The 72,089-nt window shown below is 37.7% G+C and overlaps 1 protein-coding gene, 1 long non-coding RNA gene and 1 pseudogene across 2 annotated transcripts; all 3 read left to right on the plus strand.

Annotated features, from left to right (window-relative positions):
* Positions 1-4,012: 4,012 nt before the first annotated feature.
* Positions 4,013-7,877, plus strand: LOC107787297 (uncharacterized). Its single transcript, XR_012698236.1, has 4 exons — positions 4,013-4,152; positions 4,257-5,312; positions 6,291-6,494; positions 7,703-7,877. It is a non-coding gene; the product is annotated as an uncharacterized LOC107787297 (long non-coding RNA).
* Positions 7,878-16,535: 8,658 nt separating this feature from the next.
* LOC142166805 (uncharacterized) lies at positions 16,536-20,530 on the plus strand. The gene is made up of 9 exons (XM_075226196.1): positions 16,536-17,420; positions 17,526-17,721; positions 18,125-18,188; positions 18,350-18,875; positions 18,948-19,096; positions 19,340-19,460; positions 19,552-19,778; positions 20,077-20,254; positions 20,348-20,530. Exons 1-9 carry the CDS (start codon positions 16,536-16,538, stop codon positions 20,528-20,530), a joined length of 2,529 nt encoding a protein of 842 aa, XP_075082297.1.
* A 5,619-nt stretch (positions 20,531-26,149) lies between these two features.
* Positions 26,150-28,404, plus strand: LOC107787277 (uncharacterized; annotated as a pseudogene).
* Positions 28,405-72,089: the final 43,685 nt, after the last annotated feature.

A 72,089-nucleotide genomic window follows, 5' to 3' on the forward strand; every position in this document is an offset into this window, starting at 1 on the left:
GGACGGCTTTTTGAAGACAAAACGAATGAGAAGGATTAGGGTAAATAAGGATAGATACAAGGAGACACTTGGCAGCAGGAGATGGTAGCTTAATAAGAGATCGACGGACTAGATGTATTAGATCCAATGGTGCAGATAATTAGAGTTAGTTAGGACATTGGGTTGCTTATAACAAAATTGGATTGGGCCCAACATAATGAGTTTTGGACTGATAATTCTTTCCTCTCTTCTCAACACTCTCTCTCACTTTCATCTCTCTTCTCTCTTCTCTCTTCTCTATTTCTTCTTCTCTTACCCATCTTAATTCTTCTTTCAGGTTGTGAATCCATCAATGGAGTTGCAGATTAGTTTCAACTCAATTTATAATTCTCATTGTAACTGAGTTGACGAGATAAATAAAATCCTTTGTTCGTTCATTTCTAAAATAATTCCTTAGTTTACATTTTAATTTTGCAAGTTCATTACAACTCTTATCTAATTCATTACTCAAAACAGGGTAGAGAAGAACTTAACAGGGTGCAGCATAGTGAATATACCAGATGGCTTGGAATCTAGGAGAATCAGTTCAAGCAAAAATCTTAGGTTAAGTTGTTTGAGGAAGGAAATAGCAAACAAAAATATTTTCATGTAACGGTCAAAGACATAAAGATAAAGCTAAACAATTTACAAAGTCAAAAACAATAGTGATAGAAGGTTCATGGCAATGAGAAAGTATCAGAGGATGCTGCAAGACATTTAAAAAGCTATTTAATCTTCAAAAAATGAGAATATCCTGGATTATATTTCCCATTGCATCACTGATGAAGATAATTACAATCCTTGAAAAAAATGAAATCAAGATAGCACATTCTCCACTGCATCACTGATAAAGACAATAACAACCTAACTTTTATCCTTGAAGAAAATAAAATTAAGATAGTCGTTTTTAGTATGTCCCCATACAATTCTACTGGACCTTATGGATACAGTGGTATTCTATCAATCTTGTTGGGAGATAACATTGTTGTTGTTCAATTATTTTTCAATGGAGGAAATTTACTAAGTTCTTTTCTTTGAAATGTTTAGTCCTAATCCCAAAAGTTGAGTCACCAAACACTTTCTCATAGAAGAGGCCTATTAGTTTAACCAATTTGTCAAGCAAAGATCATCTCTAAGTAGATCCTCTCTTGTACAAACTGGTCTCTGATAGTCAAAATAGATTCATCAAAGATGGATTTATCACTGAGAATATCCTTTTGGCCCAGGAGATTACGTAGGATACTACTAAGTATAATAGGGGGCAACATAATTATCAAGCTAGACATGGCTAAGACATATGACAGGATCTCAAGAGTCTTTCTTGTCTCGGTTTTTGACAAATATGGATTAATTAGATTTGGAGACTTGTCCCAGGGATGTGGTACTTTATTGTCAAAAATGAATTCTTCTCTTCATCCCAAGGTTTAAAGCCAGGTAACCCTCTCTCTCCATCCTTATTTATCCATTGGGTTGTAGTACTCTCTAGTATGCTTAATAATTTATGTCACAATTCTAATTTTTCTCTTTTCACTCTGAACCCTAGATGATCTCAAATTAATCGTCTTGCTTATACAAATGATATCACTATTTTCATAGGAAAAAACATCAAATCCATTAGAATAGTTATGAAGCAAATCAAAGAGTATGAATCAGCCTCTGGTCAACTGGTTAATTGTGCAAGAGCTTCTTTATTACAATCTCCAAGACCAGTGCTAACAGAACAATAGGATAAGGAAAGTAACAGACTTCATGGATAAAGAACTTTCCTTCACCTACTTAGGTTGTCTTTTTCTCCTATCCTTACCTATTTACACCTTGTCTTCTATGATCACCCCTAAGGGAACTCTCTATCACGTTGAAAAACACTGCAATATCTTCTTATGGGATTCCTCTAGGAACAATGCTAATTATCATAGGGGTTCCTAGAATAAATTACTAAAGGAGGAGGGTGGTATTGACATGAGAAATAGAGAGAAGATCAGGAGAGGTTTAGGACTATTCCTTCTCACTATAAGAAATTGAGGATACGCGACATTTATTTAGTGACTATTGAAATAAATATCGGAAAATTTCCTTTTTTTGACATTTATTACAAAATATCGTAAAAACTACGACATTTAATATTAATTGTCGTAGAAACAATGACATTTGATACTAAATGTCGTAAAAAAATGACATTTGATAGGAAATATCATTAAAACAACGACATTTGATACAAAATATCGTCAACATAATGACATTTTTTAAGAAATGTCGTAAAAAGTACGACATTTGCTACAAAATAGCGTAAAAATTATACATTTGATACAAAATGTCGTAAAAAGGACGATATTTGGTATAAAATATCATAAAAACAATGACATTTGGGCCAAACTGCAGTAAAAATACGACACATACTTTAAATGTCATTTGGTGTAGTTTGATACAAATGACATTTGGTGTAGTTTGATACAAATGACAAAAAAATATGACCTTACTTTAAATGTCATATTATTTGTCGGTAATTACGAATATTTACATCTATAATTGGAAATTTCTCTATATTTTCTAAATTTTAAATCATTCTTTGTCTTAAAAAAAATTATCACGCCCTTTATATTTAATATTTAATTTGTTAAAATATTATGATAATTACCTACAATATAGACGATTTCTCTTCTTGTTGCTTAATATTTTAAAAGGCTCGTCCAGGACTAGCTCTTGGGCGAGGCATTTGCACAATGCCTTGAGGCGGCTCAAGTGTAGGGCTTAATTTGTGAGGCTTACATGCATCCCAAGCGTAAGATTATGCGCCCTACACGCCTATCGCTCAGCGTTCGGGCTCGCTCAATAAGTACTAGGTAAATCATCTGTTAAATTTTCTAATTAATAGTGTTGACCCTCAAACTACATTAACAAATGAATGATCTTAACTCAAATAACGAGTCATAGTATTGTATATTTACTAAGTGAGAATATCGTGAGGGTTAATATTATTTGAACATTTTCTCTGAATATATAGATAGCCGAACTGTATATCTTCACTCGCTATTGATTTTTATTTCTTAGTTTTTTGTCTACCAAAAGAGACTTTAATACTTTGTATTTATTTCTGAAGGAGTAATATTTTGAATTATAATATTGATAAAGTTTATTGATTATTACTTTTAGGAAGGTAATTAAATGTGTAGTTTGATAATAATTTATAACTTCTAGCCTTTTAGGAAAGTAATCAAATATGTAGTTTGATAACAATTTTAACACTATTGCATTGTTTATACTTGTAAAACATGTTAGATATTTTGATTTTTTATGAGTTTCTGTAATCCTTTGATTTTCTTAAACTTTTAATGTACTTTCTATATTTTTATGATATATATATATATATATATATATATATATATATATATATATATATATATTTTTATTTTTTTTTTGATTTCTTGAACTAAAAAATTTAAAGATTCATGAGGCTTACGCCTCGCCCGATATTAAGTGAAATGTACACGTCATATGCCCCGTCTTTTAAAATATTTTGCCGATTTAAAACTAAAATATAAAAAAACTAAAATTTTACTTTCATCTATTCTCTAAGTCCATCAATTAACTCTAAGCAAATAAGAAGACATTTCTAATGATTAAATTTATTCTTTTATGTGCAGTTTTCTCTCTCTAAGTTAATATTTGCTGGTTTTGGACAAAAACTTTTGTCAATAAACGTTTTTAGTTTTGTATTTTTGAGTACTTCAATTAAGAATATTATAGTCTATGACTCTATGGACTTGTTAGTATTCAAATCGAATAAACCGAAGTTACCGAACCGAATAAACCGAAACCGAAAGGAGAAAAATCGAACCATACCGAATTTAATTAGGTATGGTATTGGTATAGCATTTTAAGAAACTGAATACCGAAAATACCAAACCGAAATATCTAAATACCGTACCGTACCGACCGACGAACCCCCTACTTAGTCGTAGCCTTAGAAGCACCTCAGGACCCATCCCCTCTCTTCTCTCAATCTAAAATCAATTTTGGCTAAAAATCTCAAATTGGATTTCGCCAAAATTTCTCAAGTCCGCTCCCTCCACCCCAAGACTCAAAAGGAGCTATGTATGGAGAGTATTGGAGATTTAGAAGTAAAAGATTTTGGCGGTAAGAATTTTGTTTCCCTCCTAATTCTAAAAAATATAGTTTTCCTTCCTTAGTTTGAATTCTACAAAAAACCTAATTTTTTGCATTCCACTGTGCTATAATAGATACTTGGAGACGAAAATCGCTGAGGCTTTTGCTGCTGCTGAGGCTTTTGCTGCTGCTGAGATTCACAAAGCTTGTTTTCTACAAATTCAAGGTACCCAATTTAGTTAACAGATATCTTTCTTTTTCTTAGTTGTTCGGATTTGGGTTAACAGATTTCTTTCTTTTTCTTAATTGTTCGGATTTGGGTTAACAATTTTCTCTTTTAGGTATTGATTGGTAGATTGATTTTGATTTTTTTGGTGTATTTCTGGGTGTTCGTTGTTTAGTACATTTATAAAGTTGGATATAAGATTTTTATTATTTAGTGGTAGATAATGCTTAGAGTTCAATTAGATTATTGGTTTCTTGGTGATTAAAGGATTAATTATTGTATAGTAACTAATTGGTTATTCTTTTTGTTGTCTGCTTTGGTTGAAAAAATTGGATCTTGCATTTTTTTTTTTGTGTGTGAGAGAGAAAGTTTGGTGTTAATCTTTGTGAGGAGTACCTCATTTTGCTACTTTTAATAAATATATTAATATTAATTTTTATCAAGTAAAAGTTTCTGCTGTCTACACAGTTGTGTTAGTTTATACAAAATATCTTTTAGATATTGATTATTAGATTGGTTTTGATTTGGTTTTGATTTTTTGGGGTAATTATAGTTTAATCCATTTCTAAAGATTTCATTATTTAGTGATAGATTGTGCTTAGAGTTTAATTAGATTCTGGTATCTTGATTATCGGATACTTTGTTCATTTTATTGAGTTTGCGGGTTGATTCCCTATTCGATAATAGTACTAGTTTGATATTATTTTATACGTCTGGATAGTAGAAAATATTTTTTAATTTTGCATGAACTATAGTTTTTGAACAACTTTGTTGTGATGGCAAGAAAAAGACAGAGAAATTCCAGTCAAGAAATGCTTCTGCCTGATTTTTTCGGAGCAACAAGAAGAACAAATGGGAGGTGCGGCGATGCCTCAACCACCTCAAAACTGGCCACAAAATGAAGGACAAGCTATCCAATCTGGTAAATCAAGAAATGATTCACATGAAACAGAAAATACCCTAGGTACTTATTGAATAGTTACACTTTGTGTATTTGTACACTTTTTTCCAAGCAACTAAGTAGACCTAAATATAAAATATCAACTCAAGCAAATCCACCAAGAGTACTTGTACCTTGACCGCTCATTTCTATCATTGTTCCTAAAACAATATACTTATAAGTCCTCCACAGAAGCATAGACACCACTTAAACATACAAATAGTATCATGAATGTGGAGACACCTATATTCTGTTCTTATGAAGGTAGCACCTGCTTTGCTATTAGAAGCTATCTTCTGCAGTACATTGGCCAATTACACTTAGCTCTTCATATACAAATTGAAAACATGAGACAGATTGTGAGCACAACAACATTATCGCTAAGATATGTTTAATGGATGTAGCTGAGGCATCTAATAGTCTAGCAGATACGTTCTCCAAGAAAGAATTCATATCACTATACCTACCTGTATTGATGTAGTTTCTTTTCCCAAAAATATATATATGCTTCATTTCTGGCAGTTTTTCCTCTATCACTCTATTATTCTAATCCCTTGGTATTAATGGAGTGTTTATATGTGAATTTTTAAAAAAGGAAAATAAGAATTAATTGAGTTTTACTAGTTATGGATGACTCTCTTTTTTATATTTGGTTATTGTGGACTCTAGTGCTAATGAAGAGCAATCTAAGCGACCTAGGGGTCCTACTATGATGCACTCAGGATGGGGAAAAGATGGTGGCATTTTACATGTTGAGTTGAATAATCTTAGTCAAACTATTGGACCTGATGCAGCTAGATTGAGTTAAAAACTTGGAGTCATAGCACGAAATGGAATTTTAGCTCCTTTAAATCATAAAGATTGGAGGCTTGTGCCTAAACTGTACAAGAATAGGATATGGGCTCATATTAAGGTGCTTAGAAAATTAAAGAAAAAGGTTATATATTAAGATGTTTATTGATTTTATGCTTTTATACATGTGTTATATGTTGATGTTTGCAGGAAAATACTGATACAGCTGAGGATATGAGACGTATGTTGATGATATCGGTTGGATCTAAATGGAAAGAATGGAAGCATGAAGCAAAAATAATTGGTTATGAGCCATACAACAACGATATCGAGCGCTTAGCTAAACGTCCAGACAGGGTAGAAGAAGACCAGTGGCGTGCATTAGTTCATTATTGGAGCTCTAATGAAGCAAAGGTATTCTCCGAGCATCAAGCATCTTCTTCTCTTGCCCTTAGCACATGCTATTAGCGCATTCCGTATGCGGATCATACTTTTTCCTTTAAATATTTTTATGTTTTTCCTCTGTAATTCTTCTTACCTTTTCTCTTTTTTCTTTTAAAAGTTTTATTCTTTGATATGATGTTTGGCCATGAATTATCTCTAATATATAAAATTATATGTAACTTTGCAAAACTTATATAACATTCATTAGTTTTCATCTCAGTATACCATTTACGGAAACTAATATTTCAGAATTCAACCCTCCCCTCTCCCACCATGTTTCTGCCTCAGTCTCAACGAAAAATAAAAACTAAAAGAGTAGGGAATAGTTTTCTTAAGTGCAAGATGAATTGAGAATAGCTGAACATTTTCTTTTCCTTGGTAAAGGGTGAAATTGTTGTTTGTATTCAGAGGCGGATGCAGTGTACTGCCTACGGGTTCAGCTGAACCCATAACTTTCGATGCGGAGTAAGAATTTGTATTTAAAAATTCATTAAAATTGTAAAAATAGTAGATATGAACCCATAACTTTAAAAATATAATGGGTTCAATGTTAAAAACCTTAAATTTGAACCCATAAGATTTAAATCCTGGATCCGCCTCTGTTTGTATTGAACACCATTTTTGTAGTACAGAATCAATGCTGAACTCTGATATGAAAGTGCATTATTGATTATTGATATAACATTTGTTGCAAAAAAATTCATTATTATCGTAGAGGTAAATAGATTCTCCTACGTGAGCTATCTCATTTAGATTTTGTTTCAACCTTTCTTGGGCAGGTAGCTTTATGTGTGCTTACTTGTATTTAGCTTTTTAGGCCTGATCGTGTTTATATTTATTTAAATCTTGCAGAACCTCCATCGGGTGGAGTTATATTTTCTCCCTTCCTCTCACATCCCCCCACAACTAAAAAAATATCATCAATTGCATTATGATATTACAATATTTCAGTTATTGTTCGGTTTGGGCGGTTGCTTTCACTTTCTTGGATTTTTTGCTTTATGTTGTCCGTTTCTTTCTCTCTTCAGTTGCTAGTATTACATTCATTATCAATTTGTTTCTCTTTTAGAACATGAATCTGTTATTATTTTTGGTATTCTAATTGTTTTAGAGGAGGAAAGAATTCACTTTATTATAAAGGTATAATTCTTTTTTTTTTCTTGTGACTTCTTGTGCAGCATTCTTGAAGGAAGTGATGTCAATTACTGGCAGTGAAAAGCTTGACTTGTGGAGAGTTGGTTTTATAAGATTTAGTCTAGAAGTTGAGGAAAATTAATTCGAATTAGGAGTGATCTTAAAGTACTTACACATTGAAATTACTATCTTTTATGATTTAGTTAGATTTGAATTTTACGTGAGAATAAATCATTTGATTTGACATTATCTATCTTGTACTAAGTACGTTTTATATTGCTACTTTGTTCTTTGGTTACTGTGCTAAAAGATATTTGCTTTACATTTATTTTATGTTTGTTATAAAAGTTGACATTTGAGAATGTAAATGTGTTCATGATGAAACTAAACAGAGCATTATTATTTACATTTTAAAAAATATGATACCGACATTAATTTAAATGTCAAACATTTAATGCGATATTTTGCTATGTTGTAAAAGATATGTCACTATTTTTTTTAATGACATTCACATAAAGTGGAAACGACATTTTATATATGTTGTGAATTTTCTTAGCAACATTTACCAAAATGTCGGAAATTTCAATACGACATTTTGTGAAGATCATACGTAAATGTCGTATTTCTTTAGTAACATTAATCTAATTGTCGAAAATTTTAAGTGACATTTCCTATATGTTGTAAACTAAATGTCGTAATATTCTTACCGATATTTACCTAAATATCGTAAATTAAATGTCATAAATTTCTTATTGACATTTACCTAAATGTTGCAAAGTAAGTATCGTAAATTTCTTATCGACATTTACCTAAATGTTGTAAAATAAGTATCATAATTTCTTATTGACATTTACCTAAATGTCGTAAAGTAAGTGTCATAATTTCTTACCGACATTTACCTAAATGTCGGAAAATTACCGATATTGAAATTAACGACATTTGATGCAAATATAAATTAAATGTCGGTAAATAAATTTGTGACATTTAAACAGCTTAATACGACATTTATTAAATGTCGTCATATCTCCTGAAAGATAAATATTGCTAGATATTATATGTTGTGGCTAGGATTGAAGCTTCTCCTAACTCACAAATGATGAACATTAAGGTTAAATTAGAACATAAGATCAATTGGCGTATTTAAGCTGGAAATAGTAACTTTTGGTGGGATAATTGGACTAGCAAGGGTGCACTTGCTAGACTATTTCCAAACAATTGTATCTTCTCTAGAACTTCTGTTAGTGATTTCATTAATAATAGAGAATGCGATACTGCCAAGTTGACTAAAATATTAACTCCTCAAATGGTCCAACACGTTAGAAAATATTTCTATTGGAGACAATAGAAAAAAGACTATGCAATTTGAAACCTCAATGTAGATGGTCACTACTTCAATAAAACAGCATAATATCTTATCAGAGTTCATAGACAGAAGACCAACAACACTAGCAAGGTATGGCATTCTTCCCTTCCATTTAAATTTTCCTTTTTTTTCATGAAAATTTGTGCAAGGCAAAGTTCTTTTTATGAGATCATTACTCGATTTGAAAATCAATTACCCTCAAGATGTAAATACTGCTCCATACCTCATTGTGAGAGTATTCAAGGGAGAGCTTCTAATATTATCTGGAAACTCTTTCGGAGTCCATTGGTTGGCATACACCTACAAGGGTCTGTAAGGTAGGTTTTACAAAACTGGTGGACTGTAAAGCAAAAAAATATGATACACAAACTCCTTCTACATATTGTTCCCATTGTTATTAATTAGGAGATTTGGAAGAGCAGCTCTGCCTGCAAATATGATGATCAAAAAATATTTTATCCATTCCCAAGGTGCAACTCGAACATACCTTGGAGCAGAGCATGTGACACAATTGAGAGAATGAGACCAATATCAAACTGGAAGCTGGTTTTATGAAAAAGACCTACTGCTGGGAGAGTGAAGTTTAATACAGATGGGAGTTTTAAAATTGAAGGGCAGGCATAGATGGTATTATAAGAGATGATAATGGGAACATTATAATCGTGCATTCGTTGTTACAGTTAAATGCGACAGTAACAATATGGCTGAAGCTCTAGCAATACGCTTGGTTTTACAAATCTGGACTTGAAACTAGACTCACAATGCTTCAAGACAAATCTACCAACTAGTGGGGTGAGTCAGGCCTAGCCCCCCTCTGTAATCTTGTGCAAAGATTTATAAGGGCTACGACGACATTTAATAATTTACGACATTTATTTCACGACACTTTTTGAAACGTCACGTTAAATTTTTTTACATTTAATATACTGTCGGTAAATAAATAGTTTATAGCTTATTCTGTTTACGACATTTAGAAGTGTCGGGAAATTTGAGTGGCTGGTGACACTTATGCAACACATCCATTAATGTCAAAATTAAAATACTCATTGATGTTTTTGCAAAATATCCTGTAATGTAGAAACTAAAATTTTGTTTCGTTCACAGGAAAGCATAACCACCAAAGTTCAAATTATAGAAAACAAAAGATCTCTATAATTCATTCCAAGAATAAAATTGTGAAGCTATTCATCTTTACAATTAAACAATGCTGGATTCAAACTAATATTGGGACAAGAGATCTCTTCACTTCTTCTACTCTTTTTTCCATTCCTTATGCTATTTTTTTTAAGGAGCTTCCTCTCCAAGTCGCTTGTGTACCTGCCTATTTGATAATCTCCTGAATTGAGAGAACAAGATTGTCTGACATAATAATCAAATGATAGCTAATACCACTAACTATTGCAGAATTCTAACTTTAAGTAATAAATTCCTTGGAAGAACATAAAGGAAATTGGAAACTCTATAAACTAGCAGTAGGATTTAATTGAAGATAACAACTATTCGCTTAAGTTGTTGCATGTTATCATAGCCCAATACTTATCTTTCTAAGTGAATTATCTCCTATTCAAGATAATATAACAAATGAAACTAACTCATAAAATCCACATAAAAACTGCAAAAATCAATTACATACTATTTTGTCTAAAAGAAATCAAGGAGAATACCAATATTATCATTGATTTGACAGAGATACACAATAGTTCAAATGTTAAACAAGTTGGTAAAAGTTGGTGGAGTATTGAATTTGGTGATATTGGAATCAACAATCCTAACCTTAGCAACCACTGTTAAGGAGCACACTATAATCACTCAGCAGAAGTTAATAATACAAGAAATAAACATGGAGCCCCAAGATCAGCATGCATCTAAATTGAGCTCTATGTAGTGCAAACCCTGCGAGAAACAAAACACGTTTGAATGAGACATACTTGATATACCATATATCAGTATACAAAAAATACAAAATATAACTTAAAAATATATATATTTTTAGAACAAGACCAAATAGAGGTAAAACTAAAAATACATGCATAGCCAATTTCATCTAAACTCCATTATCAAGCAAAACTGTTTGTTCATCAGCTTGCCAAATGCCAAGTATGATCACAGAATATTTGTATCCTACTTGAAACCAGTGTCAGAATTGAAATAAGCGTTACCTCATATCCACATTCCCCCTTCCAAGAAATTGACACCAATGATAAATCTTTGCACTGGACTAGACCTATTAGCCAACAATCAACCATTTGAATATCTTTCAATGAAAAACCTGACAATATTCATTACTCTCCATTATAGTTAGACAATAAATTCCTTACTCAAGCAAGATGGAAAATCAAACAAAATTTAACTTAATGCTTTATCAAAAATAAAATGAAATTTACTTAGAAAACCAAGAAAAAAATCGTTACCTTCCACCAAGCACTCCAAACTAGTATATCGTATGACGATATGAAAGCGCTGCATAAAAGTAGCAAATATTTCAATAAAACACCAATTTTTGGTAGAAAAAGAAAATCATCAAAGCTACACACTATAAAAACTTAAAATTACTAAACTTAATTGTATAATTATCAATAAACGAAGATGTGTGAATAATAATCACGATGATACCCGATTGTAGCAGAGAAAGAGAGATCGAAAGACTTCATATTCGAATCAGTGAAAATAGACAGAATTCTTCTCTTAACATTACTAGAATTCGGTAAAAACCGACCAACGTTGGTCGGTAATGGCCAAAAACCGACAAAAACGCGACCATTTACGTATGGACGGTATTTTTGTGGTCGGAAAGGCATACCGACCAAAGTTGGTCGGAAATTACCGACCAACTTTGGTCGGTCAATTAAATTAAAAAAAAAATATTGCAAAAAAAACCGACCAAAGTTGGTCGGTATTTTAATTGTGTAATAAAAAGATTCACCATCTGGGAATCGAACCGGGGTTTGTACTATGGCAGGATATTATTCTACCACTAGATCATTGGTACATTTTGTTTTAAGACTATCTTTTATTTGATTTATACTCTTTAATTGTATTTTCGCACGAAAATAACCGACCAAAGTTGGTCGGTTTTATTAAAAAGTAAAATTACCGACCAAAGTTGGTCGGTTTTTTAAATGACCGGTCGAATTAACCGACCAATTTTGGTCGGTTTTTTTAATATTAATTTTTATTTATTTTAATTAAAAAACCGACCAAAGTTGGTCGGTTTCTTGAAACATAAATTTCGCGGGACTCAAAAATAGTTTCCCGCATTTTTGCGCCAAAGAAAACCGACCAAAGTTGGTCGGTTTCGTAAAAAAAAAAAAAAAATTTTTTTTTTTGAAAAACCGACCAACTTTGGTCGGTTTTTTGGTCGGTTTTTTGACCGACCAAAGTTGGTCGATCAAAGTTGGTCGGTCGACCTTAGTCGGTTTTTGCCGAATTTCTAGTAGTGTAATTTTAAATAATATATCGTCTGTAGGAATTTGAACTCTACTGATCTCGTCCCAAGTCGCTACTTTGCTTTCTCAATCATTTTCGTCTACCACGGTATCAAAGGCAGAGAAGAAGCAACCGACGGAAAACATTCGAGCCGCTGTAGTAGAGTCAACCTGCAGTGGAGTAAAGTAGACCTAGAAAAATTACATCATTGGAGCAGCCGCTCTGGTTTAATTTATTTGTTTCACATATTAAAAGTTACACATTAGGTAAAAGTTCCCTTCTTTAATTTTAATTGTTCGTAACTGCTTATTAATATTGCGTCATTTAAATCAAAATGTCATAAAATCCTCACGTGTTTTATCAAATGTCATTATATTAGCAATATTTTTTAATAAATGTCACAAAAATAATCAATTTCTGACATTTATTATAAATGTCACTAAATAAATGTGGCTGTAGCCCACTGGGTAATTTAACCAAAAAAACAAAAAGGTGATAGTGTGATATACTCCAGCATGTCACAAGATGATAATATGAATTATGCACTCTACTACCGAATAACACGACTGACTTAGTCTCCTCAAACTTCACCCAAATTATCCCCAGATTACTTTCTTGACAAGTGAAAGAGATAAATCGATCTCTCTCCAATTTCCAACTTTTCCTAGCTTTTCACTAGTATCACATTTGATGTTCTCTATCTCACTTTATGGAACAACTATCACTAATTAAGAAAAATTAAAGAATGCTTGTTTAACCTCTAACCAACTAACTTCTTATTTTAGGTAATGTTTATATCAAGGGGAAAAATTAGTTGGATGAACTTGTACAGACCTTTATGTTTGATCCATATTTTGACCGGATCGATGAAAAGAGGTGATGTAACCAAAACTAAAGTATTCCAAGGACAAAATATTGTGTGTTGGCGTGACTAATTTAACAGTGCTTTATTATATTTTAATGCCGGTTTTATTGCATTTAGCTTCGGTTTGATAAATAAAAATTTTAAGACAGTTTTGTTGCATTTAGCGGGCTTTTAATTTTATTGTATTTAGCGGTATTTTTTATTGCATTTATTGGTGTATGGTAAATAATATTTTAAAAACTAAAATATTTAAAATTTAAGAAATAGAGAAATAGCGACAGTTTAGCGACGCTTTGATAAATAAAATTCAAGAAAATAAAAACGTTAGACAAAATATAAAACTAGCGGCGCTTTTGTTTTATTAAGTGGCGATTTTTTAGGCATTTAGCGGAGGTCTCATAAATTACATTTTCAGAATAAAAAATTTAGAAATAGCGGTGCTTTTGTTGTATTAAGCGGCACTATGCTAAATAAAATCTTAAAAAATGAAAAAAAGTAAGAAAACAATTGATAAAATGGCACTTTTGATGCATTTAGCAGTGCTTTCGTGAATAAATTAACGATGATTTTGTTAGTATTTAGCGGCACTTAGGTAAGATAAAACTTAAATAACAAAAAAGTTAGAAAATTTTAGATTTAGCGACACTTTTGTTACATTCAGCGAGGCTTCAACAAATAAATTTAAACCAATAAAAGTTTGAGCATTTTAGAAATAGCGGCGATTCTATTGCATTTAGCGATGCTTTTATTACATTTGACAGCACTTTAGTAAATTAAATTTAAAAATATAAAAAGACGTTTGAAAAAATTAGAAATAGCTACGCTTTTATTGAAAAATATGTTCACACCAATATACAAAAAGGTCGAAAACTCTGTTCACATCAATATACGAAAAACACTAAAAATATATTAAAGGAAAAAAATGCTAGTCCTCAGAAGGTTTCCACAGTATGGTAAGTTTATTTTGGAGTAACGGATGCCCAACTTTCTTGCCGAAAACCTTGACTATAATAGAGAACGTCCAAGGGGAGTAAAGGCGGGATTTATCTGATGTTGATAGAGGAATGAACGTATCAGAATGCGCATTATTATCACTTTCATCTGCTAGGTCGAGGTCGTTGTGTATGGACTGATAAGCAGTAGGGCAGGGGGAGAGTTGGGTATTGGAGACTAGTGTATGTAGGAAGGTTGGGGTGGTAGAAGTGGGTGGTGGCAGGTCGATGTGCATAGTATGGAGGTCAGGAGGGTCTGTATTATATCATTTATTAAAATTTGTTTAATTATTTGACACTATATAAGAGTTTTATATATTTTTAATTTAACCTCCTATCCTCTTGTTTAAAAAGATGCAATTTATTTTCAGTTCTAAATTTAAAAAGGAGAAGCCAATTAACTACCATTTTGATTAATTTGTTCGTTAAAATTAATACTTTTAATGTGTCTGTCTGTTTTCTATTTTTTCTCTTTGCAAAAAAAAAAAAAAAAAAAAAAAACCAAAACAATGACGAAAATATAAAGCTATCATATGTAATGTACTTTGCTCTTAGGGAATTGAATTTAATCAGGACGTCGATATCTCGGGTCCTTGGATCACTTTTAAAAAAGAATCCCATGGTTTCGTTTCGAGGCCTGACTAATACGAATTCGCTCATGAAAATTTAACTTTAGGGATAAATCGCTCCTTACGTAAAGCGACTTTATTTTCAGAGGTCGAACCCGAAATATCTAGTTACGCCTTAGTCTACACATTTGCAGCCACTATTAGACTGCCCTCAGTTTTGGATTTGATTTAAATGTTTAATTTATAAATTTTAAATCTCAACTTTTTTTTCTACTTTTTTATTTGAGAAATCAACTCGTGTTTATTGATGTTTCAGAAAATGAAGAACATAAGAACAAACTTGATTATATTGATCTCGTACTAACCTTGCTTTTTAAGGTGAGAATTGGTATATATCAGCAGCATCAAAGACAAGAACCTAGCTAGAAAAGAACCCAAGAAGATTTTCAATAGTGAAGACGAGATTTCGATAAGCATCTTTAACTTCATATCCATGGCCAGCACTGTTAGCCCAACTACATCTCAGGCCCAATTGACACAACCCCAATCGGATAAAGGGAAACAGAAGGCCATTTTATAACATCTGTTGTAGTGTAGTAATGGATGTATTTTTACAATTATTTTTCTCCTTTACACTTGTAAATATAAATAGTCTTTACACAATAATAAAATTAGTTTTGGTCAATTACATTTGACCGACTCACTCGTCTCTCTCTTCTTCTCTCTTCTTCTCTCAACCCTTTCAGGGTTTTCTTCTTTCAATTCCGCCATAGCCAACAAACTTCTAATCTAACATGGTATCAGAGCAAGAATATAGATTCCTCTCGTCGCAAGCTTTCTTCCGAGGGTAATCTTGTTTGAAATTGTCAGAGTTTGATTATGATAATCGACGTTCAGAGTACGTTCGTAAAATTTGGAGATTTTTTCAATCTTCACGTTTAATCAATTTTTCGTGCTTGGATCATCACTAATCTTCAAGTTTCTCGAGAGTTTTTGCTGTATTTCTCTACCTAGGGTTCATGGTTGAACAAGACCTTACTTCTTCGGGTGTTCAAAAAAGGGACGGTATCGTTGTTACTCCTAATCACAAGCCTTGATATTTTTCATTGTTGATGTTCATTGCATGTACTTGATTTAGATCCATCTTTGATTACTCAACATACTGCTGTAATTTCTTAGTGTTAGCTTTAGTTACTGCTGAAAATGGGTAGTGACTCTACTTCACCTTCCAACGGATTTGCTTCGTTTTCCTTAGATTCCTCACATCTCTTTTATATTCATCCCTCGGATAATCCCGGGAGTCAACTAGTATATGTACTATTCAGTGGTTGTGGGTTTGTGTTATGGCGTAATAATATGCTTACTTCCCTCTCTGCAAAGACCAAGCTCAGTTTATTAGATGGCAGAGTCAACCAACCCACTCCTCATTCCCCTTATTATTCATATTAGGAAGGGTGCAATGATATGGTTAAAGCCCGAATAACTAATTCGGTATCTAGAGAAATAGCTATTAGTGTGATGTGTTTTAAAACTTCTAAGGAAGTCTGGAAAGATATAAATGAAAGGTTTGGTTAGTCAAATTAGTCTAAATATATCCAAATACAAAGGGAGATCAACTCTACTACTCAAGGCTCCTCTGATATAGCTTCTTACTTCACCAAAATGAGGAGTTTGTGGGATGAGCTGAATTCATCATATGCAGGTCATGTTTGTTCATGTGGTGCACTGCCTAAGTTCATAGAGGATCAACAGTTATTCCAATTTCTTAATGGTATTAATGAGTCCTACACAACTGTTAAGAGTGTCATTATGTTGATGAATCCCCTTCCACCAATCAGCAAAGCTTATAGCCCCCTGCAACAAGATGAGAGTCAAAGAGAAGCTTATTCTGCTGCTCCAAACTTCTCTGGTGATGCCACCTCTTTATGGGTGTTTCCCGATACCTCTACCACAAATAGGAATTTCAGTCAAAAGGTGAATTTTGAGACCAGAAAAACTACTCCAAATGTCTCCTGCAAGTACTGCAAGAAGCCTGGCCACAGTGTAGACAAATGCTACATACTTCATGGGTTCCCTGCTGATTTTAAATTCACCAGGATTAAGAAGTATGCTTCTTGTGTCCAGACTGAAAGTCCACCCTCATTTGCTGTCACTTCCACATCTCAGCATACTAATACCTCAACCCCTGGATTCACCAAGGAGCAGTATCAACACCTGATGACCTTATTCCAGCAAACTCAGATGCCTAATACTTCCACACCTGATACCTCCAATGTGGACCATTCTGCTTTTGCACACTTTGCAGGTTTGTTCAGTAAGTATGCTGTAGATTCTGAGGGTTCTCATGTGTGTTCATCCTCTCAATTAGGTGTCAATCCTTTTATCTTAGATACATGTGCTACTAATCACATAACTCCACACAAACATCTTCTTTGTAATGTTCAACCATTAATCAAGCCTTTTTATGTCACTTTACCTAATGGATATAAAGTTAAAGTTATATCAATTGGATATTTGTATCTTAGACATGATATAATTTTACTTCATGTTCTTTTTGTGCCATCCTTTCACTTCAATTTAATATCAGTTCATCAGCTTATCTGTCAGCTAGATTGTTAAGCACATTTTACAAAAATAATTTGTTCTTTACAGGGCCCTTCTCTGAAGAGGCCACTGGAAATTGGTAAAGCTTCAGGCAGGCTGTACGATCTCCATCCAGATACTGACCTCTTCCCTGTTCCATCTAGTTCTATGAATGTTTCTTCTTCTAGTACTTTACCAAATTCTGTTTCAATTGTATCTGATAAGTCCAACCATGTTGTTACACATGCTAATGGTACTCATGCTTGTAATCAGTCACATTGCCTTAATAAATTGGACTTGTTTTGGCATCAAAGATTAGAACACATGCCTTATCATAGAATGAAAACTATTCCTTTCTTGTTTGATAAAATATCTTCCAAGCAAAATTTTATGTGACACGTTTGTCCACTAGCAAGACAACAGAGAATTCCTTTTCTTGAAAGTGTTATACACTCTTCTGCTCCTTTTCAATTAGTACTTATTGACATTTGGGGTCCTTATTACACTAGAACTTACAGTGGCTTCAGATATTTTCTAACTTTGGTTGATGATTATACTAGAGTCACATAGACTCACCTTCTTTCTTGCAAGAGCAATGCTCTTTCTATCCTTAAAGCTTTTACTATCATGGTCAAAGTTCACTTTCAATCATCTGTTAAAACTTTTAGGTCAGACAATGCCTTTGTTGGTGGCAGTTCTGAAGCCACCAAGTTATTCTCAAGCCAAGGCATTGTACATCGGACCACTATCCCACACACTCCTCAACAAAATGGGGTGGTTGAAAGGAAACAAAAACACTTATTGGAAGTATCTAGGGCTCTTCTTTTTCAATCTAACATTCCCCTTAAATATTAGGGTGACTGTGTTCTAACTGTCACTTATCTTATAAATAGACTTCCTTCTGTTGTTTTGAAGAATCTTTCCCCTTATAAGAAATTGCATGGCCTCCCTCCACTTTATAATCACCTGAAATCTTTTGGATGTTTATGCTTTGCTACTTCACCTAAGTTTGACAGAGACAAATTCCAGGCAAGAGCAATTCCTTCTATTTTCTTGGGGTGCCTCTTTGGCAAAAAAGGCTACAAACTTCTTAATCTCACTACTCATTCCATTTTTTTTTCTAGGGATGTGGTTTTTTATGAACATATCTTTCCCTATAAATCTGATCATCCTTTTGTCTTTCCCTCTTATTCCACATCAGATTTTGTAGATTCTGCAACCTCATTTTCTTTACCTTCTCCTACTCCTGCTATTTATGCACCCCAAGACTCTCTTGTTCCCTCATTTCCTTCTCCTACCCCTCTCTCTTTTCCTCCACCTTTGAGTAAATCCACCAGAACAGTCCAACAACCTTCCTATCTCAAAGACTATGTATGTTCTTCTGTCCTTTCCTCTAATTCTCTTCCTAACTTTTCCAAGGTATGTTCTGTTGAGATACATATGCATGAGCCCTAGTTCTACCAGTAGGTTGCCTCATATTCTACTTGGCAGGAGGCCATGCTAAAGGAATTCCAAGCCCTTGAGGCAAACCAGACTTGGGATATTGTCCCTCTACCTCCTCAAAAGAAAGTTATTCCTTGTAAATGGGTTTACAAAATCAAACAAAGAGTTGATGGTTCTATTGAAAGGTATAAGGCCAGGTTAGTCATTAGGGGTGACACTTAAAAGGAGGGTATTTATTTCACTGAAACTGTTTTCCTTGTTGTCAAGTTAACCACCATCAAGTGCTTACTCACTTTAGCCACTAAGTGAGGCTGGACTATTTTTCAACTTGATGTGAACAATGCCTTCCTCCATGGGGATCTCTATGAAGAGGTTTATATGAAGGTTCCACCTGGTCTTGATGTGTTTGCCCTCTCTTCTTCTTCTCCCCTGGTTTGCAGACTAAAGAAGTCACTCTATGGCATTAGGCAAGCTTCTAGACAGTGGTTTTCAAAACTGTCTGAAGCTTTACAACCGAGAGGCTACATTTCCAGCATTAATGATTATTCTTTATTCACCAAGGTCTCCTCTACTTCTCTCATTGTATTGGTTGTGTATGTTGATGACATACTGCTTGCTGGCTAATGATGTTCTTGAGATGAACTCTTTGAAGTCCTTCTTGGATGCTCAATTCAAAATCAAGGACCTGGGATCAGTTCACTACTTTTTGGGTTTAGAGATATCTCTTCTTTCTCAAGGTTATGTGATGAGACAATACAAGTATACTTCTCACCTCTTATCTGAATTTAACTGTCAATATTTCTCTCCTGTCATGACCCCTTTGGACCCTTCTGTGAAACTGGTTTTAGACATGGGGGAGCCTGTTTCAGATTCTAGCTTGTATATGAGATTGATTGGGAGGCTCAATTTTTCGTAACACATTAGGCCCGATATCTCCTTCTCAGTTCAACACTTAAAGTCAATTTCTTCAAAAACCTCAAGTGCCCCATATGTTGGCAGCCTTACATGTCCTCGGGTATTTGCTTAAAGATCCAGCTCAAGGGGTGCTCCTCTCCAACTCATCTGATTTATCCCTCACAGATTACTCTAACTTTGATTGGGCTGCATGTGCCATTTCTCGCAAATCTGTCACTAGCTATTATATTACACTTGATGGTAGCCCCATTTCTTGAAAAAGCAAAAAACAGCCCACTATCTCCTTGTCTTCAGCTGAAGCTGAATACAGAGCACTTCGCAAAGTTTCAGTTGAGGTTTCTTGGCTACTCAGGCTGCTGCATGACCTTGGTTTGTCTATCTCCAATCCAGTTTCAATCTATTGTGACAATCAGGCAGCTCTTCATATTGCCAAGAGCCCAGTTTTTCACGAGCGCACCAAACATATTGAGATTGACTACCATTATGTGCGCACTTGCTTGTAGACTGGTATGATTTCTTTGCATTTTCTCCAGTACCAACCAGTTGGCCGACATCATGACCAAGGCTCTTCCTGGTCAGGTTCATCATGGATTACTTTGCAAGCTAGATGTATTCTCACCCTCAAGCTTGGGGGGGAGGGTGTTAGCCCAGCTACATCTCAGGCCCAATTGACACAGGCCCAACCGGATAAAGGGAAACAGAAGGCCCTTTTATAACATCTGTTGTAGTGTAGTAATGGATGTATTTTTATAATTGTTTTTCTCCTTTACACTTGTAAATATAAATAGTCTTTACAAAATAATAAAATTAGTTTTGGTCAATTACATTTGACTGACTCACCCGTCTCTCTCTTCTTTTCTCAACCCTTCTTCTAGGGTTTTCTTCTTTCAATTCCGCCACAGCCAACAAGCTTCTAATCTAACAAGCACAGAAGTAAACCTTCTTCTTAATGGATAGTTGAAGGGGTTGAGGAGAACAGAATTGTGGACCAATCACAACTGTTTGATTAGCTCCTTCCATGTAGAATTTGTTGCCGTTATTTAAATAGTTTTACCTATAGATAGGATCGATTATAAAAAATGGTATTCGAATTCTTTGCAATTATAGTCTAATTTATACTGAACACTAGAACCGTGTATGCTATGGTTATACACAAAAGCGGTGAAAGAATAATAAAAAAAAAAATTTATTTACATGAATTATTTGACAAGTCGTTCATGCTACAGTACTTGTGAAAGAATAATCAAGGATAACATAAACAACATAGGAAGTTGCATTAATTAACCAATTGAAAATCTACGAACCAAACAAAAACAAATACTAGTCTATAAGATTCAAAGGTTGAAACGTAATCTAGGGATAAGGTACCTTGGATAGATTAATGAAGTATGATAATTCGGGACCTTTTTTTTTTTCTTTTGACTTTGATTTTTGTTAACCACATGTTTTTTTCCTTCTAAGATCAGAATTTGAAAAGTCCACGGTGTCTTCGTGGCTCAAAGTGAGATATTTTGAAGCAAAAAAACAAAAACAAATTAAACTGGAATATAGACAAATTAGTCAATTGGTTTTGTGGCTCTTTACTGTCTGTGACTATCCGATAAGTCGTTTTGAGTTCTAGCCCTTATTTTCGTGTTCCGAGATCAGTATTAGCTCCATTTAGTATTTTTCGATTTGCGTGCGCAATTCGTGTCTTTTTCCGAAAAGATTTTATGTGAAAATTTGAAGAAAACATGATTTTTAGCTTTAAAAATAACTTGAGTTGACTACGGTCAATATTTTGTGTAAATGACCATGGATCAGTATTTTGACGATCCCGGAGGGTCCATATCATGATTTTGGACTGGGGCGTATGTCCGGAATTGAATTCAAAAGTCCCTAACTTGATTTGTCGAAAACTAGTAACTTGAAGGTTTAAAGATTTTCTAGGTTTGACCGTAGGTTGACTATATGGCTACCGGGTTCGGATTTCGGTTCCGAAACTGGTATAGGTTCATTTTGCTATTTGAAACTTGTCTGCAAAATTTGGTACAAAACGGAGTTGATTTGATAGGATTCAGACGCTCGGTTGTGAATTTGGAAGTTCTTGAGTTTGTTTGAAAATTTCATGCATTTTGATGTTCGATTCTTAGTTCTAGGTGTTATTTTGGTATTTTAATCGCGCGAGCAAATTCGTATGATGTTATTACACTTGTGTGCATGTTTGATTTGGAGCCCGAGGGGCTCGGGTGAGTTTTGGATAGGCTACGGGTCATTTTTGGACTCAGAGTTACAGGTTTCAGCTATTTGCTGGTGTCTGATGCTATGTACTTCGCGATCGCGAAGGGGAAATCGGGACAGGGGTGGAGTTCGTCTTCGCGAACGTGGAGAACAGGTCGCGAACGCGAAGCGGTGGAGGGCTTACCCTTCGCGAACGCGACCATTCACTCGCGCGCGAAGCTTTAAGGGGATTCTAGGGAAGGCAGGTAATTACCCTACGTGAATGCAGGTGTTGGCACACGAATACGAATGCATGGGGAGCAAGCCTTCGCGAACGCGAAGGGTTTCTCGCGAACGCGAATGCCTTCTGGCCGCTAATGCTTTGCGACCGCATCAGGTGTTTCGCGAACGTGAAGAAAACCTGGCGCCCAGTGATTTAAACTTCTAAAAATCGGGATTCTTCTCATTTTTCATCATTTTCAAGTTTGAGCTCGGCCTAGAGGCGATTTTGAAGAGATTTTTCATCTCAGCTTCATAGGTTAGTAGACTTTTAACTCGTTTCCTTACATTTTCATAAACACCCATTGATTTTTAACCTTTAATCTATGCTTTTTTATTGTAGAAATTAGGGATTTAGGTAGAAGTTAGAGAATTTGAAAATTTGAGATTTAGTCCTCAAATTGAGGGCGGAATTCGACACTAATCACATAACCGGGCTCGGGATGAATGGGTAATTGGGTTTTGGTTCGAATCTTAGATTTTGACCAAGCGGGCCTGGGGTTGGCTTTTTCCAAAATCATTACATATGCTATCTTTTTCACTCGTGGGTAGTGTAGAAAATTAGTAACTTGAAGGTTTAAAGATTTTTGAGGTTTGACCGTAGGTTGACTTTATGGATATCAGGTTCAAATTTCGGTTCCGGAACCTAATATATGTTCATTTTGCTATTTGAAACTTGTCTACAAAATTTGGTGTAAAATAGAGTTGATTTGATAGGGTTCGGACACTCGATTGTGAATTTGAAAGTTCTTGAGTTTCTTTGAAAATTTCATATATTTTGATATCCGATTCGTAGTTCTAGGTGTTATTTTGGTATTTTGATCGCTCGAGCGATTTCATATGATGTTATTACTTGTGTGCATGTTTAGTTTGGAGCCCGAGGGGCTCCGGTGAGCTTCGGATAGGCTACGGGGTCATTTTTGGACTTTGAGTTGCATGTTTCAGCTATTTACTGGTTTCTCATGCTATGTGCTTCGCGATAGCGAAGCCACTCTTGCGCTCGCGAAGGGTTTTCTGTACAGGTTTTTATGTAGATGTCTTGTCATAGCCTCATCACTACGTCGTCGAGGTTAGGCTCGACACTTACGAAGTACATTTGGTCGGTTGTACTCACACTACACTTCTGCACTTCTTGTGCAGATGCCGATGCTGATCCTAGCAGCGTTTAGTGATTTTTCTGCTCTGATTCAGCCACAACTGGAGACTTGAGGTATAGCTGTACGACGTCCTCAACCCTAAAGTCCCCTTCTTTATCTATCATACTGTTTATCTAGCTTCAGACAATTGTATTTATTTTAGACCATGTATGCAGTATTCTAGTAGCTCTGTACTTGTGACTCCGAATTTTTGGGAGTAATTAGCATCACGTTACTTTTATTCACTGTGTTAAATTTGGAGTTTATTTCTCGTTTAATGTCATCACTTTGAATTAATTATTAAAAATTAATTAATTACTTTATTAACGTCGAATTGCCTTGCAAGTGGATGTTATACGCCATCACGATTCCGAGGTTGGGAATTTCGGGTCATGACATTTACAAACTTATTTTTAGTTTTACGATCCTACCTCTTTTTTTTTTATACATGAGAGATTTATTTTTACACATAAAAGATCTAAAAAGGTCATTTTTTAATTTTAAAATTGTAAAAAGGTATGATGTTTGAATAACACCAAAATTGAGCACCTGAAAACATATACATTTCTTGACGATTTCCAATGTCATATTGTGTTTATAATTCAAAAGTATAACGTCAAGGAATATATGTCAGGGGCTCATGGCTCGTTTTCTTGCTGTATGTTTGGAGTTCGGACCAAAAAAAGGAAAAAAAGAATAACTTTGTATGTAAAATTCAATAATCAAAGCAAGTAGCCAAGACCCAAGTACACCAAAAATAAAAATGGAACTATCTTAAGGGAACAACTAGACAATAGACTATATCTTTCATACTTTCTGTTAACTAGTTCCACCATTTCAGTTTACGTGAATGCATTATCTTTTTAGTTGATTTTAAAAAGAATTATGGTTTTCTAAATTTAAAATATACATGTTAATTGGGTCGGGCTGACCCGTTTACAGTCCGGTTCAGTCCGGTACTATAGCGTGGGGGCGGGTTGGGACGGGTTGGGCAGGGAGCGGGTTTCAAACGAACAATTTTTTAATATCGGTGCACCGAAACCCGCTAAGCCCGTTAACCCATTAATGGGTTGTTAACGGGCTACAACCCGGTTCAGTCCGTTAACCCGTTAACGGGTTGTTAACGGGCTACAGTCCGGTTCAGCCCGTTTATTAACATTTTTATTTTTATTTTTTATGGACCAACTTAAACTCCTGATATTGACACTTGTATTTCTTATCTACACAAACATTTAGAAACATTATATAATTATTATGCCAACATTGTTGATGCTTCTTCTGCTGTAGATGCAAATATTCCTTCAAGTCCAGTTTCAACAACTGGGACCAATGCTTTGGATGATAATGATGGTGTTGAAGATTATTTGATTTGGTCTACAATAGGGGAGCATCAAGCCTTCAACAAACCAGTAGCAGGAATAACAATGAACTTCAATTCTACTTGCAAAAGTCAGCAGAGCCCCGCACAAAGGAATTTCTACCATTGGGTTGGTGGAGGAGCAACTCAAATCAATTTCCTGTTCTTTCGGCCATGGCTCGAGACGTGCTAAATGTGCCGATTTCAACATTCACATCAGAGAGCGCATTTAGCCAAGCAAGGCAGCAACTAGGAGATACCCGTCATTCATTGGGTAGCAACGCTTTGAAAATTTTAGTGTGCTTCAGAGATTGGATAAGATCAGAACGACGAAATCAAGGGCGTGACGAGGTAGATGAAGCGGAGGACCAAGAAACTGGAGATATAATGGTTTATGGTTCTGATTCAACCAATGCCGGAAACCAAAAACCTCATGTTGACATGGATGAACTTATAAAAATGATGCAAAGCATGTGATGTACTATTTGTTTTTTTATAATTGTTGTAAAATTTTAATTTGCAAGTTCAAAAATAACAAAATAAAAAAAAAACTTGCAACTTAATTTGAAGTATTATATATTATTCAATAAAAATATCAAATGAAAGTCTTCGGAGCTTGATCCTTACATATAGTTCTTATTAAATAATTTTTTGTAGCCACTTACTTTCAAATTTTAATTTTAACATTATAAAATTTAAATTTCAAATTTAAAATTTTAAACTTCAAAGTTTAATTCTAAGCATTAAAAGTTTACAAACACTTAAGTAGTTAAGTATCAATAACATTGAATAAGAAAAATAAAATTTACTTAAAAAAATAAATAAAAATTCACGGCCCGCTAACAACCCGCTAACAGCCCGGGAACAACCCTCTAAGCCCGAACCCGGACGGACAAAAAAAAACTCGAAAAATTACAGCCCGCTAACGCAGCCCGCTAACAGCCCGCAACGTTAAATGGACGGGCTGATTGTTTTTTGTCCAGCCCGTCCCAACCCGCCCGTTAAACACCCCTAATTTAAAAATAAATATTATATAAATTTCTGTTTTATCCTTACTGAATTTGTTTTTATGACCATACCAATGTAATAAAATGTCTAAGACCACAAAATTTTAAAGTTTTAAAATTACATAATTATTATGACATATTTACTATTACAAGTTCGAAAAATTTCTTTTTTTCTTTAAACTTCGTGCATATTAAAACTTTGCCACATAAATTCGAACAAAAGGAGTACTATAGGTAAAGAAATAAAAATAAAAACTCTTCCAAAGAAAGTTGGGCCTAAAGAGAAAATAGTCCTAGACCCAGCGAATGTATAGAAAGCTCTATTCTCCCCCATTGGACCTAGTCTATGGGCTTCCTTCATCGTCCCAACTCCCATAAAAGTCCACAGCAGTGTTTGATCTCTGCAATCACACACTTGTTCTGAAATGTCTATGTTCAGACAATCCATACGAGGAATACAAATTACCTCACTTCACAGAATCATACACTCTTCTTCACATTCATTTTCAGCTAGAACAAAAACCTCTGCTGACAATTACTACCTTCGTAAAAAAAGAAAATGTCCATTTTCACCTTACAAAACTAAGTGGCAAGAAACACTCTTTACTCATCAATTAGCCGTGCAAAAATTAGTAGAATCAACTCATAAATCCCCTAAAAAAACCAATTTTTTATCTGTTCTTATCGATTCGTTTGCTGCTTACAAATGTGAACCAACTCCAAATGCTTACTTTTTCATCCTCAAAACACTTACCAAGAACCCTTCCACATGGGATCAAATCCCTCAAGTTCTTGATCACATTCATAAAGTTGAAAACTTTGAGACACTAATACATATTCACTTATTTGATTAAGTTTTATGGGTATTCTAACATGGTCCCTTTGGCAGTTGAGGTATTTTTTACTATGCCAGCTTTTAGATGCAACCCAAGTGTGAAATCTTTGAATACTTTGATTTGGGTTCTTTGTAAGAACAAATATGATTTCAAGATTGTGCTTTTAGTTTTGGTTAAGAGTCAGTTTATGAATATTTGGGTTGAAGAATCAACATTCAAGATTTTGATTAGGGCACTCTATAGAATTGGAAAGGAAAATAATGCTGTTGATTTGTTGAATTTAATGGTGGATAGTGGGTTTGATCTTGATGGAAAGATTTGTTCTTTGATATTATATACTATGTGTGCGCAAAAGGCATGTGAGGGGGTTGAGATTTTGGATGTTTTGGATAAAAAGAGGGAACTAGGATACAGTCCAAAAAGGGTGGATTTATGCAATGTGATTAGGTTTTATGTGAAAAATCGAAAAGGAGTTGATGCTTTGGAGGTGTTGAGTAAGTTGAAGATGAGTGGAATGGTACCTGATATTGTATGTCACAATTTGGTTTTGAATGGATTGATTTTGGAAGGAGAGTATGAAAGTGCAGATGAAGTGTTTGATGAAATAGTTGTACTAGGTTTAGTTCCTGATATTGTAACTTATAATGTGTATATTAATGGTTTGTGTAAGCAGAATAAAGTGGATGAGGTAGTAAGAATGCTTAGTTATATGGAGGAACTGGGGTGTAAACCTGAAATGAACACTTATTATACTATATTGGAGGCTTTGTGTAGGAGAGGGATGTTGTCCTATGCAAAAGAAGTTTTTTGGAAAATGAAACTAAAGGGTTTGCAACTGAATTCACTGATATATGACATTTTAGTTAACTGCATGATTAGAGAGGGTGAAGTTGAGGAAGCCTGTAATGTGCTAGGTGAAATGGTAGGCAGGGGCTTCGTTCCTCAGTCAATTACATTTGATGGATTAGTGCATCTTCTGTGCCAGAGGGGTTTGTTTTCTGAGGCGATGGAATTGCTTCCGGAAATGGTCGTCAAAAACATCGTTCCTGGAATTAGATCATGGGAAGCATTAGTTGTTCACTGTCTTTCACAAACACAAAATTTTGATGGGTTTATTCAAGTTTCTCAATCGGCCTTTTTTGGTGGGAGGAATAGTGCATGAAGGCAGCGAGAACAAGTCACGCAATTAGAGGAGTAAGCCCTTCCGACATGTCAAGTTTTATATGAACAAGGTTGAAGATGAAGAAGCTACTTTCGAAGTAACTGAAAGGAAAGAAATGACTGAAGTGGGAGAGTCAAGAGTCTAAAAGAGAATTCCACTAAGTGAGGAACAAAAAAATGTAGAAATAGAAGTTGCTTCCGAGACAAAGGGGACTAAATAAAAACAAAAGGTGTCCATTGAACAAAGAAAATATATGGTGATTGCCTAATTGAATTGATTAGATCATGTAGGTAACGAATGCATACAGGGTAGTTGCGTAACAATCACCTTTGTCTGGGAAAAACAGTTGCAATTGAAACAGTTGAAAGTTCTGTGAGACTATTATATTGCTTTCACTTGGAAAATGGATTTATGTGCATTGCTGCACTGCACCATGCAATGGCATGGAAGTATGAATGATGCAAGAGAAGCCATGCTTTGATTAAAATGATGGGCAACATATGCACTGTACTACAGGATGAAGTTGCTCATGGTTTAGCAACCTTGTCCTACTTCAATCCCCAAAAATATTCAATGCATTTCTTTGTATATATTTTACAATTTTTTTTTCCACATGTTACTATCCTAGTTTCTTTTTGTGCTTTGCAATACTTATGTTGCTCTCTTCTATCATTAACCGTTGATCGTGCTCCTTCATTATTTGCACGCTTAGGTAGGAGTATTTGTATAGGGTAAAATTGATTCATAATAAATGATCGAATGATAGCGCGACATGTGGAGCCGATGACAGGTAGAAAAAAAATCAAGTAACAACCAGTGTTGGGGAGCAACAGTTGCAGATGGTATCGGATAAACCCCGAGAGGGGCTTGGTCAACGGGAGTAGTTCGAATGCTTGCCATTGGATAATATTCAGTGAAGAATATTCTCCAATATTAAATGGGCAGCCGTTGCAGAGAATATTTGCATTAATGGCCTGCCGTTACATATTCATCAATGGCCCCTTTATTGTTATTTAAGAAGGGCTTGATCCTAGGATTTTGTTTCCTTAGGTATAACTATAAATAGTAGGCTCAACAGCCATTGTAACACACGAAATTCTTGGCGAAAAACTTATGCTATATTCCATTTTCAAGCTTAATCAAATAACTTTATTCCCTCTTCTACATTGTTCTCATTTCTGTCCTCAGAGACATTGCTCTCGGAGCCAAACTTGTCATTTCCTTCGATTTTAACCGCTAAGTCTTATTTTTATTCTTGTTTATTTATCATTTTTGGATCAAATCAGTTCGCTTGTCTATAAACCACGTAACAAATACAACTGTATCGTTTTACGGGTAAACAGTTTGGCGCCCACTGTATGGCTTAGACAATTGCGTAATTAAGTTAATCCTTGCGTTTATTACTAACTTGTTTGATTCTTTGTTCCTTAGCAAGAAATCGAAAATGGCAGCTAACGATGTCAACATCGCACACAACGTTGAGGGACATGAAAATCTGCATCAACATGTGGATTCGATCACGACACCTATAACTAGGGGGATGAGGCAACCCCGGTTCGTGGAGGACAGTACCCCAACATGTACGGGAGCCAACTCCCGATGACGCGAAAGAGGAACACGTTGCAAAAACAGTAAGAATCCTATAAGAGTAACAGAAAGCCATCATGGGCCACTTCTTAAGGCAGGATCAGGTAATGACGGAATTGAAGCAAGGGTTGTCAGGGCGCTCCAACAACGCAAATGGAAGGGGTCCGGTTCTTCCTGGCGCTCCTGCAAATCAAATGGCCCAAAGAGTTGATAACAATACCTTGAAGGGTGAGGTTAGTTTCGACTGTGCCGAGGGGACCGATAGCGGATCTGACAACGATAACAGTAATGATCCATTCAAAAACGAACTCACGAGATTTATGTGGGAAATGAGCGAACGGATGGATCAAAATACGAAGGAGTTTCATGCCCGAATGGATCAGTTTCACGCCCGAATGCCATTTAAGCCGAGCGTAACATCAGAGTTAATTCCGAAGAGGTTCAAGATGCCGGACATACCAAAGTACGATGGGACTTTGGACCCTTAGGAGCACATCACAACCTATACAACAGCTGTGAAAGAGAATGATTTGGCTCAATATGAGATCGAATCGATTATGCAGAAAAGGTTTGGAGAAACCCTCATGAAGGGGGCCTTGACATGGTATTCACGAACCCGAGCATTCAATTGACTATTTTGAAATGCTTATATATTCATTCATTAAGGCCCATGTTGGGGCCAGAAAGGTCCAACCCAGGAAGGCAGACATATTCAGGATTGCACAAGGCGAGTCTGAATTGTTACGGGAATTGGTGATCAAATTCCAGAAAGAAAGGATGCTGCTATCGTCCATACCAGACGAATGGGCGGCAGAGGCGTTCACAAAGGGTTTGAATCCGAAGAGCTCCGACGCCTCCCAAAAACTGAAGGAAAGTTTGCTTTAATTCCAAGCGACTACATGGGAGATGTTCATAACCGCTATGAGTCAAAAATAAGGATAGAAGACGATCAGCTCGGGTTCCCAACATCAACTAAGGGACGGGACCGAGACAAGAACTAGGATAAGTTCAAAGGTGATTTCAATGCGGACCGACGGTCTTCTAAATGTCATTTCTTTCCATACGAGAGAACCGAAGGACGCGGCGACAAAGGCTTTCGGTCCTTGGATAGGTTCGCTCCCGACAGAAGAACTGACTGTGGTCGGAGAAACAGATCATTGCAAGAAAAAGAAGTACAGGGGGCTCGGGATCCCACATGTCCCACGTTGTCAGATTATAATTTCAACATCAACGTAGTGGAGTTGGTATGAGCAATAAGGTATATAAAAAAAACACGATTCCCAAAGCCAATCAGGTCTGATACCAGCCAGAGGGATCCTAACTTATGGTGCTAATATCATGGGACTCACGACCACAAAATTGGGGAGTGTCGGTATCTGCGCGAAAAGGTGGGACGTTGTTGAAGAACGAATATCTCAGGAAGTTCTTGAGCGACCAGGCTAAGAACAATTATGACTGTAGCCGGGATAATGCGGAGCCTTCAAAGATAGTGGAAGATCCTCCTCGATTGGCTATCAACATGATTTGGAGGGAATGAAATCAATGGTGTAACCTTCTCGACAGCCAAGAAGACAAAGGTTTCAGTGACTCACAGCAAGAGACTCCGGGAGGCCACTGAAGACGATATCACCTTCACGGAGGAATACGCTGACGAACTTCTTCTTCCACATAATGATGCTCTGGTAATCTCTCTCAATGTCTTAGATTTCAAAATTAAGCGTGTTTTGGTTGACCTAGGATGATCGGCCAACATTATTCAATGTAGAGTGCTGGAACAAGCAAAGTTAAGCATCGTTCCGACAACAAAACTTCTCGCTGGGTTCAACTTGGCAAGTGTGACAACACAAAGAGAGATCTTGCTACCCACGAATGCTGAAGTAGTAACCAAAACCGCTTTATTCGAAGTGGTAGACGGCGACATGGACTACAACATCATCCTCGGAAGGCTATGGTTACACGAGATGAAGGCCGTTCCATCAACATATCATCAACTGTTGAAATTCCGGACCTTGGAAGGAATCAAGCAGATAAGAGGAGATCAATCAGAGGCAAGAGAAATGAATGCAGTGTCGATTTCCAGCAGCAAAGGGAAGGAGCCCAGCAAATAGCAATTATTGAAGCCGACGCCTCCTCCTTTAACCAATGAAGATGGAGGCGAGGAGTCATCAAAATCCCACCAGGTGCCGAAATACTTTCAGGTGCCGGAGGAGACAGATGCAACCAAGTACACTGCAGAATAACTCGAGCAAGTGGCTTTGTTCGAAGAATTCTTGGAAAGGAAGTTCCACTTGGGAACAAGACTCAATCCCGAACTCAGGTTAGGATTTATTAATTTCCTTAAAGTTAACGTTGATTGTTTTGCGTGGTCATTCTCGGATATGATAGGTATACCATTAGAGGTGGCCGTGCACAAGCTAAGCTTGGACCCAAAGTTCCCAATGGTAAGGCAAAAGAAACGCCCAATAGCCGAGGTCAGAAACAAGTTTGTTAAAGAAGAGGTAACTCGACTACTCAACATTGGTTCAATCCAGGAGGTAAAGTATCCCAAATGGCTAGCTAATGTAGTTGTGGTTCCAAAGGAGAACAACAAATTCAGAATGTGCGTAGATTATAAGGACTTAAATAAGGTGTGCCCTAAAGACTCGTTCCCATTGCCAAATATTGATCAAATGATTGGTGCAATGGCTGGCACGAGTTAATGAGTTTCCTCGATGCTTACTCCGGGTACAATAAAATCAAGATGAACATGAAGGATCAAGAAAAAACTTCGTTCATAACGAACTTTGGCACATATTGCTATAATGTGATGCCATTTGGGCTTAAAAACACCGGCACCACTTATCAGAGGCTCGTGAACAAGATGTTCGAGAAGCAAATAAGCAAAACAATAGAAGTATATATCAATGACATGTTAGTCAAGTCTTTGAATGCAGGTGATCATTTGAAATACCTCCATGAAACCTTCGATATCTTAAGGAAGCATAACATGAAGCTCAACCCGAAAAAATACGCGTTCGAGGTTAGCTCCGGTAAGTTCTTGGGATTCTTAGTCTCACAGCGAGGGATCGAGGTAAATCCTGATAAAATCAAAGCCGTAGAAATTCCGGACCAGCTAACGAGTGTAAAAGAAGTACAGAAACTAACTAGAAGATTGGCCGCTTTAAGCAGGTTCATCTCCCGATCCTCGAAACAATGTCATGACTTCTTCTCACTTATGAAAAAGAAGAACAATTTTGAATGGACTCTGGAATGTCAGCAGGCCTTGAAAGACCTAAAATGCTACCTATCAAGCCCCCCACTACTATTGAAACCGGGGGAAGGAGAACAATTACTGATATATCTATTGGTTTTGGAAGTAGCGGTAAGTGCCGTTTTAGTCTGAGAAGATGAAGGTACGCAATTTCCTATCTATTATGTTAGTAAAATTTTGTCAGGAGCGGAGACTCGATATCCGTAACTCAAAAAATTGGCCTTAGCTCTCGTAGTCGCCTCTCGAAAGCATAGGCCTTATTTTCAGTGTCACCCGATAGCCGTTGTGACAACCTTCCCCTTTCTGAATGTTCTTCACAAGCCTGAATTGTCAGGCTGGTTATGCCCTCGAGGAAAACTCTGAGGCAGGCCATTCAGACTGTTCTGTTAACTAACAATGAAGGCGAGTATGAGGCTTTGGTTGCAGGACTCGAACTGGTTCGGAGACTTGGCTTCGAGGTCATAGAGATCAAATGTGATTCTCAGCTGGTAGTAAACCAAGTGTATAGGATTTTCGACACAAAGGAGGAACACATACAGCAATATGTAAATAAAGCTCAGGCATTGCTTGCACAATTTAAGGAGTGGTCGATCACACACATTCCGAGAGAAGAGAACATGTAAGCAGATGGATAGGCTAATTTAAGTTTGTCCACGGAGATGAAAGGATCTGACTCCGGTACTGTCGTTCAACTTCTACATTTGGTATTGGATGTGGATGGCTATTGTGAAGTGAACACAACCAACCTAGTCTGGGACTGGAGGAATAAGTTCATCGAATATCTTCAGCATGGAAAATTGTCATCTTCGACATGGAAAATTGCCCCAAGACCCGAAGGCATCCTGGGCATTACGCACCAAACCGACTTGTTATTGCCTCACGGATGGGCAATTATATAGGAGAATCTACCATGGCCCGTTGGCCCGATGTTTAGAAGCCTCGTAGGCGGATTATGTGATGTGAGAGGTTCATGAAGGAATTTGCGAGAACCATTCTGATGCAGATTCATTGGTACTAAAGCTAGTTAGGGCATGATACTACTGACCCTAGATGGAACAAGACACAAAAGAGTTCATTCAGAAATGTGACAAATGCCAGCGCTATGCACAGTTGGTGCACCAATCGGCGGAACTCTTGTATCCAATACTATCCCCATGGCCATTCATGAAAATGGGGGATGGATATAGTTGGTTCGCTGCCACCGGGTAGATTCTTTTTAATTTTAATTGATTACATCACTGAATGGGTTGAAACAGGTCCTTACCAAAAGATCGATGAGCGTGAAGTGATCAACTTCCTATGGGAACACATAATCTGCTGATTCGAAATACTGAAGGAGATTGCCTGCGATAACAGACCACAGTTCATAGGCTCCAAAGTCACAAAATTTCTCGAAGATCTGAAAATCAAGAGGATTACATCCTCACCATACCATCTGAGCTCTAATGGACAAGCGGAGTCAACCAATAAAGTTGTCATCCAAAACCTCAAAAAAGGTTAGACACGACTAAAGGCAAATATCCTAAAGACTTATCGGGTGTGCTATGGGCATATCGGATGACGGCAAAGTCAAACACAAGAGAGACTCATTTCTCTCTCGTATATGGCATGGAAGATATGATCCCGGTGGAAGTGGGGGAACCAACCTTATGGTTTTCCCAAGCAAACGAGGAAGCAAATAATGAGGCATTGCTGGTAAAGATGGATTTGCTCGATGAATGTAGTGACTTGGCATACGTGAGGATGGTAGCTCAGAAGCAAAGGATGGCGAGATATTATAATCGGAGAGACAATCTCCTTTACTTTAAAGTAGGAGACTTGGTTTTGAGGAAAGTGACTTAGAACATTCAGGAAATCAATGCTGGGAAGCTGGGTCCGACATGGGAAGGTCCCTACCGGGTTTCACCTATCACCGGTAAAGGATCGTACGAGCTGAAAAATCAAGATAGAGTAGAATTGCCCATCAATTGGAATGTTACTCACCTCAAAAGGCATTACTGTTGATGGATCCTATCAACACTCAAAGTATGTGCTGCACTCTTTTTTCCTTCGGCCAGTTTTTGTCAGAATCAGATTTTTCTGGCAAGGTTTTTAATGAGGCAGCAATGAAAATCATACTACGAGATGAGCGTCATCGGCAAGGTTAAGGCCTTTAAATGACAAAGCATTGAAATGACTAACCACTACATGATGGTTAAATAATCTTTGGCTCTATGGAAAGTTCCTAATGGGAAGCAAAACTTGCCATCGAACCAAAGACTATTCAACCGTTCACAAGCATTTCACCCAAAGAAGCAAAACTTTCAGTGTTCCAATTCGCATACTTCGCATTCGAACACATGGGGGAGGGGGGAGGGAATAGTATAAGATACAGCAACAAGATTGCCACAAAAATAGGGAACTGCGAGAACTGGGAACAATAATGTCTCATCGAGACCGGGGACGTCATGGCCAGCCCCGTAAAAATAAGTTGTACAAGTTAGTCACATGTATTGGCAATTTCTTTTTTTTTTAGCAAACAAATGCTTATGTACTTTTAAATACAGAAGGAATAAAAGAATGTCCTTTTATTTTTATCTTGTTTCTTGTCCAAACGATGAGTTGATTTTATTATTTGAAATTTGACAAAAAACTTCAAATGCTTGTGCCGGAATGAAAAGGAGATGTCCTCTTCAAGAGCACCGTAAATATAAGAGGGCCCTCTCTTATGAAACCCTCATAGTAAAGGGTTGATTCAGGAAAACTTTATTCCCGGAATCAGAAGCTATCAGATGAAAATGTACCCAAAGCTTTAACTAATTTGATGTAGAAAAAAATTAGGAAAAACTCTTCTTTATTTATTAAAAGTTCCAAACCCGATGAAGAGTTTTGCATAATTACAAAAGTACAAAGAAATACAACAAAAGGAAAAAATCTAAGGATTATCGTCGCCGGAGCCTAGGGGAGAGACATCTGTGTCTCCTCCGGTGGGAGAGGGCGGATCAGCTACCAGTTCGAAGCCTGAACCTTCATCATCATTCTCTCCAATTTCATCCTCGATTCCTGAATACTCGGAACCGGTGCTCGAAGAGTCGGTTGCAGTAGGCTGAGCAGGGAGACATTCTCGGGAAGTTAGCTCCAGTTCTCGGGCCTTGGCGATGCAATCATCAATATCGACAATGCTCGTTTTGGCCTCTTCCAAGATTTTTCTCCTCATATGGTACATACTGTATGTCTTCTTGAATACGAGGGAATCCTCTTGGTACTGAAGCTTTGCCATAAGTCTATCAACTTTGACTTGAAGGCCGTCCCTCTCGGATCTCATAACATCAAGGCTAGTATCAAGATCACGACTTGTAGACAGATGAATCTGGTTTTGCTCCATGATCTTCTTAAACATCTCCTCGATCCTAGCCCTCTTCTCCTTGGCAGCATTAGCCTCCTCGATTTTGGAGCTCAAGGCTGCCTCCAAGTTATTCACTTGTTCAACGGAAGGAGACTCGCGCTCGGCAGCAGCAAGCAAAACATCTTGAAGTTTATCCCACTTAGCCTTAGCATCTTGGAGCTGTGCATGTAATTGAGTAGCTTCTTGGCTTGGGTCATCACTTCTTGCTCACTTTGCTGCAACCGGGCCTCAAGTTCTCCTACCTCATCAGCTTTTGCCTCCAGCACCGGGAGGTGTGCATCAAGCTGATTCCTTTCGGCAAACAGTTGATACCGTTCGAAGGCAAGTCCTTATTTATCAAGAATTAATCTCTGAACACCCTCAGAAGCAAGAAAGTTAGCCTGTAAAAAGTATATCAAGTTTAGAAACCCCGTCACAATAGGTAAATAGAAAAAAAGCAATAAGAGAGCAAGTACGATACCGCTGCCGCATTATGCATTGCATTATTCAACAGATACTCCCCTAAAAGGGAGTGTATTTTCTTCTTATCCTTCTCTGAAGTCAGTGGCTTCAGGTAGTTAGTAAGCTCTACCGGCCTGGACAGCAGATGACACCCCTTCGAGACTGAAAGAGTGGCACTCCTCCCCCCTCAGGGATCTAGGGAAGAGGGTGAGTAGTTGTGCCCCAAATTCATGTGGTCAGGAGAACAGAGAGGAGAAGCACCCTCCTCTCGAGCGTCTGTTGCCGGTGGAGGAGATACAATGGGTGCTGATGGTGAAGGTGCAACTGGTTTAGAGGGGCGTAAAGTTGTGGGCGTTGAAGGTTGAGAAGCGGCTGCAACGGGAGCAACACTGATTATTGGTTTCTTAGTGACCGAAGGCAGAAGACGCCTGGTGGCCGAGCTCTTGGGACCAGAAAAAGCAACAAGGGTTGTAAAGGGAGAATCGATATCCTTTACTAACTCTTTTTCACCCCAAAGTGCTTGGACCTCACCTTTGGTTGGGGTTTGAAGCTCTCCTAGTTGAGCACCTGGTTGACCTGATGAAGATCGTTGTCTCCTTTGAAGGGAAGCCTCTTCATCACTGATTTCCCCGTCATCTTCAATGACCACTGTGACCGTGGCTAGCTTGATCGTGGTATTCTTTATTTTCTTGTTTTGAGCCCCGCCCGAGGAAGAACGTTGCCTTTTTGGATGCTTGTTATTTGGCTGGGGACTCCGAGAGAAAGCACCTCCATTGGAAGAAGATCGGAGGGCATCGCTTCGAGCGAGAGCACTTTGTAGCAATCTTGTGACCTCCGCGGGGTCAGCCAAAACATCAAACTCGGGGAAGGTGAAAGAGCCATGCGGGAGCCCTGAATCAAGCAAAAGATATAGTTAGAAAATTTACTGATGTTCATTCAGAGGCAAAGGGAAGAAGGACTCTGTTTACCATGGTTCTTGGCCTTCCACTCATATTTGGGGGACATCTCCTTCCAGCGACGGGTTTCTGGCATTGTAATATCCAGAATCTTCTAAAAAACCTATTAGTCAAGGCCTTGAACCCTTGGTGGTGTCCACTGAGTAGCTGAAACAACGGAAACAAAGAAGTCAACAATGACGGGAAACAGTTTTTTTACAAGGAAAGAGATGAATAAATTACAAACTTATGTGAACAATTCCATGATTCAGGAAAATATGGAGTTGTGGACAGGATGATATCCCTGGTAGCAAGGATGAGAAACCGCTTCATCCATCCACGATCACTGTCATCATCCACGCTGGCGAGAAGGGCATGGTGGCCACGTTTGCTGAAATTTATTACTCTCCCACAGAAGATTTTGGGGAGTAGAGATTCATCATGTATGCGAGGGTTAGGGTTTTCCCAGTCTCCGTGCACAACTGGCGTAGACAAGCCACCGTTCGCCATACAGAAGGGCCTACTTGTGCCAAGCAGACCTGGTACCGGTGGCAGAACTCCAAGATGACGGGGTCGAGCTCTCCGCTAAAAAAAAATAGACCCAAGGTGAAGGGATACGTATAGACATACGTAAAACCTTCCTTGGTGAAGGTAACCCGCTCTATCATGTCTGGAGCAATGATGTTAAGTTTTGGGCAGTTGCAGTCCTCCTTCACAGCAGGAATACTGGAAGGGAGAATAGAGGAAGGGTACCTGCTAACAGCCCAAGTCCGTGGGGACGCGGATGGAAGCTTCTCTTGGAAGTCATTGGTGGTGCTCAAGTTTTGGGTATGATGGTGCTTACCATGGGAGGATCAACATCAACATCAACCTCTTTATCCTTGTTTATCTTCGGGACTCCATTGAGAAGACCAGAGTTTCTAAAAGATTCAGTAGAAGAATCCATGGTAATGAAAAGGCAGTAAAATTTTAGAGAAGGTTAGAAAAGATGAAAGCTTTTCTAAGCAGGAGGAACTTGAGTGCAAAGAAGGTGATAAACTTATGAAAGTGTTGAAAAGTGAAAGAGGTAAAATGACGAGTATAAGTGAAGATATAGACGACAAAAATCAGGATCATCAATACCTCGAGAACTGGTAAAAATATTATTGAATCGTGGGACAACATGTGTTCGGGGTATTAAATACGAGAAGACGTGCGTCCTTTCAAGCGTTAGAGACTGTTCAGAAGGTTTTCATAAAATTTTCCGCCAAGAAAGGGATCTTCACCAACATCCCGATGACACAAAGATATGCCACCGGAAAGTATGGAGACTATATGTATAGGGTAAAATTGATTCAAAATAAATGATCAAATAATAGCGCGGCACCTAGAGCCGAAGACAAGTAGAAAAAAAATCAAGTAACAACCAGTGCCGGAGAGCAACAGTTGTAGATGGTATCGGATAAACCCCGAGAGGGGCCTGGTCAACGAGATCAATTCGAATGCTTGTCATTAGATAGCATCCAATGAAGAATATTCTCCAACATTAAATGGGCCGCCGTTGTAGAGAATATTTGTATTCACGGCCTGCCGTTACATATTCATTAATGACCCCTTTATTGTCATTTAAGATGGGTTTGATCCTAGGATATTATTTCCTTAGGTATAACTATAAATAGTAGGCTCAATAGCCATTGTAACACACGAAATTCTTGGTGAAATACTTATGCTATATTCCATTCTCAAGCTTAATCAAATAATTTTATTCGCTCTTTTACATTGTTCTCATTTCTATCCTCGGAGATATTGCTCTCGAAGCCAAGCTTGTCATTTCTATCGATTTGAATCGCTAAGTGTTGTTTTTAATCTTGTTTATTTATTATTTTTGGATCAAATCAGTTCGCTTATCTATAAACCACGTAACAAATTCAATTGTACCGTTTTACGAGTAAACAATATCAATGCTTTGGTTGGATCAACTTTTTTCTTTTCAATTTAGATTGTTCAATAATAGTTAATTTGATATAATGTTTAGCTAAGGGAAATAGAAGAAATAGAAAGAAAAAACAACAAAAGAACGGTCATTTTACTGTAAAATGGAATGTATCACAGCAAAAAGATGCAACAGATAATGTCCAACTTTTATACACAATTAGTTTCTGGACACGAGCATTGTTCGTGGATCCCTTATTAATCACACAAATTTGTAAACTGACATAAATAGTATTAAAATTGAGTTTGAGTTATTAAATAAAAAGAAAAAGATGAATTCCTAAAAAATAATGAAGTCTTATTTTGTTAACACAACAAAGAAAGAAGACACGGTGGAATTGTATGTCAAGAAAATGAATTTTGAAAGTACATATATACAACATTATTTTTCCATCTCTGAATAAAGTTTTTCACTAATTAATAGAAAATGTCAAATTGGAATATGCTTTGTATTAATACATGAGGCAAAACTCTTTCTTACACCAAAGACACCTAAACATAAAAATTTGATTTAGCTCCAAGATATTCACCATCAGAAATTATAGAAGTATAGAAAATTAGGGAATTCTGAAGAAAATTTTCGCAGTGTTTTAGTGCGCTTACCAAGGGTCTTGAATGTATTTAAAGTGATGCAAATCAACCCCAAGAACTCATCGTCTCTTTAATTGCACTCAAGTCTAGATTGATTGAACTTATCTTTTTTAATTCATTTATACGTTTGAAGAATGTAATAATGATATGTAGTAGACGAAGAAAGTGGAATTAAAGAGCGCATAAGGCTTTAAAATACATAAAGCTTTGGTATATGGTTTACCATCTAGTACTGCTAGGTGTGCGTGGTTAGTATTTTTTATCATATCAACCAGTTCTGTATGTCATATAAAATTTCAAACGGACTCAGCAGAGTTGGGCAATCTTATACATCATTATAAAACACATCGATGTGTATTGGTGAAAAATAGGACTCACCAAGTGGATTATTCAAATTTCAACACGTATCAAGAACTGTCAGGCTATGTTAGAAGGTCATGGAAAGGGGCAAGTCCGAGAACAGCCTAGTTGAGCATCATTTAATACCGGGAACGTTCATACTTTAGTCGTTCATGAGTCAACTCGAGAAGATTTTCTGGAAAGGTTCGCTAGTAACTATAAGAGAGGAGTCAGTCAATTTCAAATAAAGCGAGATTTGATATAACTCACTGAGAAGTTTATTCCTGACGTAACGTGCGAAAAAATGCAGTTAATGGGAGTAATGAGAAGGCGAGATATTACGGAAACGATTACGGTTAATCTTACTATTTAAATTTCCACTTTTCCCATATTGTATCCCATCTGAGAAGTTATCTTAAAACTCTCTATCTATCACTATATTCTGCTCGAGTGAATCAGAATGTGATCCGGAAGAAGAGCTCTCTTGATCAACCGTTTTCTTTATATTTGATTTCTTTTACTTGTTGTTATTATCAATTCTTGTTAATTATATGAGAGAAAGTGGGTCAAATCGATTGCTTGTTCCCTAAAAATATATATTTAATTGATTTATCCTATAAGACGAATTTTAAATTAAACAGGTTTGGACATACCGTGCGGCCCAAACAATCGTTCATTTTATCTAGGATTTTATTGATTTTGCTAGTTCAAATATTGTTCATCTTCACTTATTAAATTTAACTTGAAGGAACATCATGTCTGGAGTTAACCCCGGTAACCGGCAGGTGGATCAAGTTGTGACAGCTAGCAACGCACCACATGCTCCACCAAACCATACCCCTGAAAGTTCTCCACACCCATCACGAGAAAACTCACCAGAAACGTCACGACCTAAAACCCACTATAGGCCGTGAAGGGGCACAACGTCGCTATTAGGCAAGCTAACGGTGAACCATCTAAATAACTATTCATTTTATTACTTTGAAACCATAAGTTTTCATTAAATAAAGAATTTAATATATTTAAAAATAATGAAAACATACAATATTAGTAAGATATAAAATAAAAGATGACAATATCAAGCCGAACCATAAACAACCACTAGAGTATCCCAAAACCCGGTGTCACAAGTGCATGAGCATTTACTAAGGAGTACAATAATAATACAACATCTGTCTGTAATATAAATTAGACAGGACATAGTAAATAAATATGATGAAGACTTTGTGGGCTGCGACACGTACATGGAATGCAGCTCGCCATAAAATCTCCTCGGCAGCTGTGCCTACGCGCTAAGACGACCACCAAATAAACTTGTCAGATCCTACACATTTAGTGCAGAAGTATAGCATGAGCACGTAAATCAATGCGTATTCAGTAAGTATCTAGCCTAATCCCGGTGAAGTAGTGACGAGGGGTCGATATCGACACTTACTAGTACTCCACTAATAATAATATAATAAATTATAAATAGATATGAAACACAACAACAATCATGAGGTAAAAACTGTATCTCACATCATTCTCCAACATTTCTATTAATGATATAAATCTCTCAAATCTCATATGCTTTCTCCACAGATCAGAAATATCAAGTGCAATCTCTAACAGATAAGGTATACCATATAAATGCCGGGTCTTAATTAAAGGGAAATCTCACAAATATTCGGACTCCTAGCGATATCACGCATGATTATTTCGAGGTCGTACGACCCGATCCAGAGTAGTGTTTACACTGCCGAGGGTCGACCGGCGCGAACCAGAGATGCATCTCAATATACTGCCGAGGCATTCAGCTCGATCCACAGAAAATGAAGAAACTTATCGAATCACAGTTCATGTATTTTCAACACAAGCACATGAGCGTAAAATAAATATGGCTAGCATAAAGTAAACATGATTTTTACTGTCTATCAAATATCTCGTCAAACAACTCAAGGTGATAAAGCTCGCCCTAACATATTCCAAATTAATTTCAATTATATGTTCAAGTAATTAAGCTAGCAAATTGAGTTCAACTAAGTCAAATATTATATGATAAAGTCCTAAGTCTACCCAGACATAAACATGCTTTTAGCTATGTACGGACTCTCGTCACATCGTGCGTACATAGCACCCACAACTAGTAGCACATAACAATTTAATACCTACGAGGTAGTTTCCCCCTCACATGGTTAGACATGAGACTTACCTTTCTCCGACGTTCCATGAACGGCTCCAACACCTCTCTAAAACCTCAAACCGATTCCCTTTGATCCGAAACTAGTCAAACAACATGCAAACTAATCAAAATATACTCCAATGCTCTTAATTTAACAATTTATAAATATTTTTAACTCCGCTCGAAAAGTCAGCAAAGTCAACCCTCGAGCCCACATGCACAGATTTTGAATATTTTCGAAGATAAACATTACCCACAATACCACGAACTCAAATGTATAATTTATTCCCAATTTCATGTCCAATTTTATGGTCAAAAATCAAAAATACCAAATTCTAGGGTTTCTCCCAAAATCACACAATTTTCCTTACTTTTCATGTTTAAATCCACATATAATCCATATATTTAACTCACAATGTGTAGAAATTCCTTACCTCAAGAATGATGATGAAAATGGCTCCTCCAAATTGCCCAAAAATCTCCCAAGCAACTGAGAAATGAGAAAATCCCAACCTTGAATGCTTAAAATCTGCCGAGGCGTCCTTCTTCGCAAACGCGGCCTTACCCTCACGTTCGCGAATCTCAACCAACTTCTGCTCCCAAATCCTTCTTCGTGATCATGATGACAGGCTCACGAACGTGATGCCTTACCAGGCCTGACCATCACGAATGCGACCCCATCCTTGCAAACGCATAGGCCAAGACTCCCACACCCATCTTCTCTTACGCGAATGCGACCAGGTCATCGCGAACGCGAAGCATCACTGCCCAAACCTTCGCGAACGAGACTGACTTATCGCAAACGCGTCGGAAAAAAAGGCCCCCAGCTCAAATCCTTCTTCGTGAACGCGACTTTCCTTCCACGTTCGCGAAGAACAAAACCAGCACCAGCGAACTAGCAACAACAAATCATCCCAAACTTGGTCTGTAATCATCCCAAAACACACCCGAGGCCCCCTGGACCCCGTCCAATCACAACAACCAGTCCCAAGACATGACACGAACTTTCTCGAGGCCTCAAATCATGCCAAACAACAATCAGACTATGAATCAACGATCAAAATCCTTCTTTTAGCTTTCAAACCTTGAAATTTCAACGAACGCGTCTGATCCATATCTAAACATCCCGGAATGATGCCAAACTTTACGTACAAGCCATAAATCATAATACGAACCTATTTCAAGGCTCAGAATTCTAAATGGACATCAATAACATCAAAGTCCACTTCAAATCAAACTTAGAAAATTCTAAAACCTTCAAGATTCCAACTTTCCACATTAAGCGCCGAAATGCTCCCGCACCATCCGAAACTCAACCTGAACATACGCCCAAGTCCAAAATCATTATACGAACCTATTGGAATCTTCAAATCCTGATTTCGAACCCGTTTACGCAAAAGACAAACCTTGATCAACTCCTCCAACTTAAAGCTTCCGAATTGAGAATTTTCCTTTCGAATCAACTCCGCACTTCCCGAAATTCAATTCCGACCACACGTACAAGTCATAAAACACGAAGTGAAGCTACTCAAGGCCTCAAACCACCGAACGACGCCTAGAGCGCAAAATGACCGGTCGAGTCGTTATATTCTCCCCCACTTAAGCATACATTTGTCCTCGAACGTGCCAAGAACCACTCCAGAATTGCCCAAAATCACTGTTTGGCACCACGCGTGCCTACCCGTGCCACCATAACCCATGTGAGCACATTAGCTCCAGCCAGACTGAAGATCCTTCCAGCTACCTTAGCCCACAAGCCTTAGAACCAAATTCCAACATCCAGAATCCTCCACGAGACCTGATTCTAACATACGAACACCGTATCAATCTCAACATGCTAAACCCAAAACATAATCATCCACCCATGCTGTAATCACACATTGCAACGCACAATTCGTATGCCTAATATAAAATCCTCCAACCACAATAGCTGCAAATTCATGAACTTGATGCCCGTAGTATATATCATAATGCATATAAGTCCAATTCCGACCCTCGCAATACTGCAATGAGGAAAGAGATGTGTAGAAACTCATAACCACCCGCCAAATCAATAATTCATGGAATTCCTCCGCTCAACAAGAACACTTGCCTCATTCTAAACTGAATAGTGATATTTTCCCTCTAATATAACTTATATAAATCCGATTGCACTGATTTCAGGCCCGATAACCTCGTCTCACCCAATACAAGTTGCTCGACTGACAAGCCACATCAGAAACCACCTAAAATCTCATATGACGACATCAATGCATCAACAAGCCACAACTCGAATATGACCAATCAAGGGAAAAAAACTCGGGTAAAGAACTATCCAGCCCGCATAACGAATAAAACGACCAAACATATGCTATGAACCTATCTTAGAAATGAGAAACATAGCACATAAAATAAGTATAAGGAACCGTACTCAACATCTTACTGTTGCGGTGTGCAACCTGATCCACACATGATACCGTTGCGGCGTGCAACCAGATCGAAATATCATACCCACTGCGGCATGCCACCCGGTCCACACATAACAATCAATAAGGAAATATCCATCAAGCCCTAATGCTCATACTCACCAAATGCCCGAATATCGACCACAAGCACGCCAAGTGCATAAATACAACCCTTGGGAGACAGATAGTGCCAGGCGCTACAAGAACTCAAGCACGACTAAGGTGCAATAAATGACCTGTATCTCGAGAGACATCTTGCTCATATAAAACCACAAGCTACACGGGATCACAACACATGTGCAAATAATCAAGCCGTCTCATACCCACTTGGCATAATAGAGTATTACATAGAATAGCTGACGACAGGAATAACATCCAACGCCCGAAGACTCCTCCATAAATAATGCTATTCTGAATGAACATATCCGACCAGATGTAGAGGATACATTCACCTTAAATCTACCAACGAACCTCAAGCCGATTCCAATCATCCCATACTGGGCCGATAACCTTTCAGGGATCCACAATGACCCTATTCCCGACACATACGATCAGTCGTCCAATCCGATACAAACTCTCACAGTCTACAACCAATGGAATAGAGTGCCTCTCAGTCATAACCTCTCCTATTGGTGACAGTACCAAAATCTCCATGCCTAATTTCAATCTTTAACAATCAAATGACTAACACGTCACAATTATACGACCTTCCCGGGGGATATACTCCTAAACCTTCCGCACCAGGTAGTAAAATCTGTACATCAATGGCCATCAACCATGCTATTTCTATAGTGCTAGTCAAGCATTCACATTCAATAGCCAACACTTCTTCCACAAAATAGACCATCCCCCGACTGCCCGAAAATAGTGCCAGCATACCCTAAACATCTGAAATCCTCCCCTGCCCCTCCGAGCTCATGAAATTCTTATCAAAATTGAACCGCAACCTTGATCCTCAACTTCCAATCTGTACCGCTCACTGCACCTATCACGCCGCTACGCGAGAGTACAAGAATTTCACAAAACACCTGAACCACCAGTAGCATAAACACTTCATCGTCTAGAACCCTCTCACTCCACTTATTTCAGAAGAACAATTTCAACACATAACCGAATTCCCATAACCACAGAAAATACAACTCTCAAGTCGTGGTCTAAACCGCCATAACTCTTCCGGCATTCATTTACACATAACAAGGCCATCAAAATCAAATATCTCCAAATCAATCAAATTAAGGTGGCTGTCAATCCCACATGTACAACCACGAGTCACCTGTATAGCTTAACACACTGAAGGAACTGATCATTTCCCCAACCATGCTGATTTAAATCATTACAAACTGACCCAACTTCTTCTAATTTACTCTTGACTTGCCTTCAAAATAATAATAGATCCATTCAAACACATATCAGACCTCAAACAACGCTCATCCCGAGCAACCCAAATCACTAGACCACATCATCTCAATACCCATGAGCCATCTCATACCCTTCTCATGCACTCAGTAGTATTTCCAACTGATACACCCGTTCTGAAAGACCGTACACAAATCCGAAGCCGTTTCTCTAATTTCTCCAACACTGCACTGCAGACCCGATGATAATATAGAAATTCACTAAGTATTCTTCACACTACTGCAAAATCACGGTCCTCAGCCACATAACGAATCCAAAATCCTTAGACACCGAGCTTAAATTCTTGAACTCACTAGAACCACTGTTGAGAGTCACCAACTCTGACCTGGTCCCGAATATATAACCAAACTCTAGTGCACTAGTAACATATGAACACTACCAAAGAAGCAACCGGATGAATCCTTCTCCTTGTACATCATATCTATAAGAAGCATAAACTTTGAGTCATCCCAAAATCAGCACATGAATCGATAAGGCAAAATGTAGCACACATTCATCAAGTTCTTTGCCCGAATTTACCTTGATGCTTTATTTCCTCAGTCATAACGGATCCACCAATGTACCGATAACTCGATACTATCGAGGCACATAACCACGTGACCCAATCATAGACGGTAGGCTCTCCCACTTAGCTTTAAGCTACCATCACATAAATCCAGAACCCACAATAACTCCTCCTCCTCAGTTACAATGTTCTCGCACCATTACCCTCCAAATTTCTTGCAATCTCTTGTTAAACCTTTCATAAAACGTTCCGGATTATCAGCCATAATCGCATATTTGACCTCCTGACAGTCGTACCATCTTCTTCAAGTGATCCAAGCTCACATCGCAGTACACGCCTCGTGCTGGGTAGAAAGTAGAACTCTTTGTAGGAACTTTATCAATATCACGCTACCGCTAACCTGCTCACAGAAGATAGTCCTCCTGTGGAATTCCATATCAACATATTCCAACGACGTTGCCCTAGGTATAACTACCATAAAATCAGTAAACCCTTCTGAGCACATGCTCACCCACCATCTATAATAGTCCGTTTATTCCCCATTAGCATCAACTTAAGGCCCAACTATACGTTCCAAAACTCGAATTCATGTTGCATCCCAAAATGATAATCAAGCTTTCACACCCCTCTTCATTAAAAGTAAACTCCTTTCCGTAATATTCAACCTTCCTCAGTATGGTAGCCACCATCCCAAATGAAATTCATAGACTTAGTCATTGTCTACCATGATCCCCAAATCACTCTAAACTTTCTCAAGGCATATGGCTATCCTACCATAGAATCTATACGCTACTCTGTCACTCCCACTTCGGTTTAACCATCTCCTTAAGTAACTACTTGGCCTCTGCTGTTCATACTTGACCTGCTAGTAATTCAACCGCTGTGAGACACCTCCCACCATGTCCTTCCTCCTCATTCGTTGCTAAATCTGTACATGATTTTTTTTGAAACAATTTTGTATTGTGCGTGATTCGTTTGAAGATTTTCTGAGGGGATTTGTTTTCATCTTTTCGAATCTGCCAAAACTTGAAATCACTGAAGTTTGTTAGCGGTAAATATAACTAAAGTTATTTGTTTATTTAGTGGTTAGTCCCAAACTATTAATGTTCAAAATATTAAAGTGATTGAAGTAGATGAACTATATAATCTAATTTCCCCTTTTTACTTATATGTCTTGATTTGCCTATGTTTCCTACATAACTTCAAATAACAATCCACAACAATGTTAGTTTCAAAGATATATACACACACAAATACACAAACACACAAACACATGAGCAATAGATACTAAGGATTATTTGAAATAAAAGAGAAAGAAAGCTGGACTCTTAGATATTGGACATATAATCAGGCCTAGGAGCGTTCACACAAGGGATAAACTCAACTGGCAGGAAGACAGGGAATACGGCCCAAGTATGGAACTTGGACTTGAGTTCTAAAGGAACTCAACAGGCCATATTGTACATGAATAAAAGAACAAGGGAAATAATTAGTGGAAATTCAACAAGAGATAAAATTATAGCAAGTAATAATAACAGAAGGGAAGGAATACGGTGAAACTAATTCTACTTATATTAATCCTATGAGGATTAATAAGAATTAATGATCAAAGGCTTAGAACGAGGCCTTATTCATGGATAAAATTTCTATATGGGCCCCTGACACTTCAAAGTTCACAAGGGTATCAAGGAACCCGAGCAGTGCTTGTGCTAGGAAGGTGTACGTTAGCCACAATCCAGGTTCATACCTAAATACCCTTATCCATCTATTCTTACTCTTCCTCAAAGGTTTAAACACAAGTAAAGTTTGGCAATATCATGCATTATCAGAAATAACAAAAGGTTCATAATAAGCCTCCCAAAAACTTAGTTGCACAGAAGCCCAATACACTGGTACAAATAACTACTGAAGATTATGCATTATTATCAAAATACCAAGACATGAAAAACTCAGAGTCAGCAACAATACCGACCCTAGAATCTCTTACCAGGATACTAACATAAGGGTATATCATGGCGAAGGGATTGATAGAGTCTAATAAATCTAGTGACCTTAAGGATGATCTTTAACAAATGTAAGAACACTTAAATGGATCATTATTAGGACACAATAAGTCAATTGAACATCGTCAGCAGATAAGTACTACTTCTAGTTAACTAAGGTTTCAGAGAGATTTAGTCAAGTGATCCAAGAAGTGATAGAGGATACAAGAAGACATATACACTACTTCCACTAGCTCTACTGAAGATTTATCATTTTAGAGCCTCTGAGTGGGTCCTTGACACTCAGAACATACCAATAGACACTTTAAATTGGCCCAGGACTAACATACACATGGCTGAAACTTTCCCTGACTTGTCCAAAGTTTCTTAGAGGTGATGATGGATAACAAAGGCACTAATATACCCCGAGGGGGTCAATTTTCCTAATAATATGATATCTAATGATACAATGGGTAGTTAATAGGTTTTCATGCTGCTAGAGCTAGTTAACACTCAATTTCATGATCAAATCCCTCTATATATAGTGATATCATGTAGATATGGAGCAACAAGTATAAAGGTTTATCCTCAGTTGATTAAAGCAGGAAAAACCTCTACAATCTGGAAAGCTGACAAGGCTAACACAAGCTGACATATTAAAGCATACTAACTGCACAAGTGCATATCTACAGGCCCTGGGGAGTATTGAACTGAAAAAGTATTGACGGAACATGGCCCAATCATACCCAAACTAGCTGACTGTACACATACAAAAAGATAAGTAACTCCAGGAGTAAGCAGAGTGACTCCAACAGCTGGTGGATGGTCTACTGATATGGCTCAAACACTGATCTATCTGTACCTGCGCAACATGAAATGCAGCACCGCGGAAGGGATGTGAGTACGATATGTACAATGTATGTAGGGTTGAAAGAATATGTAAAGCATACTAAAGTATGACTGTAAGATGGAAATTTGAATATAAGCTGAATGCTAAACAAGTGTCTGAACTAGCAACTGATCTCGAACTGCACCAAAGTTTAAGTTGAAACTGTGCTGAAACTGAACAACTATCTGAACTGATACCTGTATGGTGTTATGGGCTATATCCCCCCAATAAGGTAATTGTAGAACTGAACTCGCCTCATGTGTAGTCATGCAATAAAAACTGTAGCTATATACGCGTATCCTGACTCATGTTATGGGCTATAGTCCCCCAACAGGTAAATATATAATCAACAGGCCCGACTGGTGTTATGGGCCCAACATATAATCAGTAGGCCTCGTTGGCGTTATGGGCTTTCTCCCCCGATATGTAATCAATAGACCTTGCTGGTGTTATAGGCTATATCCCCCCATCATAATCAATGTACACATGTATGAGGCATAACACATATGGCAACATCATACGGACTCAAGAGATCAGGAAGGAAACCACAAACAGAATCACAAATGTAATCTGACGCTCGTCATCCATAAGTTGGACGGAGGATCCTATCCCCATTTTAGGGAGAAACGAAGTATGTACATGAGATAAGAAGGTTAATCAACTCATTAGGATCCCTCTATAATCAATTTAGAACCAAGGAACTTAAGATTTGTCCAACTCTTCGAATTTTCAAATATTTCGGCAGAGTTTCCCCTAAAGCTGGATGATTCCCAAAAACAAAACCAAGAAACACAATATACACAGGAATGGATATGCGGACAAGATGATAACATAAAACTAAAGGAGATTTAGTTATCCACAATAGTGTCAAATGATCGACAAAACATAATTATGAATGTAATGTCGGCTCATAGTGGCTAACTTCTGACATGAAAGTTTAAATATGATTTAGGAATAATATAAGAATCAACACAAGATAATTAAGCATATGTAATATTAAATGAATATATTAGGATCATATGTGGGTTATGTTTACATAAAAACACCAAAGGAACGGAACAAACAAAAGTTCGGATGGCATAGGCCAAATGGGCGATTTGCCCTTTTGTTTTTGTTGTGTTTTGAAGTTCCAACCTAAACTATTTCCTTCCATAATTCATATATGGAATTGAATAATATACATGGATACAATACATACTGATATTTCCCTTGAACAACCCTTAAAATATCAAGAAGAAAGGCTAGAACATAGCTAAACCAAATCATGCCCAAAACGAAACGAAAACCCTACATACCTCTTGTGTTCTTGCTTCCAAACCTTGTTTCCTTTGATCCACACCCTTACTTATTCTTATATAAATAAAATACAGATGTGACAATATTCCTTAGCCACGAAGATCTTTCCAAAACTCGAGTTATAAGGAGAAAGGAGGACGGCAAAGTCTTACCTATGTCATAAGGATCACGTTGATATGTTCTCCTCTTGACTTTGAGTTGCGGATAATGAAATTGATTCAAAACCCTAAAGATGTATTTAGGATGTCTAGAGAGGATTTTCAGGTCTGATTTGGGTCGAAATGAGACTTAGAGATGAATGCTACAACTTTATATATCAAGATAATCCTCAACCGACCTTGTGGGTCCCAAAGGGAGCTGCTTGCGCAGTCTCGCAAAAATGCAAATATCTCTCCACTCTGATATCGTATCGATGAATGATTTAATGAGTTGGAAACTAAACTCATAGATATTAAATTTTGTGGGTGGATCACCCCATAATCCCAATTAAATTGAGAGAAAAGTTCAGTAACATTAGACCAAAATTTTAAATAAAATGTATGAACGTAACTTGCGACAACTTTTGTCGACATTTGTTTCCTAAGTCGTTTGACTTTAAAACTTAACACACGACTAACATATCACATAATATCACATCCTTAGCATGTTAATCACCCTAGTATCACCCTAATAGTACAGTTTATAATATTTTCAACTTCCGTTTCGACGAAACTTATTTTCTTCAATTCGTTTAGCTTCTAAACCTTCCAATCCTCTTGGTGCTTGTAGTTCGTGATCTTAAATATTCGTAAATTCCAAGGTAACATGATGAACATACTTTATGTACTTTCAAAGATGATCTAATTTCCTAGCATACATCAACTAACTTACAACGTACTCTTACGTATGAAAACATGGGGTGTAACAAAATAAGGGCAGCTGGGTGGTGGGAGAATGATTTGGGTTTGGTGTTCTTTTGGATTTAAAGTGAAAGACTGAATCTGAGCCGTTGGATCTCTTGATCAACTGCTCCAATTTTTAGAAGGTGAGATTTGATAAAAATGGTTATTTGGAAAAATGCGGGGGCCGTTGGATCTGTGTGATCTAACGGTTGAGATATGATATGGCAAAAGATGTAAAATAAAGGGAAGAAATGGGAATTAATGTGGACCGTTGATGATTTGGATCAACGGTCCAGATCCGTTGTATTTTGTTTTATGTGGGAAAGACAGGTGATGTGGCGCGCTTTGATTGGCTATCAAAGATTGGCATGGATTGCCAAATTGGACAACAGAGGTTTGGTTCCGGACCGGGTCATGCTATATTGGGCTTATATTTTGGGCTAAATTAGCTGAAATGAATTTTAATTCGTAGCCACATTGGGTTTAGTTAATTAATTGCAATTGTATCCTTTTGAGTTTTTAACCCTTTTAAAGATTAAGTTGATTAAACTTAATTAATTTTAATTAAATGTGATAGAATATAATCATCAAATATATTACCGTTACTGTAACTAATTATTTATCTGTTAGAACACTTCATTTATTAAATTATGAAACTAATTTTGAATTAACCAAAGTAATAAGAGTGATATAATTATAAATGAAAGGTTAATTCTTTAAATTAATTGTAAAACTTGTTTATTAAAATATAAAGGTTATTTTAATAATTCCAAAATAGTAAGAGTAATATAATTCATAAATATTTAATATCAAATTATCAATTCAATATTGTTAGTTACTATTTCCTATTATATTTTAATAAAAATAGGTATTATTGATTAGAAAATATTTTACCACATTTTTTACAAATTATTAAGCATAAACAATTTAATTTTTAAAGGGAGGATCAAAATTGGTCATCAACAGCTGCCCCTATTTGGCCGGGGACGATGAAAGAGTTTGCGGACAAAGAAATCGATTTAAGGACCAATGGATTTGGGAAGGATTATGAGTTGCGAGATTAGGGGCCGAATTCTGGCTTTGAATCGCCTACATACCTCGGGCTTAACGAGGATCAGGCCTTATGTAGTTCTGGAATGATGATTTGAAGAGGATGGTGCTTGCAAGAGTTGTCCCAGTATCGTGTTATGACGATACTACAAGGCGGGAAGATCTTGGAACCCAAAGTGATTCCACATATTGTAGCTTGATTATGAGACTTGAAAAACGTGATGATGTTGGAGTTCTACTAATCAGATTGAGTTGGAGTTTGGATTCTTGGCTCGCTTATGAGTTTGTCGTTCCTCACAGTGGTGTAACTTGGTTTGCTGCTTAAAAGAAGTTTCGGGTCGTAGTGTTTGAACCTGCAAAAGAAGATACACACATACTAATATATTGTAATGAAAAGTAAGTTAAGATATGATGTAAATAATGCAGGAATGATAATGCCCGGCTACACGCTAAATGTTATTTGGGATCTCAGGATTCCGAGATGTTTGAATCTGAAGTCGCCGAGCTCTGGAGCATTTTTGGGGTGTTAGGGATGTGCCTTTGAATTTTACTTGATTGTTAGCCGGGATGTGTACTGTTCCATAGCCGTCGAAGCATTTAAGTCTCCACATGATGAGAGTATCTCTATGCGATCAGAGTAGTTGACTTTAAATGTAAAATCTCCGCATGATGGGAGTATCTCCACACGATGGGAGTAGATGACTTTGAATGTAAAAATTCCTGCAAGCTGCATAAATAAGCGTCAAGACATTTAAGATAAAGCAGAGAAATAAATGAGCAAGCCCAAGACATACTCTTGACTGTAGAAATAATTTGCGGCCATCGATTGGCTGAGCGTATGGTGGAATTGGTTGATCTATCCTTCGATTGGCGGGGCCGGCGATGAAGTTTGTGACTATCTACTTGGAATCTCCGATATGGCAGAGTGACAGTGCGATCTGTGAAAGGCACCAATTGGCAAAGCGAACAGTTTTCTATATACAAGGCTCTGATTGGCAAAATTGGCAGTTTGATATGTACAAGGCGTTCCGATTGGTTGAACGGATAGTTTTCTATATACAGGGCTTGATCGGCGGGGCCGGCAGTTCGATAAGTACAGCGCGCTCCGATTGGTTGAGCAGATGATTTGATATATACAAGGTACTCCGAATGCATCGAAGACTTGGTTCCGGAATACCTGCAAAGAATTTGAAGTTAGTCCTTAACCATATGAGGAAAAAAATGAATAAGAAAGTGAGATAGGGGATCATGAGATGGTAGCGAGTTCATCATTGTTCCCGATGCACACTGGTATCCTTGATTCCTCTTGGTCTTGCGCTCAAAGAAAAATTCTTAGTTGGGGGGGGGGCATTTGTTTGTGTTGATTGTAGGAATGGCCTTGCCCCGGATTTGGTGGATTATTCCACGAAGTTTGGAAGGTGGAAGCATAGAATTTTCAAAAAACATTTTGAAAATCGTTTATCTTTATGGCAAATGCCGTTGTTCCTGATTATGACATGTTTAGAAATTTCCTTTTACACGAATATCATTTTTGGATGATTTTGTCCCGTTGATGAGGATCTCTTGAGCTTCCCCTAATGACGCAATATCTTTCCGTCGCAATCGCGACCTAATCTAAACAAATGCATTACAAAGGCTTTCCTAGGGTTATGACCGAACCTTTTTCAGGTTGCCTACGTATCCAAATGGAATGAGGTCTAGATGTAGTTCGAGGATGATAAAATGATGAATGAAATATAATGGAATAACCGAGCCTAACTAAGAAACCTATGTATCCAAATGGAATCAGGTCATAACATAGTTCGATGATAGTAGATGCAAAATGGTAAAAAATTAAAATGAAGTGCCCGAGTCTGACTCAGACTGCCTATGTATCCAAATGGAATCAGGCCAGAATGTACTTCGATTATAATAGATGACTGAATCCGACATGGATTGCCTACATATTCATGCTAGAGGAAATCAAGCCGTGGTGTAGTTCCTAATACATACAAAATGACATTTGGATTTTCTATTACTAAAAGGGGGAGGGAGACCGGACCCTACGTGGGTTGCCTACATATCCCACAGTGGGAAGTCAGGTCAGGCATAGTTCAGTTACAACCAAACCCTAATTATATTGTCTTCAAATGTAGTATTTCTCTACTACGTTGGAGTTGATGGGCTTCGTGCCGACTCTGCCTCCCATTTCTACTAGGACCAATGCTCCTCCTAAAAATACTCGATGGACAACATGAGGACCATGGCAGTTCCGTGCAAATTTTCCCTTGGCCTCCTCTTGATGGAGAAATATCTTCTTTAACACTAGTTACCCTAGTGTGAACTGTCGAGGTTTCACCTTTCTGTTGAATGCATTGGCCATCCTATTTTGAGACAACTTACCACGACACACTGTGTCCATTCTCTTTTCATTGATGAGCATGAGTTGTTCTTGCCTGGTACGTATCCATTCTGCGTAATCTAGTTTGGCTTCTTGAATGACTCTCAAAGATGGTATCTCGACCTCTGCGGGTATCACAACTTCTGTGCCAAATACCAACATGTATGGCGTTGCCCCAGTAGATGTTCTCATGGTGGTACAGTAACTCAATATGGCAAAGAACAACTTCTTGTTCCATTGTCTATGACTTTCCACTATCTTTCGTAAGATCCTCTTGATGTTTTTGTTGGTGTCACGACCCAAACCGATGGCTCGCGATGGGCACCCGGTGCCTTACTCAACTGAATACCAACGTTACATATCATTCTTATCGTACTGTCATTGGTAAATGGGCTAAATGGGCCGTCATGGGCTAACAAGAATAAACATAAGGGAATACTCAATATAAGACTACCCAATCTGACATAAAAACTTATACGTGTGACATAGGGCCTATAAGATCAAATTTTCACTGCACATAGGCCGATAAGGCCGTACAATCTTTCACGTATACGACATATGTCTACAAGCCTCTAAGGATACATAAATTTTATAAAGGTCGGGACAGAGCCCCGCCATACCAATCAACACATTTCCTAATCATACTGACTAATAGCAACTCCAGAGTAAATGGAGCGCACCAATATCTTCTGCTGAGCTGATAGCATACTTGGAGGACTCTCGACCTGTCTATCGTGACCTGCAGTCATGAAACTCAGCGTCCCCAGGCAAAAGGGACGTCATCACAATTAATGTACCGAGTATGTAAGGAATGAAAATCAGTAAACAATAGACATGAGAGAAACATGGAGTAAAAGACTCAACATGTATATCTGAATAGCTCTGTAAGTCATTTAATATTATAATATCATGCATATGTGCATAAATGTCATACCATGCATGGGTATATGCGTTCATAACATTATCAAGCCTCTGAGGGCATCCCATCATATCATCTCGGCCACTGTGGGCAAATCATCAACGTATACCAGCTAATCAGGTGGTGGTGCGTATATAACGCCGTAACCTTTTTCCATATCCCATATACATATAATATACATATATACATGTATATAACGCCATCTGGTTATGGGTCAATGTAAATAAATGCAATGCATGAGAAGTACATCAATAAAATCTTCAGAGTGTCATATGTCCATTATACCTTTGATTAATATCATAAAATTAACTTTATCAACTTACGTATTTTCTGAGACCCATGAATAAATAATAGAATAATATGACACATGGGGAATCAAGAACATAATTATCTCTAGTATTTCTATGAATAGAGTCATTTTTGGAAATTGTGCATTTGCTCGTTTCGTTTGTATCGTATAGATTATGCCGAAAGAAAGAAGAGATAGCCTTAACATACCTGAACCGATTCTCTTGATAATCCCTCTAACTCACGTTAATTGCGATGAAACATGTGACGTCAAGATCGGAGTAGGAAAAATATGATATTCTTCAGAAAGATTGTACCTTGCTCCCTTAGAATTTGTAATTCACGTTGCAATGGCATTGTAAATGTTCACATGGATTCATTTTGGAGAATTCCATCTGTACTCTCTAGCAAGGTTCACATGAATTCTTTTTGGAGAATTCCATCCGTAATCTCTAGCAAGGTTCACATGAATTCTTTGTGAATTAGAAAAGTCTTATACCTTAGTGGGTGTGGGCCCCACTAAGGTGATGACTTAGCCTCCAAATAAGACACCTTATCAAATGAATTAAGCGTCATTCATTTGTGCAAGGGTTGCTGCCATGTGGGTTCATTAACCCTTATCCAAATATTTCATTAATTATCCACTAATCTTCTTGATTATTTTGTTAATCTCTCACTGACCGATAATTATCCAATTATCCACATAATTAAGAATTATCTCAAATTACTTAAAATACTACTCACTTTTAACATACTTTATACACCTCACTATCATGGCCATGTAGTACCTTGTATGGTACTAGTCCATAAATACCGGGTATTTTAACTCGGGCCGTATTTTATCCTAACATGTCAAACTTTGACGAAAATTCATTTTCTTTTATTTGCTTACCATCTCACCTTACCGAATTTACTCGTCACTTGTTTGAAATAGCATAATGCTAATCTCAAAATAGTCCCATTCCCGAACTTATGTCGATTAACTTACGACGAAACTTTAATGTACGATAATGCGGGATGTAATATCTCATTTCCGAGCTTTCATTAATTTACTTATGGCGTACTTTTACGTACGAAAACATGGGGTGTAACATCATTCCCCCCTTTGGAACATTCGTCCTCGAATGTTGAATGATGCATTTATCATTCTCATAACCCATAGCTCTTGCGAATAATTTAATACTCTTCTTACCATTTAGGCAACTGTTCTTTGAATAAATCCAAAGTCTAGGGCATTTCCCCCTTTAGGACTCTTTCTCACACCACGGCCTGTGGTCGGAATTCTTCCAATCTCGTTACTCTTGCTACCTTCTGTCATGCAGCCTGTATGATGTTTTCCTTGTATGTGCACCTATGCGACTCTTCTCTCCTTTTTCCTCCAGTTTTTAGCCAATCTCTAGGCCTCACTTTGTAAGCATATACAGAGCTTGATAAGATGTTTCTCTGGACATCTATAGGTATACTGAAGTTCTTTGCTCGATACTTTGTTGAACTTACAAATATTGCTATATGTTATTTCATCGACCCGGTTATCCATTCGTATGACTTTACTGCATCTAGGTAGGTCATACTATACCATAACTCTTACTTCGATTTATCGTTACTGAGTTCTGCTACCGAACTCCAGGTTACTTTCGTTGCTTATCCCATATGTATAAATCTAAGTCCTTTAATGCTTCCTCATTACTGTTCATCTTAAGAATGACGGCCTAATCTCATCTCATACTTTGTGACTTTTGTCTGTCCATTGTTGATTCACCTCAATATTGATCTACAATAGACCACTGATAACTTGAACTCTTGGGAATACTTTAATACTCTTCTTGCCATTTAGGCAACTGTTCTTTGAATAAATCCAAAGGCTAGGGCATTCCCATTTTAGGCCTCTTTCTAACACCACGGTCTGTGGTCAGAATTCTTCCAATATCGTAACTCTTGCTACCTTCTGTCATGTAGCCTGTACGATGTTTTCCTTGTATGTGCACCTATGCGACTCTTCTCTCCCTTTTCCTCCAGTTTTTAGCCAATCTCTAGGCCTCACTTTGTAAGCATATACAGAGCTTGATAAGATGTTTCTCTGGACATCTATAGGTATACTGAAGTTCTTTGCTCGATACTTTGTTGAACTTACAAATATTGCTATATGTTATTTCATCGACCCGGTTATCCATTCGTATGACTTTACTGCATCTAGGTAGGTCATACTATACCATAACTCTTACTTCGATTTATCGTTACTGAGGTCTGCTACCGAACTCCAGGTTACTTTCGTTGCTTATCCCATATGTATAAATCTAAGTCCTTTAATGCTTCCTCATTACTGTTCATCTTAAGAATGACGGCCTAATCTCATCTCATACTTTGTGACTTTTGTCCATCCATTGTTGATTCACCTCAATATTGATCTACAATATACCACTGATAACTTGAAACTTCTTACGTAATACCTTCCCACTAAGGCTTACGTTGCATCGACCAATATTTGATGTGATTTTCCTGATCCACTTAGCGGCGATACTATACTTCAATAACTGTATTTTATAGCATCCCAATGTTATTCACTTACATGGGTATTTTAATCCCATACAATTCATGAAATCCTCTTCAAATCATTACTCAATCGAAGGACCAATCCTCATCCTTTATCTATCACAATTACACCCTCATTGTACTATCAGGGCAACATTCCATCTCCTCTAAATTCCATTAGTCTTAGAATCCTTTGAGTTCATTCAGGCTATACTGAGCTTTGTATAACTTAGAGAAACCATCAGCTTTTCTTGTTTTCATGGGCTTAATCTTGAGGATTTATGCATTCTCGTCACCTTCTCACTCGCCCTTTCTTATCCTTACTCCTGTCTTCCTAAAACCTTGTCGCTTTACCATACTTTAGCTTGCGACCTACACATATCTATTTATATTATTCGCCACCTTCCTTCAACTTGCTTGCACCATAGATTTTCTTATGTTATTTTGGAACATCAAGCGAGACATCATATCGTCTCCAACTCTTATTTGCTCTCCTGACTAGATCTCTCAGTACCTAGAAACTATAGGCTGGAAGATATGCCACTGATGATGCTGCTATCATTCCTGGATACTGAATCCCCGTGCTTCTACCCTTCTATCCGAAGTATGAACTATTCACAACCTTCTGCATTTGAGTATCTCGTACGTTGTTCACCTTTTCCTTAAAATCTCACATCATATATTTTATCTCTTTCATGACCTCCCTTCCACATAGGTACAATTCACATCCACAACTTGAAGCTTTTATTATAACACTTGCAGCTTTGGTGTATGCATAATCCGATGGGAGCTTCATACTAGCTTCTTATAAGGTTGGTACTCTTCTAACTGGCTTTATCGTAGAGCTGCTATAGAATATGGCTACTGTGCTATCTCTCTTATACCTCTGATATTAAGAGTGATTCTGCAATGTTCTTAATCATGACGTCTATAACTTTTTGGGTCCAATAATCAGACTCCTAATTTACTTAGTTGATATAATATTTTAGTTTCCTCTTCCTTCTGATCGGCCTTTATGCAGGCTTAAACTATCTCCCGATCTGCGGCTTCTGGTATTAGCTATTACTTTAGCTTTTCATGGACGCTATGGAATATCCAGGATACAATCTGCTAACAATTCAATCCTTTATTTTTGACATGGACTCAATTCTTTCTTTTAACTTATACTAGAGTCTTCTACGGCTGTATGATTGTCAACATATATGCTGCATGAATAATACTCCGAAATCTTAAATGCATTCATAACGTAACTAACTCTGAATCAATGATCGAATAATTCCTTTCGTCCCTTCTCAACTTTCTTGAAACGCAAGCTATTACTTTTCCTGGTCTTTCTGCCCCCTTGTTGCGTGCATACCTAGCTTATCTTAGTTCCCAGGCATGCCGGAATTTTCGTGTAATCATATGATCTCGAATATTACTTTTGACTTTACTTCCTGTTCATTAGCCATGGTAGGTGCCACTTTCTTACGGAGTACATACAATGTTGTTATGAGATTGTTGTTACAAGAACATTTCTTCTTCAAGTCACTGTGCTTAGGTTGAAGCCTTCTTCCTTATTTCCTCAGCTAGTTTTTCATTGTAGTACTTTGGGAGGATCCTCTAACTCTTATAAAGCTGCGAGCTTATTACATTGAATACTCGACGGAATTTTTGATTTCCTTCCACGCTTATAATTCTCCGTAGTTTACGCTTATGTGCTTATAGGGTTGCTCCTGAACTAAAGTTTTGACTGTCTTTCCAGTGGCATTCTCTTTTATTTACCTTTAACAACCCCAACTCCTATCTGAATATATCTCAAGGATCATGATGTCATATCTGCGTGACTTAATTCCCATGTTGGGGTTCACTATGTTTATCTTGCACGATCTGTTGATTTGTCTGTAACCTCTTATCTAGCCATAACTAGACTCTTACTGAATCAACTACTAACTGCTCGTTGGTCCATTTTCATATCTATATTCCGCGTAATCCCTCTTGGGTTATTCCCTTTGTCTTAACATACGTCTTGCACTGGCACCTTATTTATCAATAACATCTCGGGTAGGAACCCTTACTTCCTTTCCTTGACATTGTGTTTGCATAATGTTCTGGAATCGTAGCATATCTGTAGGATTTGAATCAGTGCAATCTCATTCCTTTTCTCATTTTTATCGCATTTTTTTACCATTCCAAAGTTACTAGAACCGCTTAATTCTAACTTAATGCCACATCACTCCATATTCCCCCTTTAGGGGAGCACTAAGATTTAGTGTTACGATGATATACGTATAGATGTTTTACCTTCGCATCTTTGGCATCTTTTCACATCATCGATGATCCTTACTTGCCTCGTGGTAATCCTTCTGTACCAAGGATAACGAAATTCCTCACTCGCGAGGGTGATACTTAGTGTAACTGCCACATACAGTCCCTTAAGCTTAACTTTACTCACCTTGCTTGCTTTAGGGAAGTGTCTTCCTGAATGACCTTTAAAGGGTATTCTTCTGTCATCCATTCTATTATCGCCGGGACGCAATCTCTAAAGTTCTCATGATGCCGACTATTACTCAATCCCTAGTTCATGCTTAGTTTATCTTGTTCATCAGTCCATGCTGATTTCTTATTACTCTGGGGTCTAACTTTTCCTTTTGGCAGTCGTGTTGGAGTCACAGACTTATTTCTTGAAATGAGGATATGACTTTATGGCCTATACTCTTTTGTTGTCTCAAGGACTGTCACCTCTCGTCCTTTACTTCACTTGACTATAGATTCTGTAATACTGTCATCTTTTTGATCTACCATTGTCATACATGTATTACATCTTACTCATAATGCTTTATTAACTCTCTTCTTATTCCCTGCTAACATTTATGTCTATCACTTTATTCTGAAAACTCGAACAAGACATTCCTTTTCTTTTAGCTCCCCTTGCTCCATCTACTGCTCTTTGGGTTGCCTAACATTCTTTCTCCACTAGGAACGGGAGCTACACTAAGATAATATTTATCCCTTCAAGGCTTTCAGTGCCTATCTTTGTAGTATTCATATCTAGCTGTACTATTTTAGAGTGCACCCTTTGAGTGTCTCACAAGGAGATCTATTAGCACATTTGCAATATCCTTCGGGAATGTCAGCTAACGCTAACAATTCATCCACCATTTTGGGTTACCCTAACCCCAGCTAGATCCTGACATCCTGCCTTCTCTTATACTAATTCTGTTAGCCCCATAGGGCATAAATGAGATGGGTGTGGCCAGTTGTACATACATCTGTTATTGTTGAAGGTAACTCAAAAGGCTTATATTCTTCTACGATAATCTTCATAACTGGATAGCTCGTACCCTTTTTCATCTTGCTTCTTTGACTTACTAAAACTTGTATCTACCTTCCGATTTTTTATTCATTTTTACCATAAGAGTGGATCGACATTTTTGCCTTAGGGATCCTTATCAAGAAATTTTACACATCTTAGTACACACATGATCTGCTGAAGACCTCACATTTACTCATCATAAGAATCATGAAAAATCGAGTTCCTCTGGCTCAACTCTTTTGCAGCCACCTACAATCTCTTACCATTCATCTTTCTAGACATAGACATCGTCGTATTATGAATAAGATAGAGTTTAGGAAATTGAGTTCTTACAACTGAGCTTTACCACACGATCTAGAGTAAGAAGAAAGAGTGACAGTCCTAAATGCCCTGTAGCCTCCTGTTTATAAGTGTGGTGCACAACACACATATAAACAAGACTCTACTAGACATGGCTTGTAGACTCCCTAGGACAAAACTGCTCTGATACCATTTTTGTCACGACCCAAACCGATGGGCCGCGACGGGCACCCGGTGCCTTACTCAAACGAGTACCAACGTTACATATCATTCTTATCGTACTATCATTGGCAAACGGGCCAAACAGGCCGTCATGGGCTAACCAGAATAAACATAAGGGAATACTCAATATAAGACTAACCAATCTGACATAAAAACTTATACGTGTGACATAGGGCCTATAAGACCAAAATTTTACTGAACATAGACCGATAAGGCCGTACAATCTTTCACGTACACAACATATGTCTACAAGCCTCTAAGGATACATAAATATTATAAAGGTCGCGACAGAGCCCCACCATACCAATCGACACATTTCCTAATCATACTGACCAATAGTAACTCCGGAGCAAATGAAGCGCACTGATATCTTCCGCTGAGCTAATAGCCTACTTGGAGGACTCTCGACCTGTCTATCGGACCTGCGAGCATGAAACACAGCGTCCCCATGCAAAAGGGACGTCAGTACAAATAATGTACCAAGAATGTAAGGAATGAAAATCAGTAAACTATAGACATGAGAGAAACATAGAGTAAAAGACTCAACATGTATATCTGAATATCTCTTTGAATAATTTAATATTATAATATCATGCATATGCGCATAAGTCATAGCATGCATGGGTATATGCGTTCATAACATCATCAAGCCTATGAGGGAATCCCATCATATCATCTCGGCCACTGTGGGAAAATCATCAACGTATACCAGCTGATCTGGTGGTGGTGCGTATATAACGTCGTAACGTATTTTCATATCCCATATACATATAATATACATATATACGCGTATATAACACCATCTAGTCATTGGTCAATGTAAATGAATTCAATGCATGAGAAGTACGTCAATAAAATCTTTCAGAGTGTCATAAGACCATTATACCTTTGATTAATATCATAAAATAAACTTTATCAACTTACGGATTTTCTGAGACCCATGAACAGATGATAGAATAATATGACACATGGGTAATCACGAACATAAGCATCTCTAGTATTTCTATGAATAGAGTCATTTATAAAAATTGTGTATTTGCTCGTTTCATTTGTGTCGTATAGATCATGCCAAAAGAAAGAAGGGATAGTCTTAACATATCTGAACCAATTCTCTTGACAATCCCTCTAACACACGTTAATTGCGACAAAACACGTGATGACAAGATCGGAGTAGGAAAACATCTGTATGATATTCTTGAGAAAGATTGTACCGTGCACCTTAAGAATTTGTAATTCACGTTGCAATAGCATTGTAAAGGTTCACATGAATTCTTTTTGGAGAATTTCATCCGTAATCTCTAGCAAGGTTCACATGAATTCTTTGTGAATTAGAAAAGTCTTATACCTTAGTGGGTGTGGGTCTTACTAAGGTGATGACTTAGCCTCCCAATAAGATACCTTATCAAATGAATTAAGAGTAATTCATTTGAGCAAGGGTTGCTGCCATGTGGGTTCATTAACCCTTATCCAAATATTTCATTAATTATCCACTAATCTTCTAAATTATTTTCTGAATCTCCTACTGACCGATAATTATCCAATTATCCACATAATTAAAAATTATTTCAAATTACTTAAAATACTACTTACAATCTCAAAATAGTCCTATTCCCGAACTTACGTCGATTAACTTACGACGAAACTTTAACGTGCGAAAATGTGGGATGTAATATCTCATTTCCGAGCTTTCATCAATTTACTTATGGCGTACTTTTACGTACGAAAATATGGGGTGTAACAGTTGGCTGCTTCAACTACTCCAGCCATTTGTGGCCAGTAAGCTATAGAATTCCGGTGGACGATTATGAACATCTTGCAAATCTCCCTCATGTGATCGCTATTGAGATTGGCTACATTGTCAGTTATGATTGATTTTGGGATCCTGAATCTGCAGACTATGTTGCTATAGACAAAATTTGCCACTATTTTCTTCGTGATAGCCTTGTATGGAGAAGCTTAGATCCGTTTGGAAAAGTCATCGATAGCTACCAGGATGAAACAATGTCCGTTTGATGCAAAAGGTTCTATAGGTCCAATCATATCCATGCCTTAAGCGGCGAACGTCCAAAGAGAACCCATTACGTTCAGCTCATTAGGTGGAACCCAGATGAAATCCCTGTGAATTTGGCACTGGTGACATTTTTGCACGTAGCGGATATTATAACTTTCCATGGTCATCCAAAATTATCCGGCTCTTAAAATCTTCTTGTTTAAAGTGAAATCGTTCATGTAAGGCCCGCACGTTCTTGCATGTATCTCTTCCAGTAAACTTGGTTCTTCAGCAACATCTATACACCTTAACAGACCCAAATCTGGGGTCTTCCTGTACAGGACTGCCCCATTAAGGAAAACGTGGTTCGCTAGTCTTCTTAGTGCTCGCTTCTGACCATTGGTGGCATTCTCTTTCTTTAAGGAACTTTTCAATGTCGTAGTACCAATGATTACCATCTGGCTCTTCATCTGCATGGAAACAATATGCATGCTGATCTAAATCCTCTATCTAGATAGGGTCGATGTAATTCTTGTTCGAATGCTGGATCATAGACAACAAAGATGCAAGAGCGTCGGCAAACTCATTTTGGATTCTGGGAATATGTTTGAACTTGATGTTCGTAAACTTATTAAATAACTCTTTTACGTAGTGCAAGTATGGAAGGATGTTGACATTCTTGGTGGTCCATTCGCCCTGAACCTGGTGTATCAACAAATCGGAATCTGCTATGACCAAAGGTTCCTTGATGTTCATGTCGACTGCCATTCTAATTCTTAGGATACATGCTTCATATTCCTCCATATTATTTGTGGAAGGGAACATTATCTTAGATGAAGCCGGGTAATGCTGTCCCAACTCAGAAATTAGGACTGCCCCAATCCCTACACCTTTGAAATTTGCCGCTCCAATGAAAAACATTCTCCACCCTGGGTATGACTTTGCAATGTCCTTCCCTGCAAACAACACTTCTTTATATGGGAAGTACACAGTGAGTGGCTCTTAGTACTTGTCCACCGGGTTCCCTGCAAGTTGATCGGCCAATGCGTGTCCCTCAATAGCTTTCTACATCGCGTACACAATATCAAATTCACTGAGAAGAATCTGCCATTTGGCTAAATTTCCTGTAGGAATTAGCTTCTAAAAGATGTACTTGACCGGGTCGAGTCGGGATATCAAATGTGTGGTATATGCTAATAGGTAGTGCCTTAACTTTTGAGTGATCCAGGTCATAGCGCAGCAGATCCGCTCTAACAAGGTGTATCTGGATTCGTATGGTGTGAACTTCTTGCTCAAGTAATAGATAGCTTGCTCTGTCTTTCTAGTCTCGTTATCTTGTCCCAACACGCATCCGAATGCATTATCCAAGACAGACAAGTATAGTAGCAGGCACTTCCCGGGTTCAGGAGGAACTAACACTGGTAGATTTGGCAAATACTCCTTGATCATGTCGAAAGCTTTCTGACATTCTTCCGTCCACTTTGTAGAAGCATCTTTCTTCAACAACTTGAAAATTGTTTCACAGATTACCGTTGACTGAGCTATGAACTTGCCGATGTAGTTCAATCTCCCAAGGAAACTCATCACGTCCATCTTGCTTTTGGGTGGAGGCAAGTTTTGAATGGCCTTGATCTTTGAAAAGTCCAGCTCTATCCCTTTTATACTAACAATGAAACCTAATAGTTTTCTTGTGGGGACTCCGAATGCACACTTCACAGGATTCAACTTCAAATTATATCTCCACAATTGTTCAAAGAACTTCAAGTCGCTCAAATGATCCGCACTCTTCCGAGACTTGATGATGATGTCATCCACATATACCTCAATTTTGTTGTGGATCATGTCGTGAAAGAGGGTCATCATGTCCCTCATGTAGGTAGCACCGACGTTCTTGAGACCAAATGGCATGAACTTATAACAGTAAACTCCCCATGGCATAGTGAACGTTGTTTTCTCTACGTCTTTTTCGTGCATTGGAATCTGGTGGTATCCGGCAAAACAATCCATGAACAACTTCAACTCATGTTTCGTGTAGTTGTCAATAAGGATATGAATATTCGGTAGAGGAAAATTGTCCTTTGAACTAGCTTTGTTAAGATCCCGATAGTCCACACATATCTTAATCTTCCCATCCTTCTTCTGTACTGGTATGATGTTTGCCAACCATGTAGGATAATTGGTGACTCTCACCACATTCACTTCTATCTGCTTGGTTACTTCTTCTTTTATCCTTAGACTAAAATCTAACTTCAATTTTCTAGGTTTCTATTTGACTGGTGGTCTGGCAGGGTCAGTGGGAAATCAGTGCGAGACGATGTCAGTACTTAATCCGGCCATGTCATCATATGACCAAGCGAATACATTGATGTATTGTCGGAGGAGTTCTACTAATTCTTCCCTCTGTTCTGTCTTCAAATGGATGTTGATTCGAGTTTCGTTCACATATTCTTCACTTCCTAAGTTAATGACTTCTATTTCTTCGAAGGTTGGGCTTTTTCTGGCTCTCTAGCTACTCGGTGTCTTGAGGGAGGTTCTCAGGCATCATGCATACTCTTCGTAATCTAGATCATTTTGCTCAGGGGTTTCGTTATATGTCATAATCGCAGAATGCAGGTTTTGATCGATTCGATTATTGAAAAAGAAAACTAAGTATAAATAAGGGCAAAAAATGAATCTACAATGATTTCAAGAAAAATAATTCTTTTTATTTCATCAAAAGGAACATCTCAGCGTTCAAAGAGGCAATTTTACAGAAAAGGACATGCACGGTTCAGTCCTTAATTGACCGTGTGTTTTTTAAAATTACCACTATTCCACACTACCAAGACTCTCGCGAACCATAGATGGACTGGCGGTCCAATTTTGCAAGGTCTCTCTTGGTTCAGTAGACCGAATGGTCGGTGTCTTGGTATCAGCTTCGATGCAACATTCCTCAATGAAGGTCATGAACAATCTGCCATTCCATCAACGATGTCATCCTCTGGTTCTAAGCTCTGACCCGGGCCCGTAACATGCTCTTAAAAATCATTCTTCCCAGGGTTACCGTTATGGGTCTTTCTAGTCGTAGGTTGATACCCCAAGGCGGAGGTACCCTTCTACCCTTTTGGTTCAATTGGCTCTGTTATCCCTTGTGATCGGGCTCGGTTCAATTAGCTTTGTACTCATATATTGCACATGTTATTATGACTAGTAGGTGTCTTTATTTATACCTCGTCACTACTCCACCGAGGTTAGTCTTGATACTTACTGGGTACCGACCGTGGTGTACTCATCATACTATACTTCTGCATAATTTTGTGCAGATCTAGGTATTGGAGTTAACGAACTCAGGCAAAGTTAGCTTCTTGATCGACCAGATTCAAGGCAGAGCTACTTGGTCGTCGTAGTCCCTTGGAGTCCTTTTTCTTTTGATTGTACTGTTAACTTTCTATTTGGCTTTCTCGTAGAGCCGTTATAGAATACGGTTGTTGTACTATCTCTCTTGTACCTCTTATATTAAGAGTGATTCTGCAATGTTCTCAATCATAATGTCTATAATATTTTGGGTCCAATAATCAGACTCCTAATTTACTCAGTTAATGTAACTTTTTAGTTTCCTCTTCCTTCTGATCAGCCTTTATGTAGGCTTAAGCTATCTTCCGATTTACGGCTCCTGGTGTTACTTTAGCCTTTCATGGGCGCTATGGAATATCTATGATACAAACTTCTAATGATTCAATCCTTTGTCTATGACCTGGACTCAATTCTTTCTTTTAACTTATACCAGAGTCTTCTATGGCGGTATGATTGTCACCATATATGCTGCATGGATAATACTCTGATATCTTGAGTGCATTCATAATGTAACAAACTCTGGATCATTGATCGAATATTTCCTTTCATTCCTTCTCAGCTTTCTTTAAACGTAAGCTATTACCTTTCCTGGTCTTTCTACCCCTTGTTGTGTTCATACTTAGCTTATCTTAGTTCCCACGCATGCCAGAGTTTTTGTGCAACTCATATGATCTCGAATATTACTTTTGAGTTTACTTCCCATTCATTAGCCACGGTAGGTGCTACTTTCTTATGGGGTGTATACAATGTTGTAGTGAGACTGTTGTTACAAGACCATTTCCTTTTTAGGTCATTGTGCTTAGGTTTAAGCCCTCTTCCTTATTCTCTCAGCTAGTCTTTCATTGTAGTACTTAGGGAAGACCTTCTGACTCTTGTAAAGCTGCGAGCTTATTACATCATATACTTCACAGATTGTTTTTTTTTTATGTTCTTCCTCGCCTATAATTATCCATAATTACTTATTTCCACGCCCTTGTGCTTGTAGGGTTACTCCTGAACTGAAGTTTTGACTGTCTTCCTAGTGGTACTCTCTTTTACTTCCGTAACACTCATATGGTGCCTTTAACTACTCCAACTCCTATCTGAATATATCCCAAGTATTACAATGTCATAGCTATGAGACTGGATTCACTATGTTTATCTTGCACGATCTGTTGATTGTCTGTATCCTCTTGTCTAGCCATAACTAGTCTCTTCCTGAATCAACTACTAACTACCCGTTGGCCCATTCTCATATCAATATTCCGCGTAATATTTCTTGGGTTATTTCCTTTGTCTTAACTTACGTCTCGCACCGGTTCCTTATTTATCAATAACATCTCGGGCAGGAAACCTTACTTCCTCTCCTTGACATCGTGTTTGCATAATGTTCTGGAATCGTAGAATATCTGTAGGATTTGAATAAGTACAATCTCATACCTTTCTCATTTTTTATCGCATTCTTCCTTTACCATTCCATAGTTACTAGAACCACTTAATTCTAACTTAATGCCACATCACACCATATTCCCCCCTTTAGGGGAGCACTAAGATTTAGTGTTACGATGATCTACGTATAGGTGTTTTACCTTTTCATCTTTGGCATCTTTTCACATCATCGATGATCCTTACTCTCCTCACGGTAATCCTTCTGTACCAAGGATAGTGTAACCGGCACATTCAGACCCTTAAGCTTAACTTTGCTCACCTTTCTTTGTTTAGGGAAGCGTCTTCCTGAGTGACCTTTAAAGGGTATTCTTCTGAACTCCATTCTATTATCGCCGAGATGCAATCTCTGAAATTCTCATGATGCCGACTATTACTCAGTCCCTAGTTCGTGTTTAGTTTATCTTGTTCATCAGTCCATGCTGATTTCTTATTACTCTGGGGTCTAATTTTTCCTCTTGGTAATCACGTTAGAGTCACAAACTTATTTCTCGAAATGAGGAAATGGCTTTATGGCCTACACTCTTTTGTTGTCTCAAGGCCTGTCACCTCTCATCCTTTCCTTCACTTGACTATAGAATTTGTAATACTGTCATCTTTTTTATCTACCGTTGTTATCCATGTATCACATGTTACTCATAATGCTTCATTAACTTTCTTCTTATTTCCCGCTAACATTTATCTCTATCACTTTATTTTGAAAACTTGAACAAGACATTCTTTTGCTTTTAGCTCCCCTTGCTCTATCTACTGGCTCTTCGGGTTGCCTAACATTCTTTCTCTACTAGGGACGGGAGCTACACTAAGCTTCAAGGATTCCAGTGCCTATCTTTGTAGTATTTATATCTAGTTGTACTATTTTAGAGTGTACCCTCTGGGTGTCTCACAAGGAGATTTATTAGCACATTTGCAATATCCCTTCGAAAATGTCAACTAACGCTAACAATCCATCCACCATTTTGGGTTACCCTAACCCCAGCTAGATCCTGATATCCTGCCTCCTCTTATACTACTTATGTTAGTCCCCATAGGGCATAAGTGATATGGGTGTGGCCAATTGTACATACCTCTGTTATTGTTGAAGATAAATCAAAATGCTTATTTTTCTCTGCCAGAATGGTAAATACGAATAATCTTCATTAACTGGGCGCCTCGTACCCTTCTTCACCTTGCTTATTTTATTTGTTCGAACTTGTATCTATCTTTTGAATCTCTCATTGCCTTTCACCATAGGGGTGGATAGATATTCTTGCCTTAAGGCTCCTTATCAAGAGGCTTACACGTACTAGTACACACATGATCTGCTGAAGACCTCACATTTACTCATCATAAGAATCATGAAAAATCGAGTTCCACTTACTCAACTCTTCAACAGCTACATATCTTACCAACCGTCTTTCTGGATGTAGGCATCATCGTATTATGAATAAGATAGAGTTTAGGAAATTGAGTTCTTACAACTGAGCTCTATCACACAATCTAGAGTAAGAAGAACTCCTGCTTATAAGTGTGGTGCACAACACACCCATAAACAAGACTCTACTAGACACGGCTTGTAGACTCCCTAGGATAGAACTACTATAACACCACTTTTGTCATGACCCAAACCGATGGGCCGCGACGGGCACTCGGAACCTTACTCAACCGAGTACCAACATAACGTATCTTTTCATATCATACTATCATAGATAACTGAGCCGGAGAGGCTGCAATGAGATACGTAGAATAAATATGAAATACCAACTTATACATAAGGCATACGGGCCTATAAGACCAAAATAACCACTCGTACACTGAACATAGGCCGACAAGGCCATACAATCTTTTACGTACATGACATCTGTCTACAAGCCTCTAAGAATACATAATTGTCATAAAGGTCGGGACATAGCCCCGCCATACCAAACAATACACGTCTAAATCATACTGACCAAATAAGCAACTCCGGAGCAAATGGAGCGCACCAACACCTTTCGCTGAGCTGATAGCCTACTTGGAGGACTCTCGACCTGTCTATCGGGACCTGCGGGCATGAAACGCAGTGTCCCCAAGAAAAAGGGACGTCAGTACAAATAATGTACCGAGTATGTAAGGAATGAAAATCAGTAAACAATAGACATGAGAAAAACATGGAATAAAAGGCTCGATAAGTATGTCTGAATAACTCTGTGAGCCATTAATATTTACAATGTCATGCATATGAGTATAAATGACATACCATGCTTAGGTATATGTGTCCAATACATCATCAAGCCTCTGAGGGCATCCCATTATATCATCTCGGCCACTGTGGGAAAATCATCAATATATACCAGCTGATCAGGTGGTGGTGCGTATATAACACCGTAACCTTTTTCCATATCCCATATACATATAATATACATATATACGAGTATATAATGCCATCTGGTCATGGGTCGATGTAAATGAATGCAATGCATAAGAAGTACATCAATAAAATCTCTCGGAATATCATAAGACCATTATGCCTTTAA

Source organism: Nicotiana tabacum, chromosome 2, assembly GCF_000715075.1.
Source record: "Nicotiana tabacum cultivar K326 chromosome 2, ASM71507v2, whole genome shotgun sequence".
Lineage (NCBI taxonomy): Eukaryota > Viridiplantae > Streptophyta > Magnoliopsida > Solanales > Solanaceae > Nicotiana > Nicotiana tabacum.

What these genes read in the sequence shown, in the direction of transcription:
- LOC142166805 (XM_075226196.1), top strand. Translation starts at nt 16,536, where the DNA reads ATGAGGAGTTTGTGGGATGAGCTGAATTCATCATATGCAGGTCATGTT. An exon ending in ATGATATAATTTTACTTCAT is followed by an intron (nt 17,421 to 17,525) that starts GTTCTTTTTGTG and finishes TGTTCTTTACAG; the next exon opens with GGCCCTTCTCTGAAGAGGCC. An exon ending in ATTATTCTTTATTCACCAAG is followed by an intron (nt 19,461 to 19,551) that starts GTCTCCTCTACT and finishes AACTCTTTGAAG; the next exon opens with TCCTTCTTGGATGCTCAATT.